Source organism: Cinclus cinclus, chromosome 3 (genome assembly GCF_963662255.1).
Source record: "Cinclus cinclus chromosome 3, bCinCin1.1, whole genome shotgun sequence".
Classification (NCBI taxonomy): Eukaryota; Metazoa; Chordata; class Aves; order Passeriformes; family Cinclidae; genus Cinclus; species Cinclus cinclus.
This window is the reverse complement of record NC_085048.1, coordinates 19,753,363-19,814,310: the sequence shown is the minus strand read 5'-3', so window position 1 is coordinate 19,814,310 and position 60,948 is coordinate 19,753,363. Positions and strand designations below refer to the sequence as shown.

At 38.1% G+C, this 60,948-nt stretch overlaps 1 protein-coding gene across 5 annotated transcripts; it reads right to left on the bottom strand.

The window, feature by feature from the left end:
- Positions 1-350: 350 nt before the first annotated feature.
- Positions 351-31,532, bottom strand: FBXO25 (F-box protein 25). Of its 5 annotated transcripts, none has more exons than XM_062488523.1 (11): positions 31,510-31,532; positions 28,482-28,625; positions 21,727-21,836; positions 20,362-20,411; positions 17,329-17,421; positions 13,682-13,775; positions 12,764-12,948; positions 10,732-10,914; positions 8,433-8,576; positions 4,371-4,397; positions 351-1,851 (listed from the first exon to the last, which is right to left on the bottom strand). In XM_062488523.1, exons 2-11 carry the CDS (start codon positions 28,616-28,618, stop codon positions 1,762-1,764), a joined length of 1,113 nt encoding a protein of 370 aa, XP_062344507.1. In that variant the 5' UTR covers positions 28,619-28,625; positions 31,510-31,532; the 3' UTR covers positions 351-1,761. The 5 variants fall into 5 exon arrangements, with proteins under 5 accessions (XP_062344507.1, XP_062344511.1, XP_062344510.1 ...); XM_062488527.1 differs by lacking the exons at positions 4,371-4,397; positions 31,510-31,532 and adding exons at positions 24,643-24,668; positions 26,905-26,907 and having other exon boundaries at positions 21,727-21,822; positions 28,506-28,621; XM_062488526.1 differs by lacking the exons at positions 4,371-4,397; positions 31,510-31,532 and adding an exon at positions 26,307-26,322 and having other exon boundaries at positions 21,727-21,822; positions 28,499-28,621.
- Between the last annotated feature and the right edge of the window lie 29,416 nt (positions 31,533-60,948).

The following is a 60,948-nucleotide window of genomic DNA, read 5'->3' as shown; positions in this document are numbered from 1 at the left end:
TTACAGGAAGTTTTATGCAGGGTAGCAAAACTGTAACCATGATAAAAGAGTGATTCATGGATGTCAGCCGTCACCAGCAACTGTCAGGGTTACTGAGGTCATACAGACAGGAAAGCAGCTCAGCTGTTGCAAGAATTAAATAAATGAGGTACACGGGCAGCCACAAACCCAGTGGCTGCAGCAGTGCTTGGTGGGAAAGCAAGGCTTGCAGCAATGCTCTAAAAGATCAGGAATAAGAATGGAGGTCCTTGAAGCCATACTTGACCATTACTATCACCACAGCCAACACCTGGATTGAAAGAAAAGAATCCCACAAAACCCTGTATTGAAAAATTCACAAAATTCAGCAATTCAATTAAATCACCAAGATTTAAGTTAACATAAAACTATTTCTTGAGGGCATATACATTATTCTCCTCTTCTTGTGCAGCCTATTAACAGCCCAGCTCTGCTATTACAAAAAGGGCTAATACAACAAACTACTGTAAAGCAATAGTACTAGGACTGCTTGTACACTTCTCATTCCATTACCAATTACTATAGACAACAGGTTACAGTAGGATCTTACAAAATTCAAATTGATTCATCTCTATGTGCCAGAGGCTTCTAGGAATAACATATAAAACCATGATTTATTACACTGTACAAAACTGGATTCAGAACAAGCAAATGCAGAATATGGTACATGTTTTATTTTTTTCTGTACATTACATATTGTTAAATTCATTGACAAATCAAAAACTTCCCTAATTTTTTCCTTTACCTGCTTAAGCCAAGCAATTAATTTTCTTCTACAGGATAGAACAAAATAGCTTCCTGGAGAATTTATCATCTGATTAACTTGGCAGAAGGTGCTCCAGCTCAGACTGACTTACAGTGTTTCCCATAGCTTGTCAGGTTAGAACCCCAGTTGGTAGAATCATGTTCTGCCACTGTACCAGTCTAGAAACAAGCAACTCCATCCTCATTAAATTTCAAAAATGTCTTCTTCTTAGAAGATGAATTAATGCAGTTGCACTTGTAGATTTTCCAAACAGTATAAATGAAGGCTGTAGCTACCATCAGAAAGATTTCCAGTAGCCCCAGATTGGTCTCACGAGTTCTGCAAGATGTGCTAAGATAGGTTAAATGTTTAATAAAGTCCTTAAGAAAAATAAATATTTTTGCATAATGTATGTACAAAAATTGGTTCATTTCCTTCATTCATATAGGTGCAACAGCAGATATAACCACAGTTATATTTTACTCACTAAGCTCATAATAATTAATGCCACCTTCTTAAGAGTCTAAGAGAATTTTGGCCTATTCTTTATAATAGTGCAAATTATATGGAGGCGTTTTGGAAACCACGGCTTATAGAAAGGAGGATTAACAAAAATGCCCCTCATTTGGTCCCTGCAAGAGTAGTTTAATTCTTCCATGAAATTTTCAAAACTCCCCTACATAATTTTATCCAACTATTAAGGCGTCAAAAGCGTGGATTTAAAGTTGAGATTAAAGTGGTCTCTCGGACTTGGAAAAAAAAAAAAAAGTCCACTGGAGATTTCCTGACAATGGAATTTTCTTAATGTTTCTCCCTTCCTCCTCTCTGTTCTGCACAAAAGCAATATGTCAAATGAACCTCTCTGATGATCTCCCCCATATATTTTTTAAACTACAGTAAAACATTACACTTAAATATATTGCACAAAAAGCGTAACATATCCTGCCTGACTCTTCACAAAAATGGCCACAAACACAGGAGAACAGCTACTGAACATATCAAAATTTGAAGAGATCAATGAAATGCTGAGGAGATACTGGCATGAGACAGGTGTTTGGATCACTGGCTGTGCAGGGGTGTCCTGTATCCTGAAAAATGAAGGAGAAAAATAAGTTGGTTCTCTTTCCATATTTAGTCTCCCTTTACCCCCAATGTGGGGAAAATAAAACCCTCAAACAAAAAAATTGAAACAACAACAAAGAAAAACACACCCAAAAACAATTCTCTCCTTCTACCAAAATCAGAACCTGAGTTGGAACCCTTGAAACAGTATAATCTTCCTTATCCATTATTTTTTGATAAACATAACAAAAAGGCAAAAAGGCACCTGCTTTGTTGAACCTAAATTATCTGTTTAATCAGAACGTGAAGTCAACTATTGCTTTGGGGGAAAATTAGTCCCTTGCTTTGAAAATCTTGGGCAGCAGTTACTTCCTCAAAAAACCTGAACGGTATGTTTGAATTCCCAGTCTTAAAAGCTTTTCTATCTTCGCTACATTTTCCCCCAATCTTTATTTTGTCTTTCACTCCTACCTTTTCCCCAAGGGAAATGAAAGAACTGCCTTAAAACAAAAGTTGTCACCTCGGCAAGATAGGAATAGAGAAGTTGGGGTGGAAAGTCTTTGTCATTACAAATTCACTAAGCCTGCAGTGCTTTCTTTCCTCTCACAGAAATCTGACGTCAGCAGAACTGTCTATTTAAGATTCAAATTCCTCCCTGAACAAAAAAGTTCTGTCTTATTAAAAACCCCTAAATGAGGGAAATGCAGAGATGCAATGACAAGAAGTTCCCAAGCAGTTCAATGGAGAAGTTAAACAACTTGTCAGTGTTGCTTTAAGGCTCAGAAGTGTCCTCACCAGGCTTTAAGGAGTTTCTGTCCCTTTTCCACCAATGTTGGCAAATGCACCATGTAAGGCAAGAAAACTAGATAAATACATGACAAACAGATCATGGACTACTATGGTCTTCATGGCTTTTGTTTCCATAGGAAGTGAAATTACATGCAATTCAGTTAACAGAAGGAAAGAATCTCCAAGTGATTTTTATTCTCACTGCCACATTCCCACACAAAGTCTTTGCAGCACCCAAGTGCACCAGGTGAAATACATTCTAAATACTGTGCAGCTTTTCCAGTGAAAATTGTTACTCTATAGATTTATTATCTGTGTTTTTCTCTCAGGTCTATGGAGGACTACAAAAATATATCAGGTGGTATCACCTCCTCATCCGCCCACTCTTTTTAATAATTGCTTTAACATCACCTGAGAAACAGCTGTTAGATAAAAGACACAGAGGGAGACACACACACATAAAAAAAGAGACCCAGATATAACTGCCTATTGGGGGAATCTGCAGCTGAGAAAGAACAGATGACAGACCAAAATCAGAAGTGTGAGTTCATCTAGTGATGACATCTGCAAAGAAGAGCTGCACCACACCAGAAAACATTCTCATAGGTAGTTGCTGATGGACTATTATCTTCTCTACCCACTGTCATGTCAATGTCATGTCATTACTTTCCTAGTTTCCAGGAAAAATCAACATCAGAATTATAATTCTGGCAAACAAGGAAGGGTTTATCCTCTTTTAGTACTTATTTGTACTCCTGAATATTTTAGACTGAGTTTGTAACATGCTGCTTTCTCTGCATATCATTATAAAAACACTTTATAAAAGTTTTACCCAGTTGGGAACTACAAGTGCAATAAAAATCTCAGAGATCAGTTATTGGTGTTTTTAGCTATTGAAAACAACATAAATTTTACAGTGAAAAAAGTGATGAGGACTGAAATCAATCACAACTTTCTTGAAATTATGAGTATTTCTCATTTTGAAAAAAATGTATTTTCATTGGAAATACATTTAATAAAGTGTTAAAATAATTTGATTTTAATGTTTCAAAGCTAAAGCACACCTCTTTCCAAGTAAGAAGATAATTTCCCAAGAGGAGTATTTACTGGCAAATGTAGTTGTTTTCCTTAAAATTTAGCATAGCTAGACATTAAGAACCTCTGTATAAGTACTTTCACCATTGCTCCATTCAGAAGGCAACAATATAAATTGCTTCCCTTGACTATCTCAAGTCACATGCAGCCTGTTTTGGGGAATTTCTTTTCAGAAAAATTCTCCATAAAAGTAAATACAACTACAGCATTCCAAGTGCAATAAAATCAGTTTTAGTACCTTTGTATGAAAGTTATCTGAAGTACATATTACTCTTCAGATGTAAGTACTGAATTAAATACATCAGGGAATGCAGAAAACAGTTTTTGATAACACTGCGTGCAGAGAAACCTATTTCTTAGCAAAATATGTCTGACCTCACTGACACCTATGCTCATTAGAAACTGAGTTATGGCTCCTAGTTTAAATGGCATTAAGAGAGAATACAGCAATAATAAAAGACAAAATGATGAAAAGCTGAGATGGGAAGTCATCACGCCCTTTATCTGAAAGGGAACAAGAAACAAACCACTCCTGCTGCTAAACTGATGTGCAGAAACAAAAATCAAAACAAAGAGCATCAGACAATTAGAAAGGAACACATTATTCACTTTGACATTATGGAACAGTCAGCAATGAAAACAGACGAGGCACAGGAAATACCTGGAGTAACAAAGCAAGGTGGTAGTCCTTTGAGATCATGAAGAAGGAAGCAGGAAGGAGAGCCATAAAGTAAAAGAAGCACAGTTAAGATTTGTTTAAGCAAAGGTTCATAAGCCATTTTGAAAAAGTCTTTTATTCTTGTGGTGAATCACAAGCAGCTTTGTGAGAACCAAAATCAGCACAAGTTGCAAGAAGACTAAAACCAAGTGTTGTGCGAAGAGATTACACTGTTTTCATAAAGCCCTGGAAACTGAAAGAAGAAAAGGTATTTCAGCTTCTGTGGCCATGAGATAACTGAAAAGTTCTACTAAGTGAGCAAATAGGAAAAATAAAATAAAGGAATGTGCCACAGTTGCAACGCTGCCTAGTGGAACAGAAGAAATAGTATACATGAAAGAACTCACAGAGGCATCACACAGTAATTAGCAATTATTTTTGCACTACTGAAATGATGTGTTTTTTCAGTTCCATTGTGGACAAATCCTTTAGCAAGAAGTCACTTTGAAAACAGACATTCATTATGAAAATTTTCTTATGACTCCCTCCTAACACAGAAGAGTACAAAAGTCACTGTACTTCCAACAAAGAACTTAGGAGACTCCTACATGCTATATATACATTTACTTTGGTTACAGATTTTAGACAAGTACAGGAATACAAATGCCTCTTCCTGAAAACCTCCTAAAGACTTGTTAAAGACCCTCTATGATTATTACAGCATACTGAAACAGTGAAAAGTTATTTCCCTACTTCAACAGTTCAATAGGTTCAGCGGCCATCACTCCCTTCTTTTGCAAGGCCTTCTTTGAAAAGAAACAAAACAAAAGGAACAAAACAGAGGACTCCAAGAATTTCCTGTATGTAGCCTCTCATGTTGTCAGCAATTACATTATATTATCAATTTCTTAAATTGCTGAAAATTCTTGTTATCACTAGCAAGGCCTGTGCTTTTGTGCTATTTCAGACCCTTCTGGCTTCGGTTCTTAAACTCCTAATTTTCAGCACACTTGCTCAAAACTACAATTTACTTGCATCAAGGATGTCCCTTAGTAAATCATTTCCCTAAGTTGTCTCATGCTTATGAACCACTTCTCTGTCTCCAAAAACAGTTTTTAGAGAGCAGTCACATTCCTTGTTAGCTTTAACACAGCTGAGTTGAGAGAAATTATTCATTCCTAGTCTTCGTGCCCTGATCACCTCAGCACTTTTTCCTCTGCAACTATTCCAAAGTTTTGCTTTATTCTTTAATGAAGAAAGAAAAATAAAAATAGATGCCTTATGGAGAAGTCTTCAGCTCTGCCTGAAGTTGTTCTGAACGACCTTGGAAATAAAATTTGCCTGACTTCCGAAATATACCATTAAAAGAAGAAACAAAATTTTTACATATTATCAGCTATCTGAAGAATACAGTGCTTCCATTTGTTTGAACAATCAAACACTTGCTACTTTTCCTCTGTAAAGTAACTGTGACTTCTCTTTTAATGTTTGGATTTGGTAGTAGTATTTTTGTGGGTTTTTTGCTTTGTTTATTTTGCGTTTTTCTTGCAATGCATTACAGATATAATTGTATGTCAAGCACTCATATGCATATTTAATTTAACAATCTTTTTAATCAAGTATGATACTAAAGCTTGAATAAATTATCAAAGCCTGAAAAAAGTTCTGATTAAGGAATATTTTCACCTAACACAGAATTTATCTAGAATTATTAAAGGACTTCCTTTCCCTTTGCCCCTCACCTCTGCTTTACTTCTCGCCTCTCTTTAGCAAGCTTGGGAAAGGATATAGACACAAGAGTCTGGGGAAAAAAAAAAAAAAACAAAAGTGCACTATTTTTTTCCCCATATAACTGAGTGACCAGCACTACTTGACCCACATTGCCATGTAAAAAGAGGGACAGTTTTCAGATGAACAAATAACTTGTCCCTGCCAATAAGAATGCCAATGATGCATATATCAATTCATTTAACCATCTATTTCAGCCTGATCATCATTTATTTTAAGACAAAGACAAGGCTTAGATGTCCAGAGTAGAGAAGGAATAGTGCAATGTAGGCTCACAGAATGATCAGGTTGGGAGGCACCTCAGGAAGTCTCTAGCCCAGCCTCCTGCTCAAAGCAGGCTGAGTTGTGAGATCAGACTGGGCTGCTCTGAGCTTTATTCAGTCAGTTCCTGATCACATCCAAGGATAGAAACTGCATCAGCTCTATGGTCAAAACTGTTCCTTGCTTGGGTGTCCTCATGGCAGGCTCTTATGTCCCCCTGAAGCAGTCTTCTCCAGCCACTCCTCACAGGGCAAGTCCTCCAGCCTCCCTGATTCAATGACCCTCACCTGAACTTCATCCATCTTATCAGTATCTTTGGTGTGCTCTAGCCTCACTGGCTGCAGTATCCCAGAAGGTCTAATGAGTGCTGCATGAAAAAGGGTAATAGCTTTCCTCAACGTGCTGACTGTGCTCTTATCAAAACAGCCCATCCCAAACACCTGCTCCAGTATTCTTGTGCAGAAGCACATAACCAATCTATCACTGCACTGTTACTTTAGGACCTGCCCAAATCTCTAGGATGAGGCAGTCAAGATTGGAATGGTGATCTAGGAGGTACTGCTCATCAATACAAAGTACCTTCAGAACTTCCTGTGCTTTGTTTCAAAGAATTTAAAAGTCCAAAACAAGCCCTGTTATTCCAGCAGTGGATTGGAACAGGTGTCTTGTCACCTTGACTACTACAATCTGCTACTGGAATATTTCTGTAACCTGCCTCTTACAGTCACACTATCTCCAAAGTTAAATGTTTAATTCCAAACACATTTAAAGTAATTCTTCAATATTAGAGACTTGTACTTTCAATTATACTAAGATCAAAATGAGAGAAATTTAGTGTAAAAAGGATTAACTCTACACAGTGAAGGCAGACAATCCAGTGAAATCTGATTCCTCAAATGCCCATCTAAATGCACCTGAGTACCTATTTACCCTGCATATTGAGCTATGTGCTGAAGACTTACTCCACTGTAATGAAAGCTCTTGAAAGATCTTGACACAGATCCTTCAGAAAATGCCCAGGCTTTTCACAGTAGAAGCCAATTCTGGCTGCTTTCCTACTATTAATTTTGCAAACCATTACTACCTGGAAGGGCTCCCATGATATCAAAAATAGTCAACTTCAAGATAACATGATTAAGGAATATGCTCTTTCTAGCAGGATTTAGCTTATCCTGCTAAATAGCCTAGGTTTTTTACAGGAAAATTAAGAAGCCTCACACTGACATAGAACTTCTAAAAAAAAAAATCACAGATGATACAAGAGCAATTAATTTATGTTAATCAGAATATGAGCAATATGAGTATGTTCCAAGACTTCTCAAACATTTCTTGCTCTTTGCTCTGTCCACTTAGTATGACCCATATCTGATCTTTCAGCTATAAAATTAAAGAAGTCTCACTAACTAGAAGGCTCCGTTACAGTGCAACATGGAGTAAAACCAGGATTACATAATCCCACACGTTAAAGAAGAGAATGCCTTCCTGAAATTAAAATTATCCTGTTAGACAACATATGCTTCATGGTAAACCTCAAAACCAGGGCAAAACACACACTGGATGCAGTTTTAAACATTTGTCCATGCTTCATATGGGAGAGAAGCAAAAATATAAAAATACAGAGCTCTACATCAATGTGGTAGGAAACAATATAATCATTATTTCTCATTAGACATATATTGATTACCATGGCATCATTAAAAATACTAACTTCAGACTAGTTCCTCACAACTTTCCATAAGACCTAATTAATAAAAGTAGACAGAGTAACTCTATCCACATGACACTCTTCATTGCAATTCTAAGTATTGATGTTATCAGATATCAAGAAATAAAAAGACAAGATTAAAAACAACTTTAGAATTTAACACAGATTTTATATGGAAATCTTATATATTATTTTAAAGTCAGATATTAGTTAACCAATCCCCTTTCACATGAGAAAGGTGATAACCTTAATATTTTTACTTGCAGATTATTATTATTATTATTTCTGATTATCTATTTCAAAGCTCTTACCTTCCAAAAGAGAATGCTACAGTGTCGACAGAAATGCAAGGTGTCCCCATACTGTTCCTTTATTGGGTAATATTTCTGAAGTGCAAAGTACATCAGCTTCCAGTCAATGTGACCTTTCTCTGATGGAATCAAATGCCTACAAAACTAGACATAAAATTAATATCTTCTTTTAAAACTGTTGTAGTCAATTCAGGCAAAGGACGGGGGAATGTGGACAGAAGACAGTTAAAACTGAAGTTTTGTAACAAGAATTCTTTGAAGTCAATATTATGACATCATACATCTCTGCAAAGCAGTGAGAGAGATCGAGCCACAAAAAAAGATGGAAGGCAAAGACTAAAAATAGGAGAGTGAACATTTGCCAAGAAAAAACTAGGCCATACACAGCTGATCTAATTCTACTGTCTCAGAATTATTCTAATTGCAGTCAAGAAGCATTTAACAAAATAATATTTAGAGCTGTAAGCAATTAATTTTATCCTTTGAAAAAATCCACACCACTCAGGAATGAGATTTAAAAACATGATTGTGCATTATGGATAGTGGCTTTCTGTTAAAGCATTATGGATTTAAATAAAGATCTTTCTTTAATTTTAAAAGCATATACACATTTATTTTTCACATTTGGCTGTGATCTTTCTAGAAAGATAGCAATAATTAGTGACTGATGCACTTCTTGAGGACCTAAACTACATATAAAGATTAGCTACTGCATAACAGCTACTTCTCCCCAGCTTGAGAGACAGCCAATGTTTATTAAGTATGCATTATAAAAGACTTCTGTTCCACTCAGTGTGGATTAATGCTAATACATTGAGGGCTTTCTTCATTCAGAAGACAATTTCTGAATGGGGAGAGAATAGCACTGCCTTTTTGATTTCAGCTACACTTCACTTTGTTTCATAATGGCTCTCATTTTTTCCAAAAGTGCTCTTCAGATATCAATTGTGTTTTCATGGTTGGCTCAACAAACACACTGCAGAGGGCAGAAAAAAGCAACCTAATGTGATTCTGTGGCTTATTAGGCCAGTGCTCTTTTAAAGAGAAGCAGCAGAATTTGATATGGGAATATAATTAGATAATAACTTAATAAGAAATTGAATGTGAACATTCAGGAACACACTGGAAACACTGTGTACGAGAGTACTTTATGGGGAACAGGGACAGCTAATTTCACTGAAACCCTTAAGGATCTTTTTCCCTGCATTACCCCAGTATAAAAAGTTCCTCTCTAAACAGTTTTGTCACTGTTCAATAGAGCTTACCTCCTATCTACCCTCAAAATCCACTGAATTGCTACATAAACTTGTTAACCTTGCAACTTCACCTTGAATTTTTCTGGGCTGCTTCTGAAGATGGGTTTTCAGTTTGCTTTTGTCTGTTTAGTTTTTCCACAGTAAATTCTAAAACCTTTCATCTCACATAAAAAAAATAATCTCATTTGGGTCAATGGTGCATGAGTCAATTGAGCTTCAATTCTGTCTTCCCCATTACAATAATACTTAATGTGGTAATCCACCAAGCAAATTCAACCTGCCAGATTTAAGACTGGACACTTTGGTTTCCTCCAGTACAGAATGTACTAAGTTGCAAAAGTTCTTCCTCCAGCTCTGGTGAAGTACCTTCTACTTTCTCAGGTGTATTTTCACCTAGTCTGACTTTTCCCCAGCATTACATTAATACCAGAAAATGAAGACAGTTCTGGAGTAATTCCTAGGTTAATTTAATACTCTTTATGAGGAAGTGACAGGAAAGTACTGTTTCTCTTTCTGTTATTAATTTCCAAGCATTTTTTCTAGTCTTCTTGGCAAAAATTCAATTTGGCTTCTCCAGAATTTTCATGTAGCTTAAAAGGTGGAGCAACCTGTCTGCCTACCTTGGTAAAGCAAGCTCTACTTCAGAGGAACACTTCAGAGATATCCTCTACAACACTGGTTAGGCAGTTTTTAAAAAAGCCTATCTTGCAATCATTGTGCAGAAATTGTGAGTATTCTCTGTATTTGGGGTTTGATTCCTCCTAAATACTGCATTCAATAGATCTGTGATACACTGGATGCTTAGGATAACTGCTGGGCTGTTTCCTTGCATTATTTTTGAAAGTGAATGCAAGGAAACAGATCAGTAGTTATCCTAAACTCACTGACACACTAAATGCAATATTTAGGAGGAATCGAGTTACAGAGAATACTCATGATTACTGCACAATGATGCACTTATCTCAAAAAGGGAAAGTTCAGGGTCCATTATTAGTATATGATATCAAAAAGGCAACATTTATACAAATAACAGAGTTTATTACCTGCTTTTCTGCAAAATGGTATTGGCAGAGTTTTTTCCACAACTGTCTGTCTTCACTAAGCATGTACAAAGTTGGGGTCACTTGACCCAGAGTAACAATGTCCCAGCCATCAGAGAACCTGTATAAGATGTTATTCAGCATATGGAGAGGGAGATCGCTAAGTGTAAGTCCATTGTTGACTTGCTGGAAATAAGAGTTGAAGACTTTTAGCTACAAAAACATAACAATATAAAGTCCAAACAAGATTCTTTACTTCAGAGGCATTTTAGGTCTTAGTTTAGTTTTTTCAAATCATTGAATAAAATACACAGTTAATGCCTGACTACAAGTATTCTCTAACTGCTGTTGAAAATTTAAATGACTAATGGTACAGAAGAAGCAACAGACTGTGAGCTTTACAACTCATAGCTTTCCTATTGCTAAAATAAGCATATCCTAAATTAATGATTTAGATTTCAAATAATTTTTGAAACCCTTCTGTTCTCTCAAAATATTATGCAGTCTTGAAAATTATAATAATAGTCAATTCCATATCTAGTGTGCTAAAGCCTTAGCTATAAGAAAGGCATGAACCATTTACTTCTAACTTGTTGGATTACTACAGTTTCTCAATTTCTATTAACAAACAGCACACATGTCAACTTGCCTTAAGACAAGCGAACAGAACAGACTACAAAGAAGACTAGAGATACAAAATGAAAGCATTTTGGAAGTCAGAGGCAGAAGAGAGCAGGATAATTTCTGAAGACTACAGAAAGTTCCTCCTCATTTATAAATGAGGAGATCTGCAGAGGTGACAGATGAGAGCACTGAGAAACTTTTCATTAAGACTACACACCTCTGTGAACTGTAGCGGGGTAAGCTACAGCACAGCTCCTACACAAACTAAAGCTGGAGCCCACAGTGCCAGGTGGCAGAGGCCCAGCAGGATGAGGCAGTGTCAGAGCACGGGCAGCTGCCAGCCCCAGGGAGCAGACCTGCCCTGTCACAAGGTGGTGGCAGCACAGCAGCCCTGCACCTGCAGGCTCACACTTCTGTCTGTTTCATTCACCGTGCTTATAGACCAGACTTTCCATAGAGTCATCTGGTACAAACACTGCTGGGGCTGTCCTCTGCTGAGGAATGAGTATGTGATCACTACAGAGGCAAGATTTCACAGGGGCTACTTCAGCCAGCGTAAAACAGCTCCAAGGGAAGTGTCACACTGGAAGGAAACAAGCACAGCAGTAACTGCACTGTCTCAGAAGTGTCTGGCATGTGGTTGCCTGGCACATGAAAACTACTGAAACCAGGTTTCTCATTTCTCCTTTCTATTCTAAAAGCAGCTCATTTATTCAGATAACCAGCTCACACAGAAAGGACAATTTCAAAATGTCATAGAAAGACAATAGATAAAGTGCTCGTATGACTTTACAGCAAGCAGTATCTTACAGCATTTCTTCCAGGAGTAAGCCAGACGGATTTAAAAAAAATTGTCTGCTTATCATCAGAAGTTTCCACCATAAAACCCTGGAACAGTGCATACCACATGCTTTGAACACAGTCACATGAGGAGAATCCAGATGCTGAAGTAATTATCTTTTTTTTAACAAAAGCAACTGCGCTAATAAATAAATCTGTAGAATTGCTACTTGAGTTGATACACCTCAAAAATGTCTTTTAGATTTTTATTTCTTCAGCTGTAGAAAATTTATTTTGGAACTAAAAATTGGGGCTTTTTCCCCATGTCTATCTGAAAAACTAGAGAATTTTTTTAAACTTATTTGAGAGTGAAAACCAATTCTATCTATACATCTCTACTACAAAGCAGCAGTACAGACACTGTAGCAGTTTTCATTAGAGACAAGCTATTAAAAACTTAGAAAATTAAGTTGATGCCAATGAGTTAATTTCACATTACTACTTTATTAAAAAAAAAACAAGCCAAACTGTTTAAAATGTACTTGAAACGTGGTTCACTTACAAATTCTCATGCAATATTCAACATAACTCCCCTCCCCCAAATATTAATTAATATGATTTAATAATATACCTTGTTCATCTGAAGATTTTTCAACTGTTGTTGCCACAGAAGGATAGTTTCCAATCGGCAAATCCAAATGTTGATGTTGCCTACCAACACAGATTTTCCTACTCCCCTAATCAGTATACAGAGAGTAGAACTCAGATCCTGCAGAAGGTCTTTGATCAATCGTGGGTTATATTGGTCTTCCATAACTGGAAAACAAAACAAACCAAATACAATTTTGGTTGACAGAGTAAATCAAGCTAATCAACACTTTTTTTTACATGACTTAATTACAACTCAATTGTTTGTGTACAAATAAGTGCCCTAATTCCCACCACAACCTTCACTGGTGCTATTCCTTATGCACAAGATCAGTAATAAACAATTTCACAGGCAAATTTGATGCAAAAATTCATGCTATGCATTTAATAAACATAATGCTAAACAAGTAGTTATAAATCAAATTTCTTCAGTTCAAAGCAGGCAGTATAACATCTCCATTTAGTGTGGTTACCAGAAAAAAAAAAAATCAATATAATGTAATGGCTTTTTCTTAAAATAATCAAAATGCATGTTTTTTCAATCTCAATACATCATGCAGACTTAAACCCAAACATTTTATTAACCTAAAAGCTTTCATATTTTTTGAAGAGTATAATTTAACAGTAACCAATAGTTTTTTTAATAGAATCTAAATGTATCTAAATGTCACTTAATTGTACCAATCTGTTTCAATAGACTTTATTCAATAACTAAGAGAAGATAACTTACTGCAATCATGAGATGGGAAGTATCAAACCTGGCACTAATTAAGTATGCTATTGCTATGTCTTACAATGTAAAAATGGTAATAAAACTAACAACAACAACAAAAAAATCAGTTGATATCTTAGTTACAGCAATTAAATCTGAACAGTCAGATTACAAATTCTTAGGTCTTACCCTTCTGTACAATTTTGTCCAAAATGTTAAAGTAGTTCTTCTGTGCTGCACCACTCAATGAAGTTAACTGGGATTTTGCAATTAACTGCAAAAGCTATGACAAAAAATTAAAAGTCAGAGGAATGACAGAAGTAAAGGATGGTTTTAAATGCACACTCAGTGCACCCATACTCACCTACAACAGCCTGCATTGGCATTTTGTGAAAATTTAACTACAAAGTTTAGAAGACAAAGTAAGACATGTGGAAAGCTTTAAGCATTCCCACTGGCATCCCATTAATAATTTCTGAAGGATTTACACTCTCAAAATACTGCACAAATACCTTTCTCTAACAGAGCAGATGACAGACTTTATGAGCTGTAATGAAGCAACAGAGAGTCTGTTTTGGGGGCTCACAAATACAAATGTGCACTTGGATATGGCTGGGTCCTGAGGTCCCTAATAGATTTGGTAGCCAGGAGCATCACTCTGAACTGATACCAGCTACCAGAATTACAGCTTCTGGGTCAAAGTATCATACTTGTCACACTGAAGTGTGATAGATTTAGTGCACTACTTTCTACTCATGGAGAGGAAATATCCTGTTTTGCTTAAATCAGGGAAAAAACAATTTCTGTACTAGACCTACATTCAGGTCCCTGGTAGAACAAACCACAGCAATCTAATAATGAGCAGTGTACAAACCATATCAGTACCTTTCCCTTAACTATTATAGTAAGAATCTCCTAGTTGTCCACACATCTGCTCTGAAACCATAGTAAGGAAAAAAGTGACAAGAATGGTGGCAATGATTTAGGGAAAAATAATCAAAACACCTTAAGTTCTTGCCACACATGATGCCAAGCTATAGCTTCTAGAGGTAGCCCTTGCTCCATTCTGGCACACTGGGGCTTTTTACATTTCAGATTAAGTTTCGTAGCTGATAAGAACCATTAGCTCTTAAAAAACAAAAGGTCTCTTGTTATGAGAGACTTCGATGTTGTGACACCACTGCAATGCTCAGAGGTGTGGTACTCATCTTGGCAATTGCCCTTTATAACAAGAAGCTCAGAACATGTGTTCTCAACGCACTGGAAAGGGAAAGCATGGAGCAGAAAACAGCAATTCCTACAGTGCTCTGGTGTAGGGCAGCATCAAGTGTTGGCCCAGAGGATGAAAAAGACTAAGCTTGTCAAAAATCATATTGTATCTTCAATTCTAAAAGACCCATATGACACCTCATCCAACATTAATTTTCCTCGGGAGGAAGAAAGAATACCTGTTTTGGCTTCTCTGCATGATCTCTGACAAAACATTATATATTATGAAAGAAAGAAATAATTGTCCTCATGTATTTAAATATAAGCAATCTAGACTCAAACTGTATTAATAGATATCATGATTTCTTTGTTGGCTTTTCCAAAGCCTATTAGCTTGATTAATAATATAGAACATGCCTAGAGGTCTCTGGCAGTCTGCCAGTTCAAGCAAGAAGGTACATTTGTCTTGATTAACTAAAAAAAAACCAAAAAAACAGTTATGTCGCTCAGTCTAAAGATCAAATCAAAGAAACAAATTCCACCTGTCTGATTTTAATGAAGATTCCAATTTCAGTGAAAGTTAATATGCAAGGATTAAGACAACTTTAGCAAAAGCAAGGTAGCAGGGAGTAGTACACTGATGCGTGCAGAGCCACCACTCATGCTGTCTACTAGAGATTGTAACTTTGAATGAATCAACTGTTCACTCAGAAACATTTGGACAAAACCCACCCATATAAAATCCAATGTGTCAGAATTTAACAGCTACAAAGTTATCAATACACTGCAGCACCAACAAATACAAAAAACTAACTGACCCTGCCTTCTCCTCATCACTGCCCATCCTAAAGGAGTCCTGGACAGACATAATTATTAACTTTTAATAATGAATGGCATATTTTTAGTTAGTTGGAGAATCATCTTGATGGTCTGGGATCAAAAAAGAGCTAGAGTGGCGTTTGGTCTTTAAAAATAGTATTCTTGATTTTACCTTGCTATCAACAAACAGCCACCACTTCAGGGACACTCATGCAAAGACATGATTAAAATTTTGTATTTGTAAAACAATCCTAAATTTTAAATTTTCAATGACATTCTAAAACATTCAAAGGATTTTCAAAGTCTGTCCACTATCTTAAATTCAACCAGATTTCTTAGTGTATTAGCAGAATAATGGTTTGGATTGCAAAGCCAAATTCTGAATTTTAAAGTACTGCTCCTTTCTCAATGATCTTAAGCCTGGCTGACTAAATCAACGTTTTACATTTCTTGGTGAACAGAAGAAAAACTTGTTCAGGTGCTTATGCTGGACTTTGCACTTTGACTCGATCAATTGTTTTGAGTAACCCAGTTTAGGCCCTGCAGCATCTAAAACAAATGCAAAATTCTAGATGTGCCTTCCTTTTACCTGCTTGCTGCTCAAGTGAGGCACCCAAGGTTGACACCATTTATACCAAATCACCTTTTGTTAAGTGCTTTGGTTTTCTTCTTCCTACTGTTCATGGGTGAAAAGTCTTGAGAGGGATCAAGGCTCTTGATTCTACTCCCAAAACAGCATTAAAAAGTAATGTTCTAAACCACAACACATACATATACCAAAAAACCCCCAATCCCTGCAAGGGGAACATACCAGGCAAGTACCCTAACCATTAGCCTGGAAGCAAATCCTTTTTAATTTGTTCCCACATCCCTTGTTTTCCTGAAAGTACAATACATTGCCTCAGCTTCACAGGGTTAGATAGAATGTGTTTTCTTTCCAAATAGTCCAGAGCCTAGTGGTAGGGGTGTTCTCCTGGTAGGTTTATTTGATTTTTGTGTCTTTTCAAGTTCTGGATGCATTCCAAGAAATACATTGCTTGTAATTGTATTTCTTATATTGTATCAGCCTCACCACTGAGCAGAACTCTAGTCCTGATATGACTCACATTCTGAGCTTCTCTAGGAGTTGGGACAAGCACTTTACTACCTCAAGTTAGATAATAAAACAAACCTGGGGTTAGAAAGATCAGTACCCCAAAACAGGCGTTTCCAAGTGGGCAGCTGGTGAGGCATTGAGGTAATTAAGGCTGGAGTCTCAAGTTTTAAGGACTGTTAACAAAGATCAGTGCATAGATATCTTGTCCTTGATTTAAAACAAACAAACAAACAAACACAAAAAACTGCAACAGATCACAGGACTGGTAAGAAGTGGCAGAAAATACAGAAATAGCAAAAGTTTTACACATCAAGTATTCTTCCGGAAATTGTTATTTGAAACATATTTGAGATGCAGCAAAGTACATTTAAGATTAATAACGCTTTGCTATATTTGGTTGTATAGAGATTATTTTACCTTTAAAGAGAGCTTATTTCCCAGACAGATGAACAACAGTTGAAACTACCATCAATGTTTCCCTCTAAATGACTGGCCATCCTCTGAAAGCTACAGGCTTTTCAGACAGCCATATAATGAGTTCTCACCAAATAAAATTTACTCAGTTTAAAGTTGCTCCTTGCATTATAAACTACGTATAATCAGTGTATTTATACAATTACAAATCATCATCTGTTCAGTGCCCAAATATTCCTTTTGTGCACACAGGCACATCAACAAATGTATTTTTAAAATATGCATATAAAGAGCTTACTTTGACCACATAATTGAACCTCCTGATGTCCTGAATCGCACTTGAAAAGTCCAAGCGGTTAAAGGCTTCTCCCAAGGTGCAATAACCATGTCTCTGAGAAGGGGAAAAAATACACTTTAAACAGAAAGAAACAAAGACAAAATTGAGCAAAACATTCAGAAAAACACTCTGACAGGCAGCTGATGCTAATGGATACCATGCTCCCTGGAAATATAGTGCCTCTGGACTGAAGAGTTATTTGTTCTATGAGAAATTAAATGAAACTGGATACACTATTAGTAATTATAGGTATGTAGGCAAGGCCTTTCAATTCATACTAAGTGTAATCTGGCATCACTGGTATTTGATTTCCCTGGGAATCTACTCCACTCTTGCATGGCCACAATGCTGGCTTTCCCTCATGGCTATCACACACTTGCCACGTACAAGGAAGAACTTGCTTGTACAGCTGTCTGAGCCTACAATTCTGAGAATTATCTGGTTCACACTTGAGGGTGAGAACATAACTAGATGCTTCTGGGATCAGAAGATCAAATGGTCTCAACATCTAGAATTTATTTTCCAGGTGCTAGAAGCTTAGGCACTTCTTATTTTATTTTTTATTTTTTTTTACACACCAAGAGCAAGAGTAACTGCTTTTTCTTTTGGTACTTCTCCACATCCTAATGAGAAAATGGAAGTTTCAGAGGATGTCGAGAACAACTTAAGGTGGTAGTAGCAGCCCAAAATGACATGGGATTATGTACACTCAGTACATTTAGAGCCACAAAACCATACTGGAGCCCAGGACCAAATATACTGAGGGTAGGAAAATCTATAATTGGTAAAAGTCTTGCAGAGTAGTGTGCTACTATGGTTTTATCAGCCCAGGGAATGAGTGGGATAAATAATTATTTAAATCTCATTCCTAGACAGACTTCCTTGGTAAATTATGGGATGGGGAAAAATTTTGAAGTACAAATAATGTTCCTTTCTGTGACCCAGTGAATACTTTCCCTGCATGTACCCCAGTGGAACAGGACAGTTAAGAATTCACTGCAGAGTGGTGGTGATAATTACTGCCTGTTGGTTAACAACAAAATTCAGCATTGTACTGCTTGCTCATTCAGCTGATATTCCTCAGACCCAAGCACACTGCACATTTCATAATATGCACACCTTGTTAGCTAATAGGAGTGAATTAACACATACAGCAAACAAAACTTTTGTTGAAATTTAAATATTTGTGGCTGTTCTCTGGCTAAATAGTTATCATTAGGTCATGCTTAAAACACTAACGTAAGAGACATTTCCCTGAACAGATTTTTGTGAAACAACAGCTCTACCTTTCTCAGTGTACCATCATGACAAAATTACTCAAAAAACATCTCCAATTTAGTTTCAGCCACACACATGCAAAAGTTTTGGTTTTCTTGAATTTCAATGCTCTCCCATAGCATGCTTCCCATGTTCTTTATCAAGACTTTCCTACTTTGCCCTAGACTTTTGTCATTTTGCCCTAAAAACCAGTATCCAGTTTGGGAAAAATGTTTCCTAGTTGTGAGACTGCTATTTCAAACTCAAGAATTATTAGAATCTGTAAGAAAAACAAAAGCCTTTAAATTATATTTTAGATTAGCTTAAATTGTTGCTCTGAATTTTTTGGTTCATGTATTCTTATTCCTTGCTACTTTCTTAATCTACTACTCTAAGCTTTTAAATTTATACAAAGAATTACTTGAAAGATTAGTGTTTAATTCTAACCATCCCTGGTTTCTTTTTTATATTAAACTCAAACCTGAAAGATGAACGGTCAAATATTAGAAGGCAACTAAAATATTTAGTCCACTCTCTGAATGGAAAAGGAACAAAAGTAAATACACATCACTAGTACACAAACTTCTGCACAAGTAGGAGAAAAAAATAATCCATATATACATGGGTTATGAAGGACACCAATGCATGATTTTAGGCTATTTGTATTTTGGCCTCAATGTACTTTGAAACCTCAGCTTAACCTAATCATTCAAAGCATCACAATGACTGGTGACGGTTGTCCCCCTGCTCCTCCCACCCTAATTTGAGATAGCACAAAGGGAAAAAGCATGCTTGAGACTTTTGCAGACCAATCTAAGTAACCTAATCTAGAGGATAAAGCAGAAACAGGGCTGTGAATCTGGTGAAAGGCATTAAAGTACCCTTCAGATGCAGGCAGTCTCTGGGTTACTGGTCTGTAAGGTCTGCAAAGTCTTGCACTATGTCCTTTTATGCAAGCTCTCCTCAATAGCATGCCCTTCCTGAGTAAAAAGCTCTGTATTGTCTCTCTCAGCTCTAAAATGCCAAGCTACTTTTGCCTGCATGACTACAGTTACCAGCCTCACCTCCTTCCCCTTCTCCTGGCTGCGATTACTTTGTGGATGTAAAATCTCCTCACTTGCATTCGAGCTCCACACATCCCAGCCACAGCAATCAGCACAGGAATGAAACTCACACTTCAAAACAGTTTAATCTCTACAAACAATGGATGTATTTTAATTCTTGACTTTCCGAGAGGTCACCCCAAGAGCTTTCATATTCATTTTACATATACATGATACAGATTACATCCCAAACGGAACGCACGTGGACTTTGTTGAAAATAAAGATCCTCTTTGTAAAGTTTGAAACTGATGTTTTACTTACTTCAAATTTTACACCAACATCCCAAAATACCAGGTGGCTGCCTGCAAGCAGCTTCTTTGGGGATATTTCTCTGGTTTTGCAAATACTTTCAATTTTAGTTCAGAGACAGTGCAGAAAGACAGATGGGCTTGGATAAGTAGAGAACTGTAGGTCTGTCCTTACAAGTTCCCACATCTCTGCCACAAAGACCTACCTAGAAGTCACTTTGCCAGCTGCCTTTGTCTCACTATGTGCAGGTGTCCAGTGCTGCCAATGAGGAGAGTTAGGCATAGCCCATAAGATCACATGCCAAAAAATACTTTTTTCAATATACTATCTGTCAATTAAGAACCACAGAGATTTTAGGAATTGACCCACACCATGCAGACTTACTTCCTTGGTGCTTTCTTTATGAACATAAATCCACTTTTCACGATAAAAACCTAAAATAAAATCAAAATATAAGCATTTTAACGTTCCACATTAGTTAATACCTTCCAGAAAAACTCAACTAAACATACAATTTTCAGTACAATGCTTCACAAATTAGCAGAACAGGTTTAATTAAGGAAGTTTATAAAGGCTGGAAAACATAACTAAAACTTTTCATAAATTATGGATTAAAATAATAGAAAAGTCACATAAATGTTTTTTTAAAACAACAAGAGTTGATACACAATTGACAAATGAATGGCAACTTCTGTCAGCTGTGACTAATCACTGACATAAAAGTGGTCCTACATAATCCCTGATCTTTTTTTTTTTATACAACAGACTCCTTAGCATGTAAAAGTACAGCAGATATAGACAATGCTTTTGTTCCTGACCACTTCACCCCTTTAATTTATTTCCTTCTGTACAGGTGCCTGCTCTACACTGACTTAGTTCACCTAACTGCAGAGGACTGCAGGGAAGTCAATGACAACAGGAGTAACAAAGGCAACCAGGTTGACTTTCAGTTTTTACAAGTCTCCCATGTTGTCAAATGAAACATACATCCCCTTGAATCTTCTGAAATACCTGAAACTCAGACGGGCCTGGAGAAGCCTGCTGCTTTCTGCAGCACCATCTCTCTTAACAGTTTTGGGGATATACAAATAACAGATCATTTCAAGACTAAAGCATTAGAAATGCCAAGTAGTTACTAACCAAAACCTTTTTTACCTACTCTACCAAATTCTGTGCTTCAGTAAGTTACTTGCTGTCATACACATTTGCAGTCCAAAGTACAAGTGATCTTTTACAAATGAGAACTGATAAAATTACTTTCATATTTAATTTGTTAAAAGGGACTTCTCTCCAAGAAATTCATTACTGGTAAAATCTTTATCCAGAGATATGGTTATTATGACAAAATATATTTATGAGCTGATTCTGGAGTTATGTAATTTCAAGAAATTTATATTTGTTTGATTTAAACAAAAACACACCATCATCTGCTTTGGGAACCAGAAGGTCCCATAAGCATCCAGAAGAATTTAATCTAAAGCTAGTCCACAAAACATAACCATGGTTAGTATCAGAAGACACCTAATACTCAGGAATTACTGTTCTTAAATGAATTACCTTTAGGTCTTTGAAAAAATAAATCCAACAGTTTCAATTAAGACATATCACTTTTGACATCAGAATTTGTTTCCAATACAGAAATAGACATAATTTGGAAGGCTACTCTATAAGTGACTATAACATGGCCATTATAACATTTCTATGAACATACACAAGTCTTCTAAAATAAATTAAAATATCCAGCCTTACATTGTGAATCTGTGTTATTCCGAAAATGATCTTTTTTCCTTTTCTTGGCTGCAAACTCACAGTCTTCAGTACTGAACACTTCTTCATTCTCATCATCTCCAGTTATGATACTGAAATAAAAACATCTAATTAGAATAGCAGTAATTAAATATTTAAGATGCATACATCTTACATATTTCTGCATTAAAGGCTACCAGCTGACAAAAAAGGAAATAATATTCTTAATTAAGATACTCTACCTCATTGTATATAGCAACACATATCTGGAGAGAAGCTGAAGCAGTCTTCTTTTCTCCCTAGAGGGGTTGAGTTTTGTGCCAAAGTGATTAAATACACAAAAGTATCTTCCTAAGAGCTATCTTGTAAGTCATTACTGACATTCAGCTAGACAACTTTAAAACTCTGCAAATTCTGTTGTACAAAAATCCATTATTTGAAGTGGACCAAGCCTTAGCTGCACACAGGTAAAAACTCTGTGAAGAATTACTGCCCATCCTTGCATGGGCAGAAAGCAAGCAAAGAACATCTCTCACTACTGACACCTCTGGGGCACAGGAAGTCTTTTTAAAGAAACTCTTGATTCACAGCTCTGCACATACTCTAGGTGTCATGACACTGTTTTACCCATGATTTGTACAGCATCACGAGCCAAGTGATCTGTCTCTTCCAGAGACTTAACTCTACCTTATGTCACTTCTACAGTTAACTATGTAACACATCACTGAGGACTACACCAAATGCTTACCTATACTGAACATAATAGCGTGAAAATTAAAAAATACACAAAAATTATTGAAAAGAGTCTTTAACAAGCTAACATTTCTAAAATCTATAAGCATTTAAAAACTGTGCTACAGGAAACCTACACAGCTTCACAAAATTTTTTCCAGTTTTGCAGATAACTATAAGGACCAGCAATAAAGATAAGAATGGGTGTTCTCTTTTCTAGCACTGATAAGAAAGATACTTCATATGAAGACTACAGTCTTGCACAGATAAGAAGAATAATGAAGGATATATGGTAATGAAGTTTTACTGGGACGTGTTTTAACTTCTACATTACTGCTCTTTGGCAACAAAGGTATATATGAAACTCCTCACGTTCATTACTTCTTTTAATCTAAATTGCTTTTTATCACTGCCAGTTTGAACTTCAGATTAAAGTAACTGAACACTGCAAACTGAAGAGCAGAGGGTTTTTTTTCCCAAAATCACCTTTATCTGGGCATTAAATGGCAAAAATCAAATTATTTTAGTCTATAGCTACTAGCTTACAGTTAAAATTTTCAGGTTTGAACCATCTGTTAAACAACACTAAATTTTTTGGCTTTTGAATTGTTCTAATCAGTACATGAAAGCTCAGCTTAAAGATACACAAGTCACGATGATTTAGAAAAAGAGAGTTGGGTTCATCTTAGCTTTTTCTTCAGGACTTAAACCTAACATACCTCTGCACTCAGAGAGTGCTCAGTCCAAGGTGATGGCCTTAGTTCAGTTCTTAATATTTTTAAAGCAGAGGACAAAGACTCCACATCTTAAATATTCTATGCAACAGTGCCAAGTATCACATCTGGTCAAGCAGCAAAAGAGTTCAGAGGGAAGAAACCAGCAAGAGACAAAAGCAAAGCAACTGACAAAAGCAAAACAAAAATCAACACAAGATATTTGATTATGTAACATTCCAATCCATCAGTTTGGGTTGTCTTTTTTTTTCCCCCAAAGCTATCACAGAAGAAATCTCCAACCTCACTAAAATTCATTTAATTATGATTTAACATATTGGCTGCATCATCACATCATGGAAGAAGCTATGGCAGAAGCTGAAAAGCTGCTACAGAAACAGAAATTGAGCCTAAAGCTCCCAGAGCTTTATCACCCTAACAACAGATACAAGACTAGGGAGAGGTCCTGATACTCTGCAACGTAACCCAAGCAGCACAGGTCTCTCATTCCCCTTGACCCAGGGCAAGCAATGGGGAAAGGATGGGAGGCCACATTCCTGAAGGCCTGCTTAGAAGAAGGTTAACATGTAAAGATTCCTTCTTTTGTTCCTGGATCAAAGTGTCTCCCTAGAAAGTAAATTAGACCAGTAACATACCTAAAGTCATTTGAAACCCACTCCTGACACCCCATATGATACACTTCCTCAAGTATCACATAAATAAATAACTAAGGCAGCTTAAAGAGTCAATAAACATAAGGAATTTTAAAGATGAAGATAGTTATTTCAAACATCTTTGTCTAGTATTCAAATTTTCCTGTGACACTACTGGAATTCCTCAACCCTCTTTAGAGAAAAGCCAAATTGGACTGTTAGCCCTGAGGATCTTCTGATACAAGGCTTTATTTCCTCATGTTCTGTACCACCCCACATAGAGAGGCTTTCCCTACTCATCTCTAAACAAAACCATTTTTCTTGACCAACCTTTAGTTGGAAAGAAAGCAAGGGTCCCACAGACATCAGAATGGGACAGAAATACAGAGCTACCCAGTGACTGCTAGCATTCCTTCCAGAAATCTGCAGAGTTGCTTGACAAGTAATAAAGCTGCTCTACTGTTCCAAAAGCAACCCCTGCCCCCTCAAACACCAAGCTAAGATAGAAGAAACCAAATCAAGTGCTGCACGTGCCATATGGTATAACAGAAGCCTTAATTTAATGTTTTTATTATAATACTGCATGTGACATTTGAGTGCACCTGACAGGATTTAAATACATACATAATACTGCCAATTTACAGCTATTCTTACTCTCGTCTTGATGACGCACTTCATAAAAAAATATTCCAAAGCTTTTAAAAGCAAAGTACCTGGTGTCCTTACAACTATAATATCTTAGATAAATCATGTAACAGTATCAGTTTTTACAAAAAAAGTAATTTCATAGCGGTATTTAAATAACTTCTTGGATATGATACTTACAATGATGGAAAAAGTGACAGGGCTATCTGACCTCCAACTATTTTGCCTCATCATCTTGCTTCTTTTCATAAGGCCCTCAAGTCATGAAATTATATACAGAGACACACTGAGTATTTTAGAAGTGACTCTCACAGTTTGACTGTGGAAAATCCTGAGCTAAGTGCATGCACCGAATGATTCTGTCATTTGACAAATATATTGTAATGTTATCTATTAATAGATTCAAATCAAAGGACTTCTCTCCAGTGTCAAGATCACTCTTGTGAACACTGTACCTCACAAAATTAGACAAGAGACACTGCAGACTGAAATGACTACCCGGCCAGGCCAGGTAGTTCATATGAACTTAACACACAAAAAAGGAAATATCACCATAATGAAAAATCTTATTAGTCTAATTCTTTCTTTTACCTCAAAAGGAACATATAAGACAGCTTTACTCCTAAGTTGCAGGCTACTGAAAGCCACTTGTGTGCAATTCTGTAAGGCAGTTCCACCCCAACAAGCTTCTCTCCACCACCAAACTTCAAGAACACAGTGACACAGCACTGGAAGTGTCTATCTTTGATTGAATTTACAATCTGTCACGGCCAGCATTCATACCACAGAATGCACAAAGCCCAAGCCACACTTCCAGCTACTAGATACTTTCAACACAAGGCACTCTTATGCAAATAAATAAGACCTACCGAAGTGATGGTCGCAGTTTTTTTTCTAGCTTAGTTTCTATAAAAAGATCTAAAGTGCAAGTATTCAAGTATCATGTCAAATAAATAAAACTGTTCCTGCACAAGTGATTATATTTGTTCAAGCATGGTTACCATTAGGTCCACCAATTTTACTAATTCAGCAGCTGAATTCACCAAAGCATTGGATGACTAATCAAACAAAGTTTGAAATTCTAATTTAATAAGAACACATTATTCAATTTAAGTAATGTATGTGTCTTTAAGGCTTATTTCTGAATCAGTGTGTGATTAGTTCTTTATAATTTCTGAAGAGAAAGTATTTGCAATGGGTAAAGGACAAAGTTTGGCAAGCAACTCTACATTTTCACAGAAAAGAATAGAAGCAACACTAGAAAGGGTTTAATTTAATTACATAGCTTGAATTTATTTCTTTATAAAGGAAAACTGCTATATTTGCTCCCTTAAACACAATGCTAAAGTACTAACTTCAGAAAAGATTCCTACAGAATATTTTAGAGAAAAAGATTACTTCTTGCAATGGATGGAAACGAACAAAACGCTGCTAGAACTGCCACACTGGCATACACCACCGTCCCTATTCACAGGGCAGTTTAAAGAGAGACAAATAGTTATTTTTGTACTGTTTACTATATGTTTCTTCTATGAGGAAGCACTTTATCAAGTCTCATTCTTATTTTAGTGCTACATCATGTTAACAAATCTCCTAAGCCAAGTTATCTTCAATATGCACCATAGTAATTTCCAAATAGCATAAGATGGTACAGAGAACCAGCCAGCAAACATCTTACACTGCTGTACCACAGTGTGAAGCCCTGCCCATGACACAGAAGAACCCCATGCCTGGGTATATGCTGGATAGGAAGCAGTTTTGCAGGAAAGGAGGCAGGAGTCTTATGGATAAGTAGCTGAAAACAGGTCAGCAGTGTGCCCTTGTGTTGTGTTAAGCCAACTGCACCCAGTTTTGAGCTATTGAAAGTGTATCATGCAGACTGAAAGAAGCAAACATCCATCTTTGGAATGAATACTTATCTACAGTGTCTAGTTTGGGGCTCCCCAATACAGTGAAAACACTGTCCCACAGGAACAACCCCAGTGGGGAGTCATCAAAGTACTGGAGAACAAGGGTAAGAGAACTGACCTTGCTTGGTGTTAAGAGCTGGTGGTGGAGGGACATCTGATTGCTCTAAGTTTCTAATATGAAGCTATAAATTAGATGGAGTGAGACTGTAAGGTTGGAGGAGGTGGGCAAGTGGTAATGGACACAATCCGTGATAAGAGAAATTCTTACTAGACTGAGGAGGGCAGGGAGAAATGACAACATAGGACAGTACAACAACAACAAAAAGATAACATTGACAGTAACAGAACTTAAAACAGGAGCCCAGAGAAGAACTTCCATTCTTGGAAAAGCACAAAGCTGAACTGGGCAAGGCCCTGCAAAACACAGTCTCAGCTAGCCTTGCTTTTAGTATGTGTTTCAACCAGATGATGCCCAGGGGTCATTTCCACCCTAAACTGCTCCATAACGTTGTGCAAATAGACATTAACTACCTTTTAGCAGCAGAACTTAACTGGCATACAAAAAGTTCAAGTTACAATTAGAGATCTAAAGTTAAAAGTGCTGTGAAATTACTTTAAAGTAGTGCTGCTATGCCAAGACATACCAACTTGAATTCACTAGCCTGAGTTTGAACAACATATATTTTAGACAGAAGTAAAATTAAGAATCAAAAATTAAGGCCACAGTTTGTGGCTCCAGAAGAGTTCAATTCTAGGGTCTTCCAAGACTACGGAGGAAAAAAAATTAAAAAAAAAAGAAAAAAAAAAGAAAAAAAGAAATCAATCCAGTATTTTTGCTCAAAGAAGCAATAAAAATACCTCACCTTGCTCTTTGGGGAAAAGATACATACACACATTTATACACACACACAATTACAAGCAGAAGTCTTAATGGTATTCACAAAGACTAATAATTCCTTTCATACTTACCAAACACTATTAATTAAGCAACCTATGTTACTTATTTTTGAAGCAATTTGCACAGTTGCTAAATACTTAATAGATTTCCCTTAATTTGCCAATTATATTATTAAAGATATGAAAAGAGAAGATTTTTTTCAAAGGTATTTAAGGCAACTTTTATGTTGGAGGCTTACTGAACATTCTTCCAGACAAAGTTTTGTATCCACAGTGGCCAGACTTTGTGGATAAAAAAGTCCAAATGAGATCAGTGACAGATGAACACAAAAGGAAAAAAGGCATGAAGAAAACAGTATGTTAAGTTTAATAATAATGCTTCACTGCTTGATAACTCCCTTGAAGATTGTTTCACAAATTTAGAAAACTGGTATGTGACTACAGCTAGTCCTAACTTCCCAGTAAATTCCCTCTCTAAACCAGATGAGTTATCATTCACTGGACTAACAACAAAACACTGAATGTTCCCTTTCCTCCTTATGAGCAAATTATGCTGGAATTTATGACCAAGAATGCTATTCCTGATAATTACTTCTTTGTGAAGAAATTTGTTTTGACAAAGCGATTTATATCACACCAGTCCGTGGGCATGTGCCACAAGTATTTACTTTATTTATCTAAGCTCCTTCTCACTTGTCCTACAGGAGCACATACAGTCCTATATTGTGTCAGAGAATGAGCATTAAGCTACCACTGATTGTATATTTGGAGCAAAGGCATTTTATGGCTGCCACAAACTAATCCAACACCCACTCAGCAGAAAGCCTTCATTCACTTCCAGGTAACAGCTCAACATGCCTGTTGCACTGGCAATTTACAAGTGTCACTTTTACCTTTAAACAGGACAGGCATTGGGGGACAGGGTTTGTTTTTTTTTGGTTTTTTAAAAGGTTTTATTATTTTTGAAAGGGTAAGAAGGGTTCTGGCTGCCTCAAATAAGCAACTCACAAAGCAGTGACAAAAGACAGAATCTCTACAGGAGTCTCCTGTCTGCCTAACTAACAAAACACATGACTGCATTTGTATACAGATGACACCAGCTACACAAACAATTGTAATCTGAATGGAAATTAAGTCTTTGAAATTTTAAATTTTGCCTTCCCACCTGTTATTAATTCACGCAGAATCACTTTCTTTTTTAAACTTACACAGTGTGGCTGATAGCATTCAGCTGATTATTCCCATCCTCAAGTGCAGGACTAAAAGGTTCACATCTTTTCCATCCATCTTCTGTTTTAACCCATCTCCATCCAGGGGATCTCCAGTCTTGGCCCAAAAACGGCATGGTTTTGCTATAAGCAGCAAGAAGATATTCTTTGTCTATTATTTATTTTTAAAAGTTTCAAAACTTCCTGTCATTATCTCAGTTTTCTCTTTAGCCTTAAAAAAATAAATATATATATATATATATATATAAATATATATATATATATACACACATACACACCTTGAGCAAAGTTCACTGTAGAGGATCCTTTTGAGAACCAGATTCAGTGTTTTAAGGAGAATTTTTTTTATTCTTTAATCATGTTCTTATTGTCTTTCAGCATTTATTAGATAAAGGTAGATTTCCCTGCTCTTTGGAGAACAAGGAAAAGAATCCTGGTAGTCAAAGAACCGAATGATACCAAAAAAAGAGAAATTATATCAATTACACTATATGTAATCTGCTTTGCCATGATCAAACAGATTACTGATTTTTATATGTGACTAATAAATGGTTTTAAAGAAATTGACAGCTCACAAAAATCAGTGTTGCTCCTTTTGTTTTTTCTAATCCTTACAAATACTGGGTTTATGGTACAATGTGTAGTGATGTTTTGATAAAGGAATTTTACTGTTCCCAAAAATCTTTTTAGGTTGTTACTGAGGGTCACCTCCTATGCCAGCCTATTAAGCAGGTACCAGGACAAAAGGAGACTGCAAAAAAGTCCACTGTGACATGTCTCCAGAAATTCCTACAAATAGATGCAGGTCATCACAGGTATATCACTCAAACAGTGTTCTGCTACCATTTTTCAAAAGTGAGATTCACTTTTGACACATTAAGAATTTGAATTGGGCAGTTTTCTACATTCTGAAGATGATAACCTTGACAGGTTTTATCCTCTTCTTCCCATTCATGACACAAACATATTGCTCCCTAGTTTAACAAGAGATTTCACATGCAAGCTATAGAAGGAAGATAGCATTATCAAACTCTAAACACACGTTAATAAAAAAGAGTAACAGCTTTGGTCCTAACAAATATGCATTTTCTAGTATTTTTTCAACTTGAAAAAATATTAGGCCCCATTGGTAAACATCATCATGAACTTATTTAAACATTTGTGTTCTTGACCAGCATCTGTCCAATATATTTGTTAGAAAAGGATAAAATGCCAGAAGAACAACAGGTTGAGTGAGCCAGCTGGGTTTTTCTTTATTTAAAAGATCTGTATGGCATGTAAAACAAAGTGAATTGCCTAGGCCTTGGGATTGACTAAAGTCCCCTTCCTACTAATAACTCAGCTTTCCACTGCTCCTAATAAGAACCTTTTCCAAGGTTCCCTTCCCCCAGTTGCAACAAACTTTATTCATGCCCATCTGGTTTTCCAATCCTTTTACTGCTTCCTAGGAATAATATGAACCACAACAAGTTGTTTTGTACTCCCTTCATACTGATGTCTTTATCACAGAATAGTTTGGGCTGGAAGGGACCTTAAAGATCATCCGGTTCCAATCTGGGTGATACCTTCCACTAAACCAGGTTGCTCAGAGCCCCCATCCAACCTGGCTTTGAACACTAAAAAGGATGAAATACCCACCACTCCTCTGGGCAACCTGTGCCAGTGCCTCATCACTCTCACTTTTTACTGAAACATAACCTAAACCTACCTTCTTTCAGTTTGATGCCATTCTGCCTTGTTCTGTCACTACATGCCCTTGTAAGTCTTCCTCCAGCTCTCCTGTAGCCCCCTTTTAAAATACTGGAAGACTGCTCCAATGGTCTCCCCAAAGCCTTCTCTTCACCTTGCTAAACAATCCCAATTCTCTCAGTCTGTGTTTGTAGGACAGGTGCTCCAGCCCTCCTCTGGACTCTCTCCAGCAAGTTCACAGCCTTCCTATGGTGGGGATCCCAGAGCTGGATGCAACCCTGGAGGTGGTATATGAGGAGAGCAGAGCAGAGGGGCAGAATAACTCCCTCGATCCACTGGCCACACTACTTTTGGTGCAGCTCACAATACCTTTGGTTTTACTGGGCTGCAAGGGCACATTGCTGACTCATGTCAAGCTCCTTGTCAACCAACAGTCCTGAGTCCCTCTCCTCAAAGCAGTTTTCAATCCATTCTCCAGCCATCCTGTACTTGCGCTTCAGACTGCCATGACCCAGCTGCAGAACCTAGCACTTGGCCTTGTTGAATTTCGTAAGGTTTGCACACACTCATTTCTGTCCTGTCAGGGTCCCTCTGGATGGCATCCCTTCTCTCCAGCTTGTTGAATGCACCACACAATTTGGAGCCATCAAAAACTTGCACAGGATACACTCAATCCCACTGTCCATGTTCCCAGCTAGGATATTAAACAGGCCCATTCCCAATTCCAACCCCTCAAGAATGTCCTGTGGCATTCATCTCCACTTGGACATAGAGCGGTCGACTGCAACTCTTTAAGGATGACCACCCAGCCAGGTCCTTATCTGCCCAGAAGTCCATCTGTCAAATCATGTCTCTCCAGCTTAATGACAAGGAATTTGCATGGGACAGTGTCAGATACTTTCCATAAGTTCAGGCAAATTACACCAGTCATGGTGTGACCCCGTACGACCTCATCCACCAACCTTGGAATCCCACCGTGGAAGGCCAGCAGATCTGTGAGGCAGGATGCGCCCCTAGCGAAGGCACTGAAGCTCCCATCCTTACACAACCTAATGAGATCCCAACACCCTACTGGTCCAGGCAGGCTCCACACGCCTCCCTCCAGACCCTCAGTGCTGCCCACCAGTTCCTCGCCCCAGACCCATCCGGCCACCCTGACTTTTAACACCTCCAGCTCCACATGCCCTTAAAAGCCAGCCCCAGACCCCTCAAATCCACGACTGCCCACACTCAGCCCCAACCCCCCGGGTCAACAGGGCTCACACACACTGCCCCACACGCGCCCTCCCGACCCCTCTGCCGGCCGGGCCCCGCTCACCTCCCCGGAGCCGTCCCCGCCGCTCCCCGCCCGACGCTCCGCCAGGGCCCGCGGCTGTTGCCGGAAGTACCATGGGCCGCGCTGGCCACGCCCCCGCCGCGCTGATTGGCCACCGCCCGCCGCGCTTGTTGCTACCCGGCAGCGCGCGCCGCCATTGGCGCTGCGGGGCGGGGTCGTCTCCTCCCGGCCGCGTCACGTGACAGGCGCCCGGGGGAGTGCACGTGCCAATGTTTTGGTCGGCGGGAGCGGGGCGTGTGGAGCGCGAGGGGCGGGGCGTGAGCCCCTGGGGACACCCCCGGTGTGACCCCGTGTGACCCCTGGGGACACCCCCGGTGTGACCCCGTGTGACCCCCTGGGGACACCCCCGGTGTGACCCCGTGTGACCCCTGGGGACACCCCCGGTGTGACCCCGTGTGACCCCCTGGGTACACCCCCGGTGTGACCCCGTGTGACCACTGGGAATCCTTCTGTGTGACCCCCTGGGGACCCCCTGGTGTGATCCCGTGTGACCACTGGGGATCCTTCCGTGTGACCCCGTGTGACCCCCTGGGGACACCCCCGGTGTGACCCCGTGTGACCCCTGGGGACACCCCCGGTGTGACCCCGTGTGACCCCCCCCCCCGGTGTGACCCCTGGGGACACCCCCGGTGTGACCCCGTGTCCCGGTGTGTCCCCGTGTTCCGGTGTGCCCAGCTGTGCTCTGAGCACCCCACGTTTCCCTGGTGTGACACCGCCCCTCCGTGGCACCTGCCCGGTGTCCCCTCGTCCCCCAGCGTGCTCCTCTTCCCAGTGTGCCTGGGAAACCAAGTTTATGGAGGACCTTGTTTCCCAAAACTTTAAATCATTAATATATGATTGTATAAGCATTCCAGATTTCACCCAAAATTAGTTGTTTTCTCCTGTTTGAATGTGAAGAAAACTATTAAAAAAAAAAAAGCCAAGGCATTAATAGTAAAATTAAAGTAGTATTTTCAAACATTGTATTTGACCATAAATTTTGTGCTATAGAAAAAGGCTTTATTATTTTAATTATTTGAATGCTTGGGATTGACAATATTGCAATTACTGCAACTTGTCCCCACAGGGAAGCAGTCCTTAGTCTTTATGCTAATTATAAGAAAATTGAGTTTATGAGCTTATGAAATAATTCCTGTGTCATGACAACACAGAATTCAGTAAAGATTCAGACTGGAGGGGCTTCTTTCCTGTCTTTGGTCTTGAAAAACTTACATGAGTAGTTATTTTTGGTCTGGGATTCATTGTGTTCTTAATATGTTACTTTTAATAATTAAACTAGAGACAGGATTCCTTTCTTTTCCTGAAGACAGAAAAAAAGTTGAATGCCCAAATCTTTTTTTAAGACCCCATTATCCTGACACAAATACAGGCATGGCATGGCACAAATACAGGTGCTGCCTTTGCACAGCCAGAGGCCATAGAGCACTCTTTCTGCCATTGCCTGATTGGAAAGTTTCCCATCCCCACACTGAAAAATTATGTGAGTCAATATAAAAAATTCTACACCACTACTCTGCCAGGAACATGTCAATCTCCTTGTCCAGACCATGAAAGGTGGGGGGTTTTTGTTTGTTTGTTTTGTGGTTTTTGCTACAAAATTCCTTCTTGATGTGGCAAAAAAAATCCTTTTGTCTCTAGGATCCTTCTATATTTTCTGTCTTTGAGGTATCCTGTGGTGTGTGGACAGACACTGAGTTACCTCATCGCTCTGGTGGGGCTGCTCCTCTAGGGCAGGCAGGATTTTACTAGCAGAGCTTCATGAGTGAAACATCAAATCCAAAAGTGATGCAGTTCAAAAATATGCTGTAGTTGTGTTTACCTGAGGGGTAAGCAGCATTAAAACCCTGAAAGACCTTAACCAGGAGATTAGTTCTTGAAAAAATGCAGTATTTTGGGAAGTGCTCACATTGGAGCAGTTTGTGGAGGACTCTGTACAGTGAGAGGAATTCCATGCTGGGGCAGGGAAGCAGCATGAAAACGGAGTGGCTCAGACAAAGCAGTATGAATGGACCCCAGCCCCAGTTTCCCATCTCCCTGTGTCACTTGTGGAGGAGAGGAGGTGGCAGAAAAGTCAAGAACAAAGAGTGGAATTGAGGCTGGAAAAAAAGGCAGTTGACAAAAAGGTGCTTTTATTTTTGTTTCTATTTCTCACAGTGCTGTTTTAAAAAGACTCAATTTTTAATTCACAGCAAATTAAATTAATCATCCCCAAGTTGATTCTGGTTTACTTGTGATGAGAATTGGTGGATAATCCCTCCGTCATTATCCAGACCCATGGGCTTTTTCATTTTTTCCCCCCCTGTCCTGCTGGAAGAGGAGGAGTGAGAGAGCACACCACACTTCCTAATATCATAGGATGGTTTGGGTTGGAAAGGATCTTTGAAGATCATCTATTTCCAGTACCCTGCCATGGGCAGGGACACCTTCCACTAGACCAGGTTGCTCAAAGCCTCACGCAGCCTGGTCTTGAACAATTCCAGGGATGGAGGATCCACAGTTTCTGTGGGCAGCCTGTGACAGTGGCTCACCAGGCTCACAGGGAAGAACGGCTTCCTAGCATCTAATCTAAACCTACCCTCTCTCAGTTTAAAGCCATTCCCCCTTTCTCTATCAGCACACACCCTTGTAAAAAACCTCTCTGTGTTTTCTTTGTAGGCCTTCTTCATTTACTGGATGCTGTAGAAGGTCTCTCTCCCTGGAGCCTTCTCTCGAGTGAACAGCCCCAGCTCTCTCAGCCAGTGTTTGTGGGAGAGCTGCTCCAGCCCCCTGAGCATCTCCTTGGCCCTTCTCTGTCCCCAGAGTGCAGGGCGCCAGGAGGGGCTCCATGAGAGCAGAGGGGGGCAGAATCTCCTCCTCAGCCTGCTGGGCACACCTGCTGCTATCAGCCCAGCTGGGCGACAACACCCTGCTTGAGCATCTCACAGTTTAGGGTGGAAACCGTGGGGAAGGAAGAAACAGAGCCAGTCATATGCTTCTAGACTTTTTCGCTTTTTCTGCTATAGGTCCTAAAAGGACAAGGACAAGTGTGTCTTCCCAGCTTAGGAGTCACACTCTTTGACTTGTGCTTCAAATTTAATAAAGTTATTAATGGCTGAGACACATAAGTAATTGGATTTTCCGAGACAACTCTCTTTCCTGCATATTTGCTGCTACTCATGCCCAGCTATTGTAATATTTCACTTGCTGGCTTCAGCATATTTATATTAATTATACAATAGAGGGAGCTGGAAAAATGTGATTTAAAATTTATTTTTTAGTAAAGAGCCACTTATTACAAGACTTTATGTATATGTGGTTTCATTCCAAATGTTTAAAAATCTTCTGATTAACCAATGAGCAGATGCAAAGTGATTATTGCCCAGAGTTACTACTGAGCCATCCTCTCTTGCAAGTATACTTTCTCTGTACTTCAAAACCCAAGTCATTTTGTTATATAGTGTTTGTGAAGTAATTCTACTCTTTAATGTTTATGATACCTTTCCATCTGCTGTTTTTGTAACAAAATATGATAAATTGTCAAATGAAGAAATTTAGAAATATTTCCATGTTAAGAATAGCTGCTATCTTGAGAGTCCATGCTCTGAACTATAAAAAATTCATCAAATACTGAGAAATCTATTTTAAATTTTTTATGGGTAATGCATGTCTGTGTTAAAAAGCATACAAAAGAAAGCATGTTGTTCACTTTAGGGGGGTTTCAAGATGTAAAATAATGGAATGTGGAAGCCTTTAAGACCATTCTGATCAACATGTAGCAGCTCGAGTAGTTCTTGAATAATGTAATATTGATTGACACTATTCCATTTCAGACATTCTTTATAAAGTTCTATGGTAGTTTTCTTATTCTGGTGTCACAGCCTTCTATTATGTTTTATTTCATACTAAAGAAGTTTAAACCTTCTCAGTGGAAATTGAGCAAACTGATCTGTAGTGTGGCTGTTAGAGCTTCTGATTGTTTTTGAGAGATTTTAAAGTGAAAATTTCATTAAACCCAGATGGGTTTTGCAATTTGGATAGTTACCCTTGCTGGTGATTGCAGGTGCATATAGATGAGACACTAGATTGTTGCCACATTACCATGAAATTAGGAGACCCCAATAAAATGGTGAATTCCTATTTCCCATTTTTTGCTATTAAATTGCTTAAATTATGATTTCTTTTTAATAATTCACAGCAAAGGTGAATTCTTTAAATGAGGTTACACTGAAGCCAAGCTATTTTACTTTAAAATAACAGTTGCATGTAAGATCTGAGATACCTTATTCAAAGCAAAACTGATGTTATTTGGTGAGGTTTAGTATAATCTCATGGATCACATAAAGCACCTTTTCATTAAGGTTCATATTTCCTTAACTTTTTGGTCTGGAAACATGCATTGTAGGAAGGTTTATATGTGTTTATGTTTATATATAATATGTTTGTAGGAATCTCTCCCAATTTTTTCATCTAAAAATGAGAGTTGTGATAGATGTAAATGGCCTTCTTTCCTTTGGGAGAGTAGTTTTCATTTTGCCGAATAATCTCTACGCATATTTCAAAAGACAGGATATTCTGGCAAGTAATACAGCAGCCTGATTCAGTTACTTAGCAACATTTAATGCTAACAAAAAGAAATAGGAAAGTGATGAAGGAGCAATAAAATCATTAGAAAGCAGGAGGAAACTCATGAGAATAATGAAGATGAAACTCATAAGTAAAAAAAGAAAAAATGGAGAACACATAGTTCAAGAAGTTGTCCTTTTTCTAAGGAGTCAGTTTCTTATAGTTTCATTTTTCAGAAAAAACTACCAACCTGTAAAAAAAAAAAATCTAAACTTAGAGAAAAGCTTCATTATCCCAGATATTACTTAATGAGTATTTTTCAGTGTATTACACAGTTCTTGAGAAATTTCTTTTGTGGCTGGCATAGTTTTTTTCTTAAATACTTACCATGGATACTGGGAAAACAAGAGGTAATGCTACCACTCTTCCTTCACTAGGTTCATTACTCTCCTTAATGTAAGAGGATAAATAATTAAGTGTATTAAAGACAACACCTCTCTTCCTGAAGGCTTGGCTGCTGAGGACCAGGTCCAGCTCAGCAGTGGTGCAGCCCCTTTCCTGCTGGGAATGTGAGAGAGGCTGCTGACAGTGCCAGGGAACCAGACTGGCTTGTCCCAGCAGCCTGCTGAGCTGGGCTCCTGCCTAGACCTGCAGGTTGGCTTCCCAGCTTGACCTTGGAGCTGCCTGAACCTGCCTTACCCCTTGATCTCGACTCTTGGCTGAACCCAGCCACCACCCACTTGCCTTATGCAGGGAGGCTCTGACAGGCACAGCCCCTGCCTTGTCACCCCTCTCAACCTCCCAGTCCACAGGGATGTGATACCATCAGGCAGATTGCTCTCCAAAGAGCGTGGGGAATGGAAAGAATTGATGGACAGAAACACCTTATAAGAGCTTCGTGGGGGAAAAAGGGTTCACAGATATACAGTGGGTTATTAATGATTGCACTCAGAAAAGTGTTTGTCTTTGGCAGATTTGCAAATCAATGTTGGTTGCAGAATTTTGATATGGAAGATGTACTTTATAATAATTCTCTGTTGAATGTAAAAACAGATTTACTTTAATTGGAACAAGCACTGTATAGTAGAGGGGAAAGAATTTTGAAAACTAGTAATTACTCTGAGGAAAAACTCAGTAACACTTTGCTGGGAAATAACATTAAGGCAGAAACAGAAGAACTTACAGCGTGGCAGTAAAAAAAAAATGATTTTAGATAAGTCCAGAGAAACAATTTGAAAAAGAGCATGTACCATAATCTTGACACAAATCTTTAATTGAAAGCCCTGGGACACAAACAGAAATTGGACCATTTTATCAACAGCAGGTTGGATACTGCACCTAACTCGTTTGTGATGGGGGAAATATGAGGTAAAAACGATGGTTTGGAAAATAAATGTTCATTTTTCAAGAAATATCTGTTTGCCTATTTTAGAGAAAGATAACTAAGAAAGAAAATTAATTTCTTTAGAAATTTGCAGTGTGGGCTGGAATTTCATGGCAGTCCAAGGTATAGAAATTTACAAGAAATTACTCATCAAAATATGGTTCATTGCTTTTATGGCAATGAAGAATGGTGAGAGTTTTCTAATCTTTTTGAAACCTTTAATCAGAAAAAAAACACCAATTTTTAGAAGGAGACTTTCAATATTGATACATTACCATCTGTTTTCACTATAGTTGTATGCATTCATAGAACCTGTACATTGGTTTGGTTTAGTGGTTTCAAATATGTTCCTAAGAGAAAGTGATTTCTGCAGCAAAAGCTGGGGACATAGAACTCAAGGAAAATATGGATCAAAACGGAAGACAATCTTGTAATAATTGAGATAGATATACAATTCATGTGTAAATGAGAAGATATCTAACTGTTGAAGGAAAGAAGTTCTTTTTCTCTCTTGTTTCTGTTGGCTTTTCTCACAGGAAGAATTGGAGCAAAGAAATCTAATTTCACAGAGAAGTTTCATCAGTATAGGAAGGGAAGCTTAATCAGCATATATGATATAGGTGAATCTGACTGCAGGGAACCGAATGCAAACTAGTAGATGTAGCTAGAAGGGCAAGAAAAGAAGTAAACTATCAGTCTGCTATTCTACAAAATTATACATTGTAAAATGCTCAGCTAAAAGTGTTTGCTACGATGCACAGCCAAAGGAGATGGCAACAGAACTGCTAGTTGAAAAGGGTAAATTTCCAAAGACAAAGACGGAGAAAAACAGGGTTTGAAAGAGAAAGATAGCTGGAACGTTTAGAGAAATTAGGTGCTTATTAGTTTGGCTGAACCTGATAAATCGAGTTACATAGCCAGTAACCAATCTTAAAAATACTAGCATTTTTATGGAAAACATACAGAGGATTGGAGAAGTGTGACAGAATTGCAAAAGAGCAAATACTGTGACTATTCTTAAAAAAATGAAAACTAAAGCCTATCAATTATAATTTGTAAATGTGACTTTAACTTCTAGTGGAAAAATCCAATACTGATATGACCTCTGTAGTGAGCCAGAATACAGAATGAAGTGTATGCATGTTAAATTGGTAGGTAGTAGGAAATTGGCAAGACCTCTAAGAATGTGGAAAGATATGCTAAGAATTAAAAATGACCTTGGAGAAGTGGTCTGAAGCAGAATTAAATTCCCTACAGACCTTCTTTTGTATATCTACTCATAATTAAAACATCTGTCCATAGGATGCTTTGGTCCCATTTAGCTATATTTATGATACACATGGTTTAATGGAATAACATAAACCCAAACATAATTACTAGTGCTATCAGTAACTGTCTTTACCTCAGTAGAAGAAGCTGTATCTGATATAACAGCAATGTTATTGTGATAAAGCTGACCAGTGAGGAAATAAAAAAGAAAGCACGTTGAAATTAAAAAAAAACCCTACCCTGAAGTTTACTTAGGTTTTGCTTATACAGAATGACACACCTATAAATAATAATTGTGTCAATTTATGTTGTGGTTTATGGAAGTGGGAGAACTGAATCAGAACTGAAAATTCTGATTTATCAAAATTTTAATGGAAGCTAATAAACACATTTGAATGTCTTGTTTTCAGCTAGGGTTTGGGGGGGCGGGGGGAAGAGAAGGGGGTTTGAGTGAGGTGGCTATGTGGTGTTTCACCTCCAGGTGGGCTTGAAACCATAACACTGTTTCATCTACATGGGATGCAGAATCTCAACTTTAGTAAGTCAAGTTACACTCCAGCTACTGCACTTGAGATCAGTGATATCAAAGAACTCAGTTTCTGGATTACAAAATGTCCTGTTTATGTTTTTATTTGTTTTTGTTTGTTTGTTTGTTGTTTTTTGGTTTTGTTTGTTTTTTGGTTTTTTTTCAAGCAAACTGCAAATGCATAGTAAGGAAAAAGAAAAGTCTTGTACAATAAAAATTGTGATTAAAGTCCCTTAAAGTCAAAGTGTCTTTCTTTCCACTGGCATAGCATACTCCACAGAAATGTCTATAACAAGCTTTTCTTACTTCAACAATTTTTATACTGTACCTATGTTATTTTTCAGAACTGGAAAATCTTCCACTCTTGCTAGAAGTCTTTCTCTGGTAGATTTGTGCATGTTGAACTGAATGTTTAGTTTATTGAGGTTTTAGTAAGTTTCAATTCCCAAGTCTTACATTTAAGCAATTTTCAGCAGTGTTATCAACAGTGACAGACAAACGGTTGCATTCACTGTATGTTTTCATTCCTTGCAGGTGTCCTGTAGGGACTTTGAAATACCACATTTCCACTCCCCTTTCTCAGGAGGTTCTGAATTAGGATGGTTTTCTCTTCAAAGACCTTGGAGATTCAGCTTGAGATCAGGCTGTCCATGGCCTGGGCCAGAGGAGTAACTGTCATATTTAAAATGCACCATTACCAGCAACTGGAAATTAATGTTTTTATCTAGTCTTTGTGTACATGCAGGCGTGCATATTAGACTTTTTTTTTAGAAATAAGTTTTGATTATAAATAACATAATGCTCTATGTTTTCAATAGAGTAATTTAGAGTACTGCTGAATGAGAGTGACATCAATGGACTATCAGTCTGACCCAGAGATGAAACAACAAGTAAGCTGTCAGAACCTTTAGTTGGTAAATTGGTATTGGAGTGATGGGTTTAGAATAATTTTATCTTTTAATGGAAAAATACAAATACAGTGATTCTAATGAACAAAACAAAAAGCTGTTTGTTGACTGTTATAGAGGTTACTGTATAATCTATGCTTCATATATTGTATATTTACAACTAATTTAACTACTCAAAAGTCTATCAGAGATTAGTGCATGGTCAGTCATTCTGCACCTCATTATTAGCAGTCCTCATAATTTTAAATCCACTGTGATCTGTGGCAGCAAAGAGTTCCCTTTGGAAGCACTAAACAGAGAAAGCCTTAGAAAGTAATATATTTTGTGAAATAGGAGCACAATATACTTTTATGATTATTATTCATAGCCTTGCTCACCATGTAATTATAATTCCTAAATTCACATTTCCTGCTAAAGAATCCTTTTGGGGGGAGGGGGTGAGATTGTCCAGTAAGCTCTATCTCCTGCAATTGATCTCTTCTGACTGCATTAATATAAGCATCACTTTGTATTACAGCCTGAAGTGCCACCCAAGTCCCAGGGGAGTCAAGGAGGATTTTGACTTTTATTTCACAGAAAATTAATCAGGCTTGCTTATATGGAAGAAAAGCAACTGCATATTACACAACTACAATTCCAAACTTTGTAGTTAAATTCAGTGACTGTCAGTACAAAAAACAGTCATGAAAAAAAGCTGAGCAAATTTCAGGTTTGTTTTCTTGGTGTTTTGTTTATTCCCTGATAAGGGAGAAACAGAAGTAATATTTTATTCACTCACAGATAGATATCTGCAGAGTTCTTGGGACTATTCTATTACACAGAGCAGAACTCCTTGGAAGTCCATCTAACCAGTTCTCAGAGAGGTTTAGAATTACTAATTCTGAGTGTACATTTCTTCATGCACTGTTTTGAAATTTTCATTATGATTTTGCTGATATCTTAAACATAAAATTTATAGATGTAGATAGGAATTTTTACAAAACAGTCAAAGGCCTTGTGGATAGGAATTTTTTTTCCTGGTGCATTTTAAAGAAAAAGGATGATTGCCTTTAAATTTAACAGGCATTTTCAGAAGCTCATAGGCCTGGAAGACACATAGATTTAATTAATATATTATTTGAACACAAGCAATATGCAATTAATTAAATAATTTTTGAGACCTGTTAAGACAAAACTGCCTCATTAACACATGTATTAGACTAGAGAAACAGCAGGAAATGATCAATGTGCCTTTCAAGTTGGAAATCTGTGCTAGCGAATACCAACAAACAATGTGAGTAGTCTTGCTGATAGCATTGGAAATGCTATTTAGGCTGACATTACATAACTAGGTGTACAGTTATCCCATGAGCTAGATTCAAGAATCACTTGGATGTTTTTCTCCTGCAAGCACCCTGGTTAAATAAACATAACATTTACTGCAGCAATGATTGCCTGTCCGTACCAAAAGGATGGCTGAATGTCTTTAAAACCCTGAGAACAGAATAGAAATCACATTTCATTGTGTCTCTCTTTTTCCCTTCCATTTCTTCTGCTTCTTTCTTCAGTTTTGTAGGTCTCAGGCAGTTGAAGTCCCACGCTGCTCTTGGCAAAAGCCAGGGGACTCGTGCTCACTCAGAGGGAGCTGTGGGCACATCTCCTTCAGTTACTTTATGGCTTCTGTGGAGGATGCAGTTCTGACCTCACAGAAAGGGTGCCATGGGCTGGTGCTATCTCCTCACACTGTGGCCAGTCTCAGCTCTTTGGATGGTGTTTAACATCTAGATCATCCTCTAGGACCTTTGAGAAAACAAACTGGTACCTGATGAGTGTTTCCACACTGCCATGAAATGGGGGAGGTTAGTAGTCACTCCTCATCACTAGCAGTAGGTCTTAGAGATAAATGGAATTTAGACCACTCTGTAAAGTACAGTAAAGGTGTAGCCAGTTTGTTTAAAAATGCAGCTAATTTGTTTAAAGATAGCTCAGTCACGTCCAGTTCTGTGATGTCACCAGTTGTGAAAAGTGCTGATGCTGAAATGAATTTTGTCTAGGTAATGGCAGCAGGATTGCACCCTGTAGAATTCTGTTCTGTGGCATCTACTTCATTTCAATCAATATGCTTAAAGGAACATGTTTATGATTGTACTAATAATTACTGCTGTTAACCTCTACCCTTACATTAATTCTTCAACTTTGGGAGGACAGAGCAGCTGCCTATAGATTATTAAAATTAGGACATAATTCTGATTTACCTGTCTGAAAGATATTACAATTTGTTGATGCTAAATTAAAAACAGTTAATTGCTTTCCTGTGTTCATTTATACTGAGGAGGTAATTTCCTGATTGAATTTGCTGACAGTTCTAAAACATAAATTCATGGCATGTACTATTTTTGTGTCTCTATTTTATAGCATGGTCATTTAATTAAATAAAAAATGAGAGTAATTTATAACTTTGATGCTAGATCTTTCAGCTGCAGAATTTGGATCTGTACAAAATGTTTTTGGCATAGTAGAGATAAGAGGATCAGGGGAAAGTGGTTTTTTAGCCCTTAAAGCTGGACTAGGTTGAGTTATTATAGTGACAGATGAAGTTTTATCTGGATGTAACTACTATTTTGAATGCTTATTCCTTTGGTAGTCAGTTACATGCTTGTTATAGAAACTGTCTGGTTTAGGTAGTATTAATCCCATGGCAGTAATAAAGTGGTGTTGTAGAGGTTACGTCTGTGAGGTGAACTGGGCTCAGTAATTTCAGCCAGAATTTGTCAGAGTGAAGACTGGTCCCCGATGCTGTTGTTTTTCAGATGTCTGTGCCAGTCTGGGAAATTAATTTTGTTTTAATTTCAAAATAAATTACTGAATTAAAACCAATTCGCAATTATTTAACCTTTCTTGAGGACGTGCATATAATTTAAAGGAGAGCCAACCACTGATCTATTTATTTATTTATTTAAAATTTTATGTAGATGTACCTGCTTTGAGCATAATATCAATCAGGAGATAGAGAGCAAAATCTTCACAGCTTCCAACACTACCAAGAAGGGAATGGACACCACAAAGCAGCAGTCCTGCTTGTGGGAGGAATAATCTGATGAATTCTAGTGGCAGCAGCATCAGTGGTTGTAAAGCACTGAATTTGGAGACTAAAATGAATTAGGCAAGTGCTGCATGCTTTTAGTAATCTACCACAGCACCATCTATCATGCATCTCCTTTTCCTTGGATGACATCGCCTTCTAGCAACATCAGCACAAATATTTGGAAGAAGATAGAGAAACATATGGCTTGCAGTACTTCACTGGCAAATTGCTTCAGCAGAAAGCATGCCTTTTCATTTACCTTCCCAGCCAAAGCTCAGAGTTAATCACAGCAACCAAGTGTCACTGCTGTGCCATATGGAAGGAGAGCTAACTGCATTAACAGAAATTTCAACACATGTGGGGAGAATCACAGGAATTATGAGTTCTGGGAGTGTACATTTAATAGTCAGACAGGAACGCTTGACAGAAAAGAGAGGAAAATGTCGCACATTTCTTGAATCTTACTCTTTCCAAGAGTCTCTTTTGACTTAAGCTTTCACCTCATATGCTCCTTCATGAGCTGATGTGCTCCATAGGTATTAGCTCCTTGATAAGAGTAGGCAGCAGCAATACTGAAAATGCAGTCCTGATCCCAATGAAATCAGTGGCAAGAGTCCAGTGGACTAGGAAAAGCCAAAATTTCTCTTTTAATGTAGGTTCAAATCTATTAAAACTGTTGCCTTAAAACAAAACTAAAACCAAAAAACATCCTGCTGCCTTTCTAAATATTACAGGAAAATACCACAACTGGATCCCCATTCTTCAGTTACCCGCCATTATGATGAATTATTGTGTTGGACTGTGTTTTGAGTTTCCAGGCCTAAAGAGATTGTCTTGGCAGCTTTGCTGTATCTTCACTTTAATCAGTTTTGTAATCAAATTGTCCTCCTTTCTCCAGTGTTCTGTCGACCTCTTGAAATGATTAGAAAAGATTTAAAGGATACTAGCTGCCATCAGTGACAGCAAGCACATAACTTGTGGAAAATCTCATTACTACTTGTAAGGAATATTCAAACAGGGCTATTTAAAAGACAGGCTAAATTCCAAATTTTGACAGTTAGTACATTCTTTTCAGACCTTATGATAGTGAGATAAAGCAAGATTCATCTCATCCACCTTTGGCCATCTCTAGTTCAGATGTGTTCACCTGAGTTTGCTACCTGATGCTGGCAATGTAATTGGGGAGCATAGGAAAGCAGACAATTTTGAAACACATCAGTAATTTGACCTGTTTTATTCTTCTGCTTTAGAATGAGATGAATTCCTCCCCAAAAGTACCAGTGTCTTTACAATAACTGTGGAGCGAACTTTAAGATAAATGTCTATATTATGATTATGCCTAGTTAGATGAGATTCATTCCCTCTGGGATCACCTTTCATTCTCCTGCAGGACATCCCATATTCCCTGCAGCTTTTGGGGAACAATTTCAGTTCTCACCATAGCTCCCAAGTACTGTACCATGCCTAAGTGGCCCAACAGAACTGAAGTTAAAGCACAGATCCCTTCTAGCTGACCTTGGAAAAGATATGCAGTAGACATGGTAGGAGTTGGATGGCCTTTATCACAAAGAGCTGATAAAGAGGAAAGAAGAAAATCAAACTAACTTAAAGATTAGTAGAGACATATAAATATGCGCTTATTCTCCTAAAAATTGGGAAATAGAACATTAAATCCACTGTTGGGTTTTTGACACTAGATGGCAACAGTATACATTACAAATACTGGACTGTCAACCAGTGAAAGTAAACTTTATTCAAGGAATTAAATGAAGGACAATCCCAGAAATTATTTTAGATTTTGAATGAAATTAAAACAAAATAAAGCATGTTTAAAGTACCACATTTCCTCTATCAAGATATAAAACCTAGAGAAACTAATTTAAATCTACTAGAAAACTTGTATTTACTCCGAGTTAGAATCTGACCTTCCATGAAAGAGTATTTATTAGAAGTTTATCAATCTAAACAAAGGTTTTATGTTGCTTTTACTGGCTGGATGGTTACAGAAAGTCTGATGGTCACAGGCCCCCTCCTTTGCTCCTCAACTTCCTCAACAGATTGTTGTGTGCACAGAGTTTAAGAGCAGTTTTCTTTTGTCATGAAACACATTTGCAGAATATAAGAATAAAGCTCTCATTTGCAGTTCTTCTACTGAGTTGTAGTGACATTATGCTGCATGACTCATTTAATTGGAAAAAAACTCACTGAAACACTGCAGCAAGATTAAATTGTACTGTTAATTCGGGAGGAGAGGTCACTGCTGCACTTCTGTTACAGTGGTCTAAATCTTTTGGTTTGGTTGGTATCATTAGTCAGTGCAGAGGAAGAGAAGGATGTGACTTTCTGGCAATTCCTTTTTCTTACCTGATGTACTTGAGATACCATGTTTGGGAGATATCATGGACAGGACTTCCCAGTTGCTCAGGGAAACATTCCCTGTCCTCACTGTTTGTTGGTTTAGATAATTTTTCTTAATATGTCTTTCTCATTGCCAGGTTCTCAATGGTGTTTAACATTCCACAAGAGGAGTCTAGATTTAATATTCGTAATACAACTTCTACAGTAAATGAGAACACTAGATTTTCAAAGAATATAATGAACTATTTAAGGGTTAAAAAATATTGAGGAAAGTCCCCAGACTGTTCATGAACATATCCTTTTAATATTCCTACTATTTTGAAAGAAAATAAAAATTTATTTATTTTGTACAAAAGGTTTCTAGTGTATGGATGCTAAATTAGCATGCTGCAGAGTTTTCTATGTGTTAAAGCCACAGTAGTACTCATAGCTTCACAATAAAAGAATATAAAAACATCCCTTTGTGGGTCAAAGTGAGAATTGCCTACTTTTGGTAGATATTTGGAGCACAGGCAACAAAGTTATCTTCCCAGCTGCAAGAGCTCCATTTATCCTGTATTTTAAGTGGACTCTTCCTTCCACCTTCAAGCAGAAGCTCACAAAGCATCCACATTATCTATATTCAGGCCTGTGCTATGGTCAGGTCACCTGTGTATCCAGGATTCAGGTTCTGAGTTTGCTAGTAGATATTTCTGTGGAGAGAAATTAGGTCACATCAAGCACAGACTAACTTTTAACCCATTCTCAAAGGTTCAAGATCCACAGGATAACTTTCAGTTCTCATGTGACTTTTAGGTGAGGTATAGCCTAAGGAAAATATTTTTTGAGAAGAGAAACAATGACCTTTCTTTACTGTTAGGCGAATATGGTAACTCCATATTTCATAGATGTGGAGTATGAGGCAGAAAGATTAAGTGAACAGCTCAAGGCTATAAAGCAAATTTTGTATCAGAGCCCAGATCAGAAGGGAGGACCTGCTGACTCCCAATGCTATGCTAAGATACCTCTCTCTGTTAAAATTGGCCTATGAATCATCTTAAAAGCCAACAGTAATGCTTTATGATTCTCAGCACTGCAGATGCCATTAGTCCTGTTGAGGAAGAAGGGATTTCTTTATCAAGGTGCAGCAATAATAATTCCTCAATTTTGTAAGCATTTATAAATATCGAAATCATTCACAGTCTAAATCCTGCAACCTTACCTTCCCAGAACTTAAAAATTATTATTATTATTATTATTATTATTATTAAAAATGTAGTTTCCAAAGCCTGTAAAAATTACTTTGCAATCATATCCATTTCCTGATAATGACTCTTATTTTCCTTCCTTAAGAGATATTTATACTATATTGTAAGCTCCATGGTGGCAACAGTGCAGAGAGAAAAAAATCCAAATGTGAGCCTTTGTATTTCAGGCTATATCTTCATTTGATTCTGAATGGTAGTACCTGATTATTTTCTCTCCTATTTCAGATATGAACAATTTTATTGTCCCTGTCTTGTGTATAAAAGTGAATACGGAGCTGTTGTGCTACAGCTTGCAGAGAATATTCCAGCTGCCAAACCTTGCAGGATATAACTGGCTTCCCAAGAATATATTTTGGCATCTAAGGATTTGGAATCACAGAATCACAGAAGAGCTAGAGTTAGAAGGGAACGTTTGGAGATCATCTAGTCCAACCCCCTTGTCAAGTCAGAGTCACCTAAACCAGGATACACAAGACCATGTCCAGGTGAGTTTTGAATATCTCCAGAGAGAGAGATTCCACAACCTCCCTGGGCAGCAGTTCCAGTGCTCTGACACCCTCAGTGTAAAGAAGGTCTTCCTCATGTTGATGTAGAACTTCCTGTATTTTATTTTCTGGCCATTTCTCCTTGCCATGTTGCTGGGAACTGATGAAAAGAGTCTGGCACCTGCCTTTGAGATATTTGTATGTATTGATGAGATCCCCTCTCAGTGTTCTCCAGACAGAGAAACAGGGGCAGCTCCTGCAGTCTCTTCTCATGAGAAAGATGCTCCAGACTCCTAATCATCTCTGTGGTCTCCTCTTCAGTAGCTCCTTGACTTTCTTAAACAGTGTAGACCAGAACTGAACACAATACTCCAGATGTGACCTCACTAGGGTCAAATAGAGGCTGAGGATCACCTCCCTCAACCTGTGAAATTCCTTTTGCTTCAGTTGCTTTCTCATCGGTTAAGATCAGCTGGATCACCTTGGTTGACAGTTCCTGAACAGGTGAATTTGGAACCAAAAGCCATGTTTCTTTAGGTTGCTTACTGGAATAAATCAGGAGTAACTCCACTTAATGGTGCCACGATGGAGGGTGAGGAGGAAACAGGACAGGAATGTCTCAAGGGAGGCTCTCTAGGCAGTCAAAGTTACTTACCTAATTACTGAATTACTTGGTTGTCTATCCCCCTCTGAGCATAATAAGCTTCTTGGCAATTCTGGATTAGAAGGCAATTTTCCAATGTGTGTGGGACATGACAGTAAACCGTATCTCCATAGCTGTCAAAGCAGACAGCTCAGAGGGCATGAAGAAATCTAAGTCTCTGGCCTAGCATAGAAAAGGCTCTGAGATTTGATATTCTCTCTGAGTCATGAAGAGAATTATTGTTATAAAGGTGCAAGACCTGAAGCTTTATAGGTGATGTGGGAGATTTGCATACCTGAGTGTGAAATGCACTGAAATTGAGGAGAGAAACAATATGACATTACACACAGCCTCACTCACAAACATAAGCATAAATAATATGCTTATAGGCATAAGCATGAAAGCATAAGCATAGGCGTTAAGCATGAAATGGATCTAAAAGAAATCATCAGTGAGCTCTGAAATGACACTGTTAATTGTGGTGTCTGATGTCTCAAACATCTCACCATGTTCTCTCATCTGGAAACAAAAATGAGCATCAGTGGGTTTTCATTTGACTTGCAGACATGAGCTCATGCAGATACTTAGCAAGGAAATCTGTACATACTTGTATACATTCAAGTATCATAGCTCATTAACTTGCTGTCCTGCTGTAAAAAAAATAGCTTTTAATTAATTGTGATTCTTTTTTAGTTCCTAAATAGAGTGCCAGATTTATAACTAAAGTTAAGTGCTGCATCCAAAGTCTATTTTCACAACAGAGAGATATGTAAAACTGTTTTACTTTAATCAATTAGTAGTATTTAGCCACCTGCATAACTAGTCACTTTGAAACTATCACTATTTGCATTTATTATATGTAAAACATCGTATTTCCTTTTTCATTCCGCTGTTATCTCACTGATTGTCCTCAGTTAAGTTACTTAAACTTCAGTGGGCCACCATTGCATGGCTTGATCTAGCACAGATATTGTGCTTCAAAGCTGCTTTTTCTCTGGAATAACTTTCATCTGTCCTCCCTCAATAATGAATCCCACCTATGCACTATGAAATTTGTCCATAAACAGGCTAGCATAAGGGCATTTAAGCATCAGGAATGTTATGCCCTTTAGGAATTGTCATTAAAAAAATAAATTCTAATTAAAATAGGTTTCTCTGAAGTAATACTCGTTCTTTTTTTCAGCAACTTCGTTTTGTAGCTGCTACAAGTCACTTCAGACTTGTTAACAACTTCCAGTAACCAAGTTGTTTACATCTAACCAGTAGACGGTGAAGAAACCAGAGTACTGTAGATAGTGCTGGTGATTCTGCAAGTGTGCTTCAGCTGCCATGCTGAAGGATCAGACAAGAGTGCAACTCCAGCAGCCATCTGTTCTGTTTTTAGGTGTGACTACTCTCCAATCCAGAAGTGATTTCGTAGCCCAGAAATTCACAATGAAAGAGAACCCCCAAAAGAGAGGAAGGCTATTGTACCAGTAAACAAGAATGTCAGGTAAAAATGTGTGAAATAATCCATATCCTATTCTGAAAGTGCAGAAATACTCTTTCATGACACTGCCTTGGAGCCTTGTGGTGTAACCTCAGTCAACACTGAGAGCACACAGCCACTCACTGACACCCCCACCAGTGGGATGGGGGAGAGAGTTGGAAGAGTAAAAGCTAGAAAAATCATGGATTGAGAAAAAGGCAGATTAATAGGTTATAAAAAAAGGTGCCACACATGCACACAAAGCAAAACAAGAAATTAATTTACCACTTCCCTTGGGCAGGCAGGTGTTCAGCCATGACCTGGAAAGCTGCATGTAATGATGACTTGGGAGGACAAATGTCATCATCACTCCAAACATTCCCCTCTTCCTCCTCCTTCCCCCAGCTCTTTATGTACTGAGCATGGCCTGAGAAATCCCTTTGCTCAATTTGGGTCACCTGGCCCTGCAGCATCTCCTCCCAACTTCCCAAACACCAACAAGCCCCCTAACCAGTGTGGTGCCATGGAGAGCAGAAAAGGTGCAAGTGCTGTGCGAGTGCTGCTCAGTAACAACAAAAACATCCCTGTATTAGCAGCACTATTTCCAGCACAGATCTAGAAGTTAGGCCCATATCAGCTGTGGCAAAGAAAATTAGCTTTACTTCATTACAGGTCCAGTTCAGATAATTTTATCCTGTATGTGTAAACTGTTGCCCTTTTTGAGTTGTATGATATTATTTCCTGACTCAGACTGACTGGAACTGTTGCAACTAATCAAATGCCAGAGGCAATTCCAGAAAACCCTTATATCTGTAGTGAAGAATGATTAATGGTTTGTAAAATGTTTAGGCATCCTTCAGAGAGAAAAGTGAGTGGTGAGTGGTGTTTGTGTCTTGGTAGGTCTGTACAGTTTGTGTAATAACAACAATAGCAACAACACAGAAATTACAATGCTTAAACAGTGTTAAATCTGCTTTGATGTTATTACCATGTTCAAACAGCAAAAGTTTCAGAAAGGGATTTAATCAAGTACTTATGCAAATACACCTTTACTGTCATTTAATGGAATAAATAATTCTAATTATACTGGTATTGAACTATAAATGCAGAATCAATGTAAATGGTGCATAGCACTTTAGGTAACATTGTCATAGGAAGGCAGACTTTAACCTACTTTACTTAAATGAATTCACATATGTGTTTCTTTTACAAATAAAGAAGCATGTAACATAACAGAAATAATGAATGACCTTATCGTAGGGTGCTTCAATAAAAAGTTATAAAGCTCCTATGGCAACTTCATGAAAAGAGTATGGAAATGCCACTTGAAAAAGACCTCAAAAAGAAGTGGCTTAGGGAAGGACCATCAGTACTTGCTCATCTCAGTTCCTCATAGTGCTACCACTTGTACCCATCCAAGCTGCAACCTGGAGGCTGAGTTTACACCACAAGGCTGAACAGAGCCAGAGCACCTGACTGGCTGTACTAATTGTTAGCCTGGCTACTGGCATACTTTGATAAGCACAAACCAGGGAGACAGCCAGGCTCTGGCCCTTCTGTTTTTAGATGTAAGATAATTCACTGGTATGTCTGCAAACTGTGCTGTGACACTTGGCTTCTCATGCTCAGACAGAGCTCTGCAATGTCTGATTTACTAATATAGTCACAGCCTTAGTGCTGAATGGCAGCCTCCTGATTTTTTAATAACAACGAAGTGAAAGAAAAATACAGTTGTTTTCTCAGGGCAGAACACACAGACAGCCTAATTTATTTTTCTGAAAAGGTATAAAGTTCTCATGCCTTTGAGGCAGATCTTCCAAACTGTTTGGCTTGGGATGGGACAGAGGGGCACTTAACATTTTTATCAAGCCTCCAGCACTTAACAATGAGAGAAAACAATAACATAGTTACAATCTGCAAAATACTTAGCTAAGAAGGAGGCTGGCGTTGCACAGAAAAACAAAACAAAAAAAAAAAAAAAAAAAAAACACAAAAAAACCCCACCAACCCAAAACCAGAAAACTATTGTTGGGAGGCTGGAAGCAAAAAGGATAAGCAAAAGATTCAACTGCCTTAACCTTGAGATCAGCATTTTTGTTCCACTTACTAGACACTTTCTCATTCCATCAGGAAATGAGACTGCTGCAGATAAGAGTTTTCTTCAGTATTCTGCCTTAATTTGGTCCTTAGACATGTTGGAAAGAACTGTATGTGGTAATTAAACATTGTACTAAAGGAGACATACAAGAGAACTTGGTGTGTTTTCCACATGATGTGAAAACACATATGTCACTCTCTTGGTACTGTTTTTCTTACTCTAGGCAATATTTGCTATAACTAGTACTCTTTCCCATGTGAGTCCAAGTACTAAAATAATTTGATTATTTGATTTTTGTTGTACAACTCTGATAAACAGGATTCCTCCAGTGTTCAGTCTATGGTTTGATCTTCACGCATCAGAACTCCCCTATTTAAGAAAAACCTTAGATGTCCTTTAAAAGAACCTGTACTCCTTTTGGTGCCTCGGATATGTCACAAGAACATGTGGGGATATGTTGTTTACTTTGTGCTATTGGCAGCACTGAACTATTGCTTACTGTAACTGTCAGCATGTAGGAAAGCATTTTCAGCACGTTTTTCTAAATCTACCCGTGATTTCATTCAAACAGAAAAGCCAGAAGAGATTACACACAACATGGTGAGATTTCCCTTGGAGCAGATTGCAAGATCCACCTGTTGCTAAACGCTTTTTAGTACTGCAAATAAATATGAGGAAAGCAAAAAACAGGCAGCATTTCTTGGAATAAGTGGTGATCCAGGAGCCAAGTCTCTGGTGAGTTTGATTTATAGAAATCACAGTGAAAATCCATCAGCTTATTCTGTAAAAACAAATGTAGAAAAAAACTAGGATAACCAAAATAACATTGATTGTGGCATATATAAATTACCAGTCTTAAATGTTCAATGTCCACTCTCACAGTCTTCATTCCATTTTCTCTCATAAACTCATATTTTTCTTGACTTTTAAATGAAATTTCAAATTGACATAATTTTTTGATTCTGTTAGTATATCTGTGAGAGAGTTAAGACCTGCATTTTTTTTACCCAGTTCTGAGATGTCTGAATGCCAGATAGAGCAGGTGTTACAGTATTAGTGATAATTTCCATATTTTGCTTCTTTGATTAGGATTTTTTTATATGAAAGTGATAGATGAAAATGAAAAATAATTTCATACAATATGAAGGTTTTATCTAGTTATGAAGCAGGTTATTGACCAAACTTTACACCACTACCCATCAAACCACTAAGCATCACTCATTTGATTTCTGAAATTTTAAATTCTAAAGTCATAAATCCAAGAGAATGATTCCTTCTGAATGTGCCTGTACAAAAATTCAGGGACTGAAAAACTGATTCTGGTGAATACCTCCTAACTTTTTTCAAACTATTTTATCAAAAGAGGAAAAAGTGGTAAAAGAGAAAGGGGACCCATTAATCCATATAAATACTTCGAAGCTGGATGTCAAGAGGATGGTGCCAGACTCTTTTCAGTGGTGCCCAGAGACAGAACAAAGAGCAATGGCCATAACACAAAAACACAAAAACGTTCACCTCAACCTGAGGGTGACAGAGCACTGGAACAGTGCCCAGGGAGGTCATGGAGTCTTCTTCTCCAGAGATGTTCCAAACCCACCTGCACATGTGCCTGTGTAACCTGCTCTAGGTGACCCTGCTTGGCAGGGGTGTTGGACTGGAGGATCTCCAGAGGTCCATAACAATTCTGTCATTCTGTGAAGTAATGCACAGTGCAGAACTTTCTACCTGGTGGCAGACAGGTTAGAGCAGAGCAGAGGGAAGAGGCTATTTCTGGAATAAAAAGCTCATTCTTACAATGTACACAGCTACATGTTATCATGCCTACTGAAGGCTGTGAAAGCAGGAAATTCATTTCATCATCTTTTGGATGTTCTGGTGAATGTTAAGAACTGCATTCATTACAGTAGTTCAGACCTAGCAAAGGATAAAGGCATCTTTGCAACATCTTTCATCTTTACCTTTATGCTCTGTGTTTTCTGTCTCCAAAGGTTGTCACTGAGTTCTAGATGATAGGAGTCCCTTAGTGATGCAGCAATAGAGTTACCTTTTTCAGGTTCTTGCTGGTGGCTGTATATGTCATCTTCCTGGGCTGCAACTTGCTCTGGTACAGCCTTTGACAAGTAGAGCTCGTATGCAGCAGCTCAGGCACTGGGGGAAGTGAAACATCCCTCAACTGCCTGCCATTGTCAGGTTAACTCTGGCAAATAAATTCCATATCAAGTCAGTCTTTTCTGCAAATTCAGTGCTGAAAAGAGTTAATGCTTTCCTCAGAGGCAGGAAAGAACTTCACTAAACCAGTTTTCCCTTTGATGGTATCAGTCACCTTTCCTTGGCCAAGCTGCTGTGAAGTATTGAATGCCTGAATGCAGAGATAGAACCTGGAATTTAGGCTGTTCTTCTAAGTCTCTGGCTCCTAGGTCGTTATCTCACTTGACAAGTATTCTGTTGCTGAAAACTGAGCTATTAAACATTAGTTGAAAGAAGAAAAATAATGCAAATTCTCTTTTAATTAATTGGAGAATTTGTGTCATCAATCAATGTCATAGTAGATTTTTACCAACAAGCATATCCTTATTAATATGTCTATAAAGTAAGGACATACTTTTATTTCTGTTTCATCAATAAAATGTAACTAGAAAACATAAAGTGACTTGCTTAAAGCCACATCGAGATAGTAACAGACTCAAGTTCAAAATTCTTAATTTGTGAATCTCAGTTCAGTTCCTTCACAATGAATATTCTTCCCTGATAACAATTTTTATTCCTCTAACCTATATTCTTGTGTCACAATTTCTGTATTTTAGACACTTGCTGAAGTTGTAACTGATATTTCTGGTTGATGCTCTTTATCTTATAATTTAGTTCTCAATCATAAAATCTTTTTAAAATTATAATAATTTATAATGAGAAATTAAAATGGAAAACAATACTGTAATGGAAATGTTATTTTTAGCTGACATAAGATTTTTCTTTAAAGCATGTTGGGGCAGACAGATGTATATAATATTTTGCATTCCTGTTTCAATAATTTAAGAGAAACTGAATATCTTCTTGTCCTTCTAAAATAATATATTCAGTATTGATATTTTAACACTGAGTGACAGATACAATATAATCAAATGATCATCAAACTTCAGTATTCCAGGAAAAAACCACATCAGTAGATCTGTGAAAGAGATGCTGTCTGTGAAGGGCATCCTGAAGTTTCTTTCAAAGACACCTTTCACTGATGACATTCACAGAGTAGTTCCTTTTTCCTGCATAGCAGAATATAGGACTTTTCCCAGTGCTCAGCTTTAGGCCCAGATGGAAGTTCCAAAATTCTGTTTAAGGTTTGGTATGCTGAATGCTTTCATTAATAACGTATGCAGATGACAATTAGATGCAAGGACCAGAGAAGAGTAGAAAGCTACCATGTAGCTACATACATCGTGACTCCAGCACACAAAGAGATGTCCTCCACCTTTGATGGGGTGTCAGTATAGCATGGGAATCTCCTGAATTACCTTTTAAGATGGTTTGTCTTGAGAAACATAGACTCAACCTGCATTAAATTAACATATCTGAGTGAAATTATTGAAGAATAGATATTTTTAATTTTTTTACTGTAGAGAGTATCTTTGTCCCCAGAGTTGGAAATTGCCTTCTTAGCCTTATAATCATGGACACACACTTTATCCAGTGATTAAGGCACTGGAAATAACAGTGTGAGTCCTGTGCTTCAGTTCTTCATGTGGAGCTGGTTCTCTACTGCATGTAGGAGCATTACTGAGTGAACTCTACCTGCTCTCTTTAAAATTGGACTCTGAGGTGCTTTTTAGACCTTAGTACTTCAGTCAGTATGTAAGCTGTATACACTGCAAGAAATAATACTCATGTATGGTATGCACTGTATATCTTCCTGCTAATGCCTCTGCCTAGTCATTATATAAATATGAGCAAGCTGTGCTTCCAGTGTCTTGGTTTTTATTTCTGCAATTTCCTCACTGTCCCTTTTTGCTAAATAACAGATCAACTTCTACAGCAAATAGTAGGTAGTGCAGTCTCCTGCCTTCAGCACTCTCAGAGAAGAAATTAATTCAGGTTTCCTGCTTTCAATACCATTCCTACTTTGACCTTGTTTGGAATGAAAAGAGTGACTTCTACATAGTATTTAGAAAACAGTTATGCTTCTGCTTAAGAGACAGTGCTTTTCATCTCTGGTACTACATACTTATGTCCTCCAATCAAGGATCCAGCTCCAGAAAAAAAGAGGTTTTTGTAAAGATCTGCAGTGATGGAGTCCTGCTGATGAGCTACAGGAAAGTGTATTTAATTTTAAATACTTTTTATAAATGTTTACCTCTCTGCATAGAGATTACAATTTAAAATGTGGATTCCCATTTTCAGAACTTGCTACCAAATATTTAGATTCCAGCCTCCTTTAACAGATCTAGCCCATGGGCCTTAAACTAGAGTGTGAAAGTCTATGAACTTCTCAGGTATCGTGTTTGTTTTTCTGCTCCCTAGTTCCGGGGAATCAGTAAAATTGGGAAGCACGTTTACATGAAGTATGACTCACTCTTTTAATTAAAAAATTGGCAAAAAATAATAGAGGGCATGCTTTTTTGTAGCATTCATTTTGCAAATTTTATTCAACTGCTGCCAAAATTTCTGTCATTACTGTCAGTTATTTAGTCCCATTAGCAATATTTCTTTCAGTCTACCAGATAGTAAGGGTTTATGTTTCTAGTCACATGGGAATGTTGTGTTCAGGTAACTCCCTTTGTTATGAACTGAAATAAAGGCCCTAAGTCAGGTGTGTACTGCGCCAGATTTCATTTGGAGTTGTAGTGATTGTGGCCAGCAAGTTGAGGGAGGTGATTCTACCCCTGTACTCTGCTTTCCTGAGACATCACCTGGAGTGTTCCATCCAGCTCTGGAGCACCCAGCAGAAGGACATGGACCTGCTGGAGCAAATACAAAGGAGGACCACAAAGATGACCAGAGGGCTGGAGCACCTCTCCTATAAAGACAGTCTGAGCTAGGGCTGTTCATCCTGGAGAAGGGAAGGCTCCAGGGAGGCCTTTAGATCAGTCTTCCAATACTTAAAGGGCAGGCTACAAAGAAATCTGGAGAGCAACTTTTTCCAAGGGTCTGTATGGATAGGACAAGGGGGAATGGCTTCAAACTGAGAACCTGGGTTTATATTCGATATTAGTAAGAAATTCTGTGAGGGTGGTGAGGCACTGGAACAGGTTGCCCAGAGAATCTGCGGATGCTCCATCCCTAGGAGGTCAGGGATTTTCAGAGCCAGGCTGGATGGGGCTTTGAGCCACACAGTTCAGTGGAAGGTTGCTGCTTATGGCAGAGGCACTGAACCTAAAGGATCTTTAAGGTCCCTTCCAACCCAACCCAACCCAACCCACTCTGTGATTCTACGATTAGTACTTTCCCAGCAAAATCGCCTACGCGTAGTTCTCACATAGTCAGAAGAGAACAGCCACCTTTTAAACTTCAGTTCCATATGTTTTTTAACCAAAAATTCAGTTACAGAGGTGTTTTTTAAACACAGACCTCTCTGTATTACCTCAGTATTGGCTTTAAAAGAGCCTCTCACAATCACATCACTATTGAGTGTTACAATTTGTCTCACCTTTACTGGAATTTGTCCTGGGCTTTACTTTTTTGCTTTTCTTTCATAATTCAAATGATGGAATGCTAGAAAAACCTGAGGCTAAGAAAGATCTAATAAAAGAAAATCAACAGAAGCAACTGATTATTCAGCTACTTCTTTTACGTGCAGATAATACCCACAGCTTAATACAATTCATTTAGATGAAGATGCCCAGATGAAGAAAAATATAACTTACAAGACATAAGAAGTAATCCTTAGTCTTTACACAGCACTGATGAAGGTTCTGCAGAAGCAGAGGCTTCCAGTTCATGGGAGAAGAGGAGAAATTCAGGAAGATATCCACAAAAAAGACCAGACGACTAGGTAGTGTAACTTAAAAGTAAAGACTGAACAAACAAGGGTTATTTGGATGAAATAAAAAAGGATTATCAGGGGGAAAAAAGTGAGGGAAAGAAGTGTCGAACTTCAAATAAGTAAAGGTCTTCAGTGAAGATCAAGGAATTAATTTTTTCTCTTTGTCTATGACATATGTCTGCCATGGGATGCAAGGGCTTAAATTACATCAGAAAATTCAGGTTAGACACCGAGGAAGTTTTCAAACAGTTCAAGTAGTAAAGGGATGGAAAATCTGCCTAGGGAAGGTCATGGCATCTCTGTCTTTGAAGAACTTTGGAAACAGATTAGAGATATGTCTGCCAGGAATAATCCAGGTATAGATCTCCCTGCTTTGTTGTACAGTGCTGAAACACGGGAAATTAAGGTCTTTTATAGTTGCTGTGACTCTGAGACTAGCAGGAATAACAATGCACTTGCTTCATTTTTGTAAACTTGCTCTTTCCAGACACTCCCTAGTGCTGAAAGCACAAAATTCTCCAATGGGATAAGCAGAGCTTTTTATAGTGCTGGCAAACCCTTAAATTTGATGTAGTAACTGCTAAGGAGAAAGGAGAGAAACTCAGAAAGCTGGGTGATGTGGGCATTGAGGTAACACTATTTCTTTTATAGGGAAGAAAAATGAAGAATAGTTCCAACCTTTGGCTGCAGGGGAAAGTGGCTGGACAGAGGAAAGGCAGCTATCCCCATGAAGAAGGACAAATGTCCCTGTGAGGGGGAACTTGTTGAATTCCAGAAGGTTAGAGTGAAGAGTAACTCTTACACTGGCTGCTGGCCATTTGCTTAGGAAGCTCCAAGAGCTCTTCCAAATAAATGTAGGTATCAGGATTCCAGCACACCATCACACCAATACCTCAGAAAGATAACAAGATGCACTGGGAAAAAGCAGTGGCCTGGAGGAAGCATGAGTGAGAAATTACTTTGTACAAGAGATGTTGATTTAAGTTGATAAGAAACTTAAAAATTAAAAGCTAACTTTTAATTGCATTGCTGCAAACTTTCTTTTAGTGAATGATTTTCATGTTTATGGATTGAAAGCCCAGAAGGAAAAGCAGCAGCAGCAGTATTGTTCCCATTACAGAGAGGATTTCTGGCACCGTTTTAGCTGACTACTGAGATCCATATAAGAGTTGGAAAGTTATCAACACACTCCTGCTTGACATGAAAGCAAAATACCTCAGACAGATGATGAATGGTCTTGTGCAGTTGTGACAGGTGGGGACTTAACCCGGTGGGACCTGAAGAAGCTCATCAGGATCACTGACGTGTGCTGTGAATACAAACCTCTCTACTCCCCTCAGCCATACTATATCTACCCTCAAGATGAAAAGTTGTGTGCCATGCAGCTCTGTGGGGCACTAACAACAACAACAACAGTAATCAGGAAAGTGGAGTTCTAAATAAGCTAGGAAATGATGCACTAATTTTCCTATTTGCAAAAAAGAAAAGGTTCAGTTTGTTGACTTGGTTCAGTTTTTGTGCCTTGGTAAAATAAAATTATACAAAATACATTCCTAAATTGTCAGCAGAGACCTAAAGCAGCTCTTAGCTCATTGCCCATATGCTCACCCTTCCCAGTGTTAACTTTAACTCACTCAAGAAGCATTGCTTTATTTTTACAGCAAGAGTTGTGCCTAGACTCAAACTAACAAATCTTCATTTTTCAGGGTCTCTGGGGAGGACACAACTATCACTGGTTTCATAATATATAGGAACCATCTCTAAAGCAAGGGTTTGGAGTTTCATTAAAGTTCATAGTATGCACAAATTTTTGAGGGATGTCAACAAAATGTGAAGTTGCTTTGCATGTTGTAAGATAATTTCAGGCTATTATTGTTTTATTATTATTATTATTATTATTATTATTATTATTATTATTATCATTGTTATTGTTATTGTTATTGTTATTATATCATACCAGATTATTATGAAAATCTATAAACAGTATGAAGGGCAAGAGGAACATTCTACCTCTAAGAATGGTGCTGCTAAGAGATGTGTAGGAGATACAGTAAGAATCACATTCCAATCATTGCCAGAGCTGGTGCTCAGCATTTCATCTATTGGATTAAATGTAGCGAATGATGGAGCATTTCCAATTTCTAGGGAAGCTTATTTAACATCGATGAGCTTATTCTAAAATAAGTTGAGAAATCTGTGACAGCTGGTCAAATTCATTTTATGTGTACTCCACTGAAATGAATCTGGCCCAGATAGCATTTTCAATTTTTCTTGAAGTGTGACCACAATGCACAAGCTGGAATGGAGAAAAAAAGTCAAGATGTCAATCAGTTTCTAATAATATAGTGAATAAGTCTAAGCTGTGAGATATGAGATACCACTCTAAAAGTAGCAAGCATAATAGTAAGGAATTTAGGAACCTTGTCAAAATAGGATGTAATGGCTTGATTTATTAATAAACAATAGGAAAATTTATTTAATAGGATCATGCTTTGTTATTATTTTTCTGTTGATAAAATATATTTCACCTTTTGCTGCACTGTGGAAAAGGGTTTTCAGAGACACCAAGCTTTTTTTTTTTTAACACAGTTTGATAATTACATCTTTAGACAAGACATACCTTTAAACCCTGAATTTGGCAGGGTTCTGAGAGCACTAATAGGCTTTAATGGCCCTGACTAGAATTACCTGGAGCCTCCACCCCTACGATTGTGCTGGAGGCTTCATTTCAGCTCAGGGCTGGGCATTCAGTCCTTGATCCAGTTGTGCTGTGAATGGGCCTGTGCCAATCCATATTTCTGGTCCTCCAGGATGGATCCTGGACCTTTGCTCCAGTCTTGTCCTTAATTGCCTAATTAGGGAATTTCTTCACTGTCTCTGTCCTTAATTTCCTAATGGTCCCTGGCTGGACCAAGGACCTGATTCATGTCTTTACCACGCCAGAGACTGTCCCTGTGTGTTACCAGGTCTGCAGCACAGGTGCTGTGGGCTGTGCCCAGGGTGGCTGTGCCAGGTGGCACTGCTGGGTTGGCAGTCACCCTCAGTCCCCAGCTCACCTTCTCTTAGGGAATGGCCCCATCTCTTGCTGCTGTCTGCCTGTAAATGTCTGCGCCTGTAAAACCTGAGTGTTCTGCAAAGCTTGTTGGGGTTTTTTTCTTCAGTCTGGTACTAGTAACTTAAAGGGCTTCTGCTTTTACAGCAGAAATTTTTCATAGTGGATCAGTTAATGTTAGGTTATAATTATTACCAAGTTTTAGTATCTATCAAGGTCTAACTGTTTTTCTTGAGTCACATGAAGGGTCTTATCTCAAGTTTTGCTGAGTGCATTGACATTCATCCTGTACCACTGGAGTTGCTTTGCAAGCAAAAAAACAAAGGACAGTTAGACCTGTGCCTATTTTCCTGGCAAATACTTTAAATCAAAGAATCATGGCAAAACAATTTGGAAGGGATATTTG

What these genes read in the sequence shown, in the direction of transcription:
- FBXO25 (XM_062488523.1), bottom strand. Translation starts at nt 28,618, where the DNA reads ATGCCGTTTTTGGGCCAAGACTGGAGATCCCCTGGATGGAGATGGGTT. An exon ending in GAATAACACAGATTCACAAT is followed by an intron (nt 20,412 to 21,726) that starts GTAAGGCTGGAT and finishes ATTTTATTTTAG; the next exon opens with GTTTTTATCGTGAAAAGTGG. An exon ending in ATAAAGAAAGCACCAAGGAA is followed by an intron (nt 17,422 to 20,361) that starts GTAAGTCTGCAT and finishes TCCCCTTCTCAG; the next exon opens with AGACATGGTTATTGCACCTT.